Source organism: Nyctereutes procyonoides, unplaced genomic scaffold (assembly GCF_905146905.1).
Source record: "Nyctereutes procyonoides isolate TBG_1078 unplaced genomic scaffold, NYPRO_anot_genome, whole genome shotgun sequence".
Lineage (NCBI taxonomy): Eukaryota > Metazoa > Chordata > Mammalia > Carnivora > Canidae > Nyctereutes > Nyctereutes procyonoides.
Window position 1 is genome coordinate 51,887,588 of NW_026575135.1, and position 50,791 is coordinate 51,938,378.

The window sequence follows — 50,791 nt, forward strand, 5'->3', positions numbered from 1 at the left end:
AATTCATGTTTCACAGAAGCATGTGTTAGCAATTCTGAAACTTTTATGTATTTTATGTATTTTCTGGGGTTGAGCAAATAAGTATATTGTGAAATGAACTCATGGTTTTTATGAGATAGAGATGTATATATGTGTATATATATATATATATATATATATATATATATACTTTTGTATTTTTCTTAGTTTTTCCTGCTGACACATCTCTAGCAATGAGTGCATCTAGTGCCTAGATCTTGACTTCTAAATATTATTCTTCAGTAAAAGATGACTAAGCTCCTCAGAGAAAGGGCTGATTCCAGGGCTAGGGTAGGGAAAATAAATGATGAGCCTTGGAACATCTGGCACATTGTTGTGCCAGAATATAAGGAAGTCCTTTAAAAATATTTTTGAAAGGACACAGATACCAGCTAGATGGAGTTTTTAATGGTCAACTGTGAAACAATGGGAGCAAGAAAACAAACCATCATAGCAATGGAGTATAACATATAAATAAAAATGAGTGTGAGTCCATATACATATAAACAAATAATTGAAAAAATTAGAAAGTAAGGCGAGAAGACACAGCTCTTTCTTATAGCAGAATTCCATTTAATGAATGTAAAAGAAATGATGGAGAAAATCATTTGTCATCACACTAATAATTATTGCAGACAAGAGTCATTCATGGATGCTAAAACTAAATAGGATATTTGCATAGTGTCAAAGTGTCTCTCACAGGATATTTATTAATTACAAAGGGAAAAGAGTAATTTTGCAGAGGAGAAACTTGTTAGAAAACACCTTAGTAAATTGGTCAAAGTGAATATTCTTAGTAATGGGACAAATTGACCTATTTGCCACCTGACAGGATGCAATGAAAATAACAGTATTTCCCTGATATTCCTACCAAAAACACATGACCTGAATCTAAACATGAGGAAATATCAGAAAAACTAAAATTTGGGGCACTATACAAAACAACTGGTCTGTAATATTCAAAAGAGTCAAGGCCTTTAAAGTCAAGGAAAGACTGAAGAACTGCTCTAAACTGAAAGAGAAAGACATCTGAAAGCCAAATAAAACACGTGATCTCTGACTGGAGTGTTTTGCTATGAAAGACATACTGGGACAATTGGAATAACCTGAATGAAGTGTGTGGATTCAATGATAATAATGTATTAATTTTAATTACCTGCTTTTGATTGTTGTATCGGGGTTAAGTAAGACAATACTATCGTTCACAGCGATTACATATAAATTCTAAGTTATTTGGGGCATCATACCAGCAATTTAGTCTCAAATGGCTCAGGAAAAAATGTTCTTTGTACGATTTTTGTGACTTTGTTTACAAGTTTGAAATTATTTCAAAAGAAAACAATGTTCACATCAGCATTATTTGCATTAGCCCCGAACTGGAAACCACACAAATGTTCATCAACAGTACAATGGATAAATGAATTCTAGTATATTCTTATGGTAAAATATTATATAAAGCAACAAAATGAACAAAGTATAGCCACATGCAACGACTTATACATATCTCATAATATTGGACAAATGAAGCCAAATATAAAAAAATACATTCTATATTCTGTTTTCATAAAGTTCAGAAGCAGGTAAAACTGATCTATAGTGACAGATATCATGATGGTGGTTACCTCCCAGAAAGCAGGAGACTATAATTGGGAGAGGCACTAGAGGCTTCAAATGTATAGTAGTGTTCTATTTCTTGACTTGCATAGGAGTCACATGTGTTCTCTTCACTTTGTGATAAATCGTAGAACTCTTAAGATTTGTGCATTTTTGTATGTGCATTATGTTTTTTTAAAAGATTTTATTTATTTATTCATGAGCGGCATACAGAGAGAGGCAGAGACACAGGCAGAGGGAGAAGCAGGCTCCCTGCAGGGAGCCCCATCTGGGACTCAATCCCAGGACCCTGGAATCATGGCCTGAGCCAAAGGCAGATGCTCAACCACCCAGGCGCCCTGAACTGAAGAAATTTTTTAAAGAACAGAACAAAACCAAAATAAAAGGAATGAGATAATGAGATAACAGAAATTAATGAAATGAAAAAATGGAGAAATAATAGAGAATATAATACAATAGAGAACAAAGCCACAAGTTGATTTTTTATAAGATTAGTAAAATTGACAAGCCTGTCGTGAAATGGTTCAAGAAAATGGAGAAGAGGCAGGTAAGGTAAGAAACGTGAAGTTGAGGGACGCCTGGGTGGCTCAGCGGTTGGGTGTCTGCTGTTGGCTCAGGATGTGAGCCCAGAGTCCCCGGATCGAGTTCCCTGCATGGAGCCTGCTTCTCCCTCTGCCTGTGTCTCTGCCTCTCTCTCTCTCTCTCTCTCTCTCTCTCTCTCGAATAAATAAACAAATAATAAATAAATAAATAAATAAATAAATAAATAAATAAATAGGACTAAAAAATAGATAGAAAGCCTGAATGATCCTATAACCAATCAAGAAAAATAACCAATTGTTAAAACACCAGCCCCAGAGTGTTTAAAAAATGTGTTCTTTCAGTAGAGCATGCTACTCTTTGTCTAAGGGTCCTAAGTTCAAACCCATGTTGGGCACAGGGCTTGAAAATTAACAAAACCAAAAAACAATAAAGTACGTTCTTCAAACATTTAAGGATGAGATAATTCCCAAATTGTACAGCTCCTCCAGAGAATAGAAAAAGGGGAACATAGCCCAACTCATCCTATGAGGCTAGAATGTAATCTCCACCAAGATAGAGATATTTTTCTCTTTTGTTCATGATATGTCCAAGTGCCTAGAGTAGTGCCTTATGTATAGTGGGCATTCAAAAAAATTTTTTTAAAGATTGTATTTATTTATGAGAGACACAGAGAGAGGCAAAGACATAGGCAGAGGAAGAAGCAGGCTCCCTATGGGGTGCCTGATGCAGGACTCGCTCCCAGGACCCTGAGATCACACCCTGAGCTGAAGGCAGATGCTCAACCAATGAGCCACCCAGGCATCCCAATTCAAAAAATTTTTGATCAGTGAATGAACGTATGGAATAATCTTGAAACTAAAACCAGGGAAGTTCAATAAAACAAAGATGGTAGCTGACCATTATCATTTACATACAGCTGTGAAAATCCTAAACACAATATTAGCAAGCAAAATTCAGAATATAGAAAAGTGATATTTGTATGACAACAAAGTTGTATTTGTCTCAGAATACAAGATTGATTGGGAAATCTATTACTGTAGTCTCCACTCTAACAGATTAAAGAGGATGGGAGGAACATGTTTATTTTAGACAAGTCAAGGCAGGTCACAATTGGGAAATTACATAACTTGCATTATTATATCTAAAATGTATAGCAAATTCCTCTAAAAATCAATATGAGAAAGACAACATTCCTACCCCCCAAATGAGCGACAGACGGAATTAGATATTCACAAAAGCAGGAAGGTGAATGAACACTAACATGGCAAGAGCCTCCACTTCATTAATAAGCAGGGAAATGGAAATTAAAACCTCAGATTCCAGTTCTCATTCTCACTCATTAGGCAAAACTAACTGTCAGTACCAAGTGTTGGTAAGGATACAGAGCACTGGGATCTCTCATATACTGCTGGTGGGAGTGTACATTGAGGCAAATGACTGTGGGAAATCTGTTATTCTCTAGCAAAGTTGTAGATGGACTTACCCTATGCCCAACTGTTTCTCTCCTTGATGCCTACTGTACCGAAAGTCTTGCACATGGACTTCAGGAGATAAATATAAGGATGTATACAGCAGTATTGTTTGTTATAGGAAAAACTGGAAAAAAAAAACTGGAAACAACCCAAAAGTCCATCAGCAATAGAATTGGATAAATAAATAGTAATTTAATACACACACAGTGAAAAGGAGTGAGCTGCAACACACGCATCAACAGCAATGAATCTCGTAATATCTCTCACGAAAAAAGCAAGTCAAGGTATGATTCCACATGTACAAGTTAAAAATATGCAAAACTCTATCTTAAATAAAGTATCATTAAATTATATTAATAAACACAAAATTCAGGATAGCAGCTCTATCTACTGCGAATGTGAACAGAGAGAGTATACCAAGGAACTTCAGTGGTACTAGTGCTGTCAGATTTTTTGAGTCATAGTTCAAGGGAGTTTGTTCTATTACTATTATTAAAGTATGTTAATTATATTTTGTCAGTATGATTTTTTAGTAATAATAAAATATTTTAACAGAAAAAGAAGCAATTCTTACAAGTTGAAGGTTGGGGTGCCAATGGGTATTGTTCTTAGAAATCAATAAAAGAAGTGCAGGACTCTTCCAGAACATTCCCACAGGTGATTATCCACTTTCTGTTTCATTTTTTAATTTTAATTTGTATGTGTCCTTTTATTGTGGAATATTTCACAAGTACAAAAGCACATAGAGGATAATAGACTAATCACATATGTGTTTATGACCTTATGTAAAATGTCACAAAGATAGTTGAAGCCCCCATGTAACCCTCCCCAATTACATTCCTCTTCCTGCACCCCAATAACCATGGTTCTGAAGTTTATATTTGTCATTCTCATACTTGTCTTCCTAACTTTATTCATATATCCTTGAAAGTTTGTATTGTATTGCTTGACATGCTTGGCATTTTATATAAACGGCATCATTTATTATTTTTTTTAAAAGATTTTATTTACTAATTCATGAGAGACACAAAGAGAGAGGCAGAGACACAGGCAGAGGGAGAAGCAGGCTCCTTGCAGGGAGTCCAATGTGGGACTTGATCCCAGGACTCCAGGATCACACCCTGCGCCAAAGGCAGACGCTCAACCGCTGAGACACCCAGGCGTCCTTAAATGGCATTATTTAAGACATATTCTTCTGCAACAGTTTTCCCCCAACCTTTTTTTGTTGATCCATGTTGATATATGGTGGGATTCTTTTTTTTTAAGTTTATTTATTCAAGTAATCTCTACACCCAGTGTGGGTCTCAAACGAATGATCCTGAGATCAGTAGTTGCAAAGTCTACCAACTGAGCAAGACAGGTACTCCTGGCAGGATTCTTTGTATCCAGTTTTAATTTGTGTTTATAATGCTTCAAAATAAAAAAAAACTTTTTGTTATGGAAAGTTTGAAATATATGCAAGGATAGGCAGAGAATCATAATGGTCCCGCATGTACTCATCATCCAGATTTAACAGTTATTAAGATGTGGTCAGTTTGGTTTCATCTGTTTCCCCACTCATTTCCTCCCTTCTTACATGATTCTGGAGCAAATTCACAATATTGTATAATTCTCTCCTACACATTTCAATATATATCTCTCAAAGCTAAGACTTCTTACAAAGACATAATTATAGGTCTTTATAACAGTTATTTTTTATAACAGTTATTAACACTTGGTTAATATCAACTATTCAGTGTTCAAATTTCCATATTTCTCATATTTTTGCATTCTGTTTGAGTCAAGCCTCTGTTTTAATTTTTTTTTTAATTACTGATGGGCTGCTCTGCACAAGGCATTGAGAGAAGTTCTATTGAACATGTGTTGGGCTGAAGAACCCACTGAGTGGAGGGCAGTTCACTCCATTGTTGGGCTGAGAATCTAGATTTCTTCAGGTGGCTTGTGGAAACTGGCAGCCATTTCCACAGATACTTGGTTTGTACATCACTGGTAATCATATAACTCTGTGATAATGTTGTTTTTGGTCAATTTGTAGAGCCTGTGTAAAGAACGCTTGTGACATATCTTTATTCTTAACACTTCATCAGATGGTTGTGTGATTACTCAATATTTAGCATCAAGTAAGATAGAAACATAATACTTCTTTGTTTACTAATAATTCATGCTAAGCAAATGCTGATTTTGTCATCTTGCCATTTTGGTTCTTTCTTGAAACTGAAGAAGGGTGTGGGATGAGATGAAAGAGTGAGGTGATGACCAAATGTAATATATGTGGAAGTAAATTATAACCCATGAGGTGTTATACAAAGGTAGTTTTAACACAATGAACAGCATCATCTCTCACGTTTTACTTCTGTATTCACAGTCCTTACAGCTTTGCCTCAGTCCATCGATCTAACATCAGACTCTCATCCATCAGTTGGGCTGATGTAGTCTGGCATCCTCTGCCACATCCATCATGAAGTCTCATTGTTGGCACAGTGGTTCTTACGTGACAATTTGAATGTTTGGGGAGGTAAAAATAGAAATTATTAGGAATGGAAACATGAGGCTACTGATAATAGTGATTAGAAACATCACTTTCTGATTTTGATACCATTAAGACAAAGATGAGCTCCTGAGCGGTACAAAAGCATAAATCTTTAGTCCCATCTGGCCTCTTAGTCACATGCCAGATGACATACTCAGTTATGAAGAAAAGGGGGAAAGAAAGTATAAATATCTACAAATGCTGGAAATGTATTATTTAATACTATAATTAAAATACAAGATATAATTAAGGATTTTATAATGTGTTTAGCTTTCTGGCAAGAATGGTCCTTAACCCATTATTTGATCATACATTTGACATTTGGATCTGTTTTTAGAAACACAAAACTTCCCAGAGTCGAGTAATGTTTCCTGTCTCACAGGTACCCACACAGCTAGAATTACGGAGATAGACTGAGGAAACCAGCCTAGCTCTGCCATAAGGTTGTACTGCTCAGCCAGCCTGCAGTGGAGGGCAGCAGGAGAAAGGGAGTGGTGAGCTCTATCTAGGAGAATAAACCATTCCTCTTTTCATTAGCAGCCCAGAGCAATTATTTTATGAGGAGCCATCTTGATGACATATGCCCAGTCACATGGTCAAACTATGCTGTCCAGCTGCATTGTTTCCTGTTTTAATAGGCATTGTAGGTGTCATCTCCTGGTATTTGGGTGAGGCAGGAACCTGAGCAGTCTCACTTGAAGTCTTGTTGACATTGAGAACTTGGCACTGACTTAAAACATTATTTAGTACAAGGTAGAGGACTTGTTCAGCAATTAGGACTGCTGGTTTTCTGCAGCTGAAACCCAGTTGTAGTCACTGATCTCATGGTTTTGACTATCTACAGGCAGAGTTAGACAATGCAGTATAGTTGTGCAGCCTTCACCATCTCCTCTTCCCTTGAATTACAGATACACCAAGAATGTACCTCACAGTTGCATCCCCAGGAGAAGGTGGCTAGAAGTGTTTCTAGCTCTGTGCCACATTTTAGGTCTAACACTTTGTGTATTTATTTTGGCAAAAGCTTTGGGAGCAGAGGAAGTCATTGGTTTGATTTTATCATTTCAATCTGAAAACATCACTGATAATAGTTTGCCCTTGACAGTTCCTAAACTCAGCTATGGTCAATTGTATTTTACTGCATTTGCTTTCCAGAGGTAAATTCTGTTTAGTAGGGAAATGGTCCCTGTATTAAAATCTAGCTCATACAATATCATAATAATGACAACGAACCACAACTTTATTAAACAAACATTGGTAAGTTTTATTTGAGTTGTCCATGTCTGTTTGCTAACCATATTCTAAGCACTACTTGCATGGCAAAGAGCCAAGTGTTCTTCATCTTTTATTCCCTATGGCACCTAGTACATGGCAGGTATTCAGCGAAATTGAACAGAAAAGATGTGTATCAGAATAATAATAACACAAGGCAGAAAGTAGTGCTGAGAAAGAGGTATGAGTGATTTGTAGGATCCTAGAGGAGATGTGACTGTCAGCTGGGGAAATCAGAAAGACTTCAAGGAGTGGTGTCTCATGACAGATAGATGGACCTTAATAGACTAACATAAGAGCTGTTATCTATTGGCTGTTTACTATGTGCCAGGCACTGTGCTAACTATTTTGCCTGCGTAATCCAACCAAATCTTCCCAGCAACTCTATGGGAAAGGTACTTTCATCATTCCCATTTTAGAGTTGAAGAAACTTGTGGCTCAGACAGATTAACTGATTTTATCGCAATCACACAGCTGGTAGGTGACAGAGCCAGGATCCAAACCAGTGTGACATGAAGGTGGTTATGCTCTTGAACACTGGACTATACTGTCCCTTATTGTAAGAAGTGAATTAAGTGCCTCATTGTTTGATAAAATATGGCCTATGTTCTGAAAACATTTACTAGTTGATGTGGCTGGAGAATAAGGAATGTGGAGAGTACAAAGCAATGAGGAATAAGGTTGTTCCAGTAAGTCAGGGACAAATCTCAGTACTTGGAATGCTATCCTAAAGAATTAGGGATTTTTGGAAGGTAATAGAAACATTAAATGCATATTAGTGAAGTGACAGGACTAGATAATTGCTTTAGGAAGACAACTCTGTGAGAGGGGAGGAAGAGAGGCATACAAACCAGTTTGGTGGCTATTGCAGTAATGGTGCAGGAGTGAAGAGGCCTGCACAGCCCCAAGAGTATGTGATTTCCTCCTGCAAGCCTCACTGGGATTGTTTTATTTTAAGAAAATGTTCAAAAATCTAGTCTCACAAACAATACGAATTAGAGAACATGAATTGGCCTTACAAAATATGCTCTATTTGAAAACTTTAAAAATAGGATTTGACATAGAGAATATTTTGTACATAAATCTTTGGGAACTGCATGAACTAACCTTTGTGTTTATGTAACATTCTTAAAGGAAAATTTGTTGATTAGTACAAAGAAATATAGGGAATATTATATATCCCTTACAACCACCCCCCTCTTTTTTTTTTTTTTTTACATGACTCTACTTTCTCTTCTAACCCTTGTGAATGACACTAAATGTTATTACAGGTCCAATACATTCCTAAAATATTTCCAAAGAAACAAATTAGTAGAATTAGGCATTGGAAAACCCTCATAGACGGTTGCTTCTGGACTGTGCTCTGGATATACAAGTGATTCCCTTGCCCACGGAGCTCGCTCACATGCCCGAGTTATGTGTATAGCTCTGAGGCAACATGTGACACCATGACATTGCCTAATTACACGGAGTCTCCTCTTGTTCGAAGGGAGTTGCTCATGAGGAGGCAGGCTCTCTAATTTTCCCTTCAGGGGGACTCCATCCCATGATTCTCCACCCTGAAGTGCGGAATAGACAAATAATAAATATTGGATTGACTATGAGAATTCATCACCCACCTTTTGAGGTTTTATAGGCAAATCTAGGAATATGTCCCATTTTATTGTACAGTGTGTAGGAATAGCAATATTTTACGCCTCTCCACTAGTCAACACTTTTTATATGCTGACTAAAACATAATCACCTGGATATTACAGAATTATTAATTTCAAGTGTGGGAGTGATTAAGTTTACAATGAGTTTTTATCTTTTTAGAGATACACGTTGAATATTTATTTATGAAATGTTATGATGCCTAGGAGTTGCCTCAAAATAACACTGAATGGAGGAAGTTGGTGGGGGTGCAGATAAAATATTAATGAGTATAATGGGTACGAGTTGGTGATTGCTGAGGCTGGATAATGAGTGCATGGGGGATCATTAAAATGCTCAGTATATTAATTTAGTGAATAATAATTATCTTTACAAAAGTTCTACTCATGTGTATGTTTGAAATTATACATAAATTTTAAATGATCACCCTTTAGATTTTGGGCCAAGTACTGCAATGGAAAAGAAATATTAATGAATTGTTTCTAGAAAAACATTGCATGTCCAGTCATTTCTCTTCTCAGTACATAGTATACAAGTCAGTTTGTTCCCTGTCTCCAAGACTTCATTAACTCTGTAGAGCTGTGATTAGTTTCCTATGCCTTGACCCATGCTTGTTTCTCCTCTGGCTTGTTTCTTCCATTAGATCAGTTATCTCATCATGGAAAGACTTTCCATGTAACCAGCTCTTTATCCGTGCAGTACTCTGATTTTTCAAGGATGATAAAATAAAATGTTAAAGATAAGAGAGTAGATCAAATAGTTTAAGCCAGTATTTTTCAAAAGGTTTGCAACGGGGGATGGTGATTATCTAAATGTCAGTATATGTGTCAGGAACGTGAGTTCAATTCAGTAACAACACTGATTCTCCCTAAAGCTAGGGGGAACACATCATACTTTTTCTTCTTGTAAATGAGAATCTGGCCTCAGGGTAGCAAAGAGAAAGGAGGGAAAAAGGAAGGATACAGGTGAGAATGGTTGCCATGGTTATTTCAAAATTCACTCCCAAATGGTAGGGAACATGCACTTGTCCCCAGGTGGCTATGCTCACATCCCTGGGCCTGTGTCTTACTGGTGTGGCTCTAACATGGCTCTTATTCTTCCAGGTAGGTGAAATTATCACTAGAAGTCTTCTGCAGTGACTGCAGCCCCTTTTCTTCTTTTATTTATTTTTTAAAAGATTGTATTTATTCAGGAGAGACACACTGAGAGAGGCAGAGACACAGAGGGAGAAGCAGGCCCCCTGCGGGAAGCCTGATGGTGGGACTTGATGCCATGATCCCATGACCCTGGGATCAGGACCTGAGCCAAAGGCAGATGCTCAACCAGTGAGCTACCCAGGTGCTCCCTTTTTCTTCTTTTAGCCGAGAGTTGTAAAAAGTCTTATTGCTGAGAAAGATCAAAGCATCACTTTAGAGGTTTTCCAAAGGCCCTGAATGTGCACAGACTCGAACCACATCATACAATTAGGCTGCAGGGTCCAGAGCACAAACCAGGTCTTCGTACTATTGGCCAATTCTCTACCTCCTGGAGGTGTGTTTTGAAAATTTTAGTCTGTTGTTAGGATCAGGAGATATGTTGAGTGCCTTGTTTAGAAACTGTAATCTCTAGTTTGGCCATCAAAGGGAAGTGTAGGCTTACCTGCAGAGATGACTGAGTGAACCGCTGTGGGGAAGTGGTGATGTCGTCAGCCGTCTCTGGCTCCACACTGAAACTGGAATACACTCTCGGTTAGGAAACAAAGGAGGAAGTAAAGCAGATTCGTCATTGCCTAAGTAGCCTGGTATGCTAACCTAGAATTCTTGATTCTCTAGCTGTTGGTTGAGGCAACAGAGGGAAACTTTCTCATGCACATGCTAGGCCCCAACCGAGAAGAGCCAGGGAGCTGCCAGCTGTTTGGAATGGACCCATTCACCTGTGTGCTCTGAGGAGCTCCCTGGGAATTGCAGCAATCTCATGCCTTTCTGGCATTGCTCAGTTCCTCCAGGAAGTTTGCTTTAGGAGAAATCTTTTATCCTACTTCTGCATGGGTAATAGCCAAATGTAGCTTTGATATAACGGGTAAGATTTATTTGATTATTTGAAAGTTTCGGGCACAAAATGGACATTATTTTTTAAAAAGATTTTATTTATTCATTCATGACACACACACACACACACACACACACAGAGGCAAAGACACAGGCAGAGGGAGAAGCAGGCTCCATGTAGGGAGCCCAATGTGGACTGGATCCTGGGTTTCCAGGATCACGCCCCGGTCTGAAGGTGGTGCTAAACCGCTGAGCCACTCAGGCTGCCCACAAAATGGACATTAACATTTAAGATTCCCCTTCCCGGGATCCCTGGATGGCGCAGCGGTTTGGCGCCTGCCTTTGGCCCGGGGCACGATCCTGGAGACCCGGGATCGAATCCCACGTCGGGCTCCCGGTGCATGGAGCCTGCTTCTCCCTCTGCCTGTGTCTCTGCCTCTCTCTCTCATTCTGTGTGACTATCATAAATAAATAAAAATTAAAAAAAAAGATTCCCCTTCCCTTGGCTTCTTAAAAGTGGTTTAGAAAATCAATAGTGAACACATCCATTCTCCAGCGTCTGGGGAGGGCAGACATAGAAGGTTATCTCTTGGAATCTTAGGCTCTCAGCACTCTTTTTTCCTCTAGAAGTAAGTTCTTGTTCAATTGTTAGGAATAAAAAAATTCAGCTGGCTAGAGGGACTAGTCATTCTTCTGAACTGTTACCAGATCTATAAGGAACTTTGGCCTTTTCCTGCTTGCAAGAAAGCAAGTCTAGACCTATGTAAAGTCACCTGCTCTGTTCCTTGAAGGGCTGTGGAATGAGATAGAGTCCCATCCTCCTGCCCATGGCCTACTCCAGCCTGGATTTTCCTGTCTTGTCCAATGATTCATCAGGAACCAACTCAGATCTCCTTTGCTTTAATTTGGGCTCATTTCTTCTTCTACTTTTTAAAAAACATTTTATTGGCTTGACAGAATGAGAGAGTGTGAGAGAGTACAAGTAGGGGGATCAGCAGGCTTTCTGGTGACCAAGGAGCCCAATATTGGACTTGATCCCAGGACCCCAGAATCATGACCTGAGTGAAAGGCAGACACTTAACCGGCTGAGCCACCCAGGCACCCATGAGCTCATTTCTTTTTGATTAATCATCTTGTGACACAATAGTTTCTTGATCTTTATTAAGCTGCTATTCCTTGAAATTGTTTTAAAAGGTTATTTGTTATTTATTTTTTATTAAGTAATCTTTATGCCCAGTATGGGGCTCGAACTCAGGACCCCAAGATCAAGAGTCATATGATCCACCAACTGATCCAGCCAAACATCCTTTTTATATAAATATGTTTTTTTAATTTTTTATTTATTTATGATAGTCACAGAGAGAGAGAGAGAGAGAGGCAGAGACATAGGCAGAGGGAGAAGCAGGCTCCATGCACCGGGAGCCTGACGTGGGATTCGATCCCGGGTCTCCAGGATCGCGCCCTGGGCCAAAGGCAGGCGCTAAACTGCTGCGCCACCCAGGGATCCCCAAACATCCTTTTTAAAATTTGCTTATGATCTTGAGCTTCTCAGAATAAAGATATTTTTATTTATTTTTTTAAGTTTTTATTTAAATTCCAGTTAGTTAACATACAGTGTTGTATTAGTTTCAGGTGTACAATATAGTGCTTCAACACTTCTCACATCACCCAGTGCTCATCACAACAAGCACACTCCTTTACCCACATGACCTATTTCATTCATCCTCCCACCCAGAAGAAAGACACTTTTAAATCCAATAAACAAATTATAAGTAAACTAATATGGCATATCTTAGACTCGGAACTAAATAGGAGAGGGTGGCAAAGGAAGTCTCAGAATCCAAATCCAATCTGAGACCTTGTGGTGAGCTACCAGGAGCCATCCCTGATCTCCATTTTTTTCCTTCCTTCCTTTCCTCCTTCCCTCCTTCCTTTTTCAGCTTTCCTGAGATACAGTTGACATAGAAAGTTGTTTAAGTTTCAGGTGTACAATGTGTTATTTGATACACTTCTATATTACAAAATAACCACTACAGCTTTAGCTAATACCTGCACCACAGCACATATTTACCATTTCTTTTTTGTGGTGAGAGCATCTGAAATTTACCTGTACTCTCTGTCATTCTTTTTTTTTTTTTCAAGATTTTATTTATTTATTTGACAGTACAAGCAGGGGAGAGGCAAAGGGAGAGGGAGAAGCAGATTCGCCACTGCAGGGAGCCCAATGCAGGGCTTGATCCCAGGACCCTGGGATCATGACCTGAGCTGAAGGCAGATGCTTAACTGACTGAGACACCCATGTGCCTCTGTCTGTCGTTCTTAATGATAAAAAGCAGGGGCCAAGGCTGACAATGCAGGGAAAAATGTTGACTTTGGATTCATATGGTGTAGAAGGCACCCCAGACCTTTTTAAAGGTCCTAAAACATTAACAAGCCAATGATGTTAGTTAGTGACTCCAGAATATAAGAATGGGATCTAACCAAGAGATCCTGTGGGTACAGGTAAGCTCTAGGACCCTGACAGGGCCATGTATTTCTGGTGCAAGGTACAGAAAGGGATGAAGTTATGCTAGAACCATTTGAGAAGGGTAAATCTGGTCTCTGTGGATGGTGGATGCCTTGTCTTGTGTGAAGCAGCCAGGCCAGTTGTGAATCTCTGGATCTTTCTTGTCTCATGGCAGCCATCTCTAAGTTTTAACCTGTGCTGCTCTTTTTAAATGTGAAGCTTCTATTACATTTTTTTCTGTCACAGGCCCACTTAGTGATCAGTATTTTCCAGACCCTAAGCTTGTTAATCCATACAACTATTTTATACCTTTGTTCTTTTGCATTGTTTCAGAGCCCACCTCTTGCTATTCACAATTGCATACAGTAACAGTAATGCCCGTAGTATTCAGTGTGACTCACATCCTTGCATGATTGACTGTTATCCAGGCTTTTTTTTTAAATATTTTATTTATTTATTCATGAGACACAGAGAGAGAGAGTCAGAGACATAGGCAGAGAGAGAAGCAGGCTCCCTACAGGGAGCCCGATGTGAGACTCCATTCTGGAACTCTGGGATCACGACCTGGGCCGAAGGCAGATGTTTAACCGCTGAGCTACCCAGGTGTCCCCAGGCTTCTTATTAATACTGAAGTATAGTTCTAAATTCACAAGCATAATTCAGAAATAGAGTAATTAGTTTGATTTTGGGGGTTGCTTTTCTTCCAGAAATCTGAAAATTCCCATGATTCTTTCCTTAAAAATTGTAAATTAAGACTTCTGTCTTCTAGAAGTTCTCACTGTGTTTATCTTCATTTGACAGCTGAAAAAAACAGCATGAAAATGACAGCTTTTTGTATAACTTAGGTGTTTCATTGACCTCCACACAGTTATTTTAAGAGGATTTAGATATATCTGAATGGTCACTAAGAACTTCTGAGGGACTTGAAATCTGACCTATTTAAAGGAGTTGTCCTGGATGGTTTAATTCTGGCTTGTCAAGGTGACCTTGAGTAGGGACCTAAGGACCATCAGTTCTTATTTGTGTAGGCCACAGGATATTCACCAAGGGGCAAAGGCAGGATGGCTCAGGGCCAGATGTCCACCATTTGTAGCAAAGCTGCCTTGTGAACATGAGGCCAACCACTTCACCTATGTCTTGTGACAACAGTATTAAGAGAGATGTTTCTCTGCCATCTCCAAGACAGTGAGGGAGTGAAGTACTTGGGCCTTTTGCCTTGTCCTCAGGCAGGTGTATCTGCACTACCCCTGTGTATGTATGTAGCCATGCTTGATTCCCCAGTTCCTGTAGAGCTCATAAACTAGCCATGGTGCTCCCATACACTATATCAACCCAAGTATAAAGTCCCCAAGGAATATAGCCCTGCTTGATCAAATTAAGTATACACAGATCCTATAATGAGATTTCTGTGGTCAAGTGACACCTTCCCATGTACCAACCAGGAGTGATGTTGCAAAACAGTTGAAACCTAGTAGAAGTAAGAACTGGGGAATGTTTGTTGGCAGGGCCACCTCCTACAGTTGTACCCTGAACAAGACTCCAACTGAGGGGATGAGTTGGGGCTGAAACCCAGCCTGGAAAAAAAAAAAAGAAAGAAACCCAGCCTGAGCCTCACCTTGCCAAGCCTTGTATTTTACTCTGGGCAGTTTTCTCCAAGAGGAAGAGGTGTCTTTTCTAATGCACTTAAGGACACCTATGGGTGAGATGTTGTCTTAAGAGGTTGATATACAGGTCCCAAATTGGTGACATATGAGACTGCTGCTCGTGGCAGCATTTTGTTTTGGGTGGTGAGAAGTCTGAGGCACTGGGGGTCCCCATTACTGGAGTACTCTGCAGCAGTCAGGAATGATGGCCTGGATGTGTGCATAGCAACGTGGATAGGTCTTAAAGTATGGAGTGGAAACAGTAAGACGCAGAGTGAGATCTGTAACACAATGCTATTGTGTAAATTAAAATACATGCAAATGAGACAGTTACACACAACTACATGAACACATACAAGCCAAAAAATAGAATTAAATGGATTAGAATAGTTGCTTGCAGGGGGGAAGGAGTGAGGAGCAAGAAGAGAAAATACAGGCATACATACTTAAAAGAGTTGCCTTGTATGCACTGACTAAGATAATGTACCCTGAACTGGAAAGTGTGATTAACTTAACACTTGACACTTGAGGCCAAAGTTGTTGTTTTTTTTAAAGTACCATATGGGCCTTGCCATATGAGGCTTTCCTCAATGCAGCTGTTGACCAGCAGCATGGCTAGATCAACATGATCACAGCTTTTTAATAATCTCATCAACAGACACTTCTGTCTGGACTTCCGTGAGCTTCCTTGTAACATACCTGTATTTATCAAACTCAGGGAGGCTACTACTATCCTGGTCCATAAAATCCTTTGAATTTACCTTGCCTTTATATTATTTTATTTTCTTGATAAGCCATAAACAGAAATGAAAGCATTTACTTCCCTGGGGATTTAATCAAACTATAAAAGCTATGTTAATGAAGAATAGGGACTGCAAAGAAGAAAAGAAAGCCCTGGTTTCCTCTACATCCTGTATCAACTTGCATTCAGCCAAGGCTTGTAGCAGGTGGGTCAGATTGGGTTTATTGGGACACAGTGTGTAAGCTTCTTTCAAGATACATCTGGAACGTTCTAGACCAATGTAATCAAAAAGTACCTGATAGGTAGAAACTTGCACCATTTAACAAACACATGAGTAAATCCATACCATTTTTGGGATATTTCTTGGTCAACTCTGTGCTGCTTAAACCAAAAAACAAAAATAAAAAGACATAATATTCTTCAAAGTAGCATGTGTTTAATAGGTATCTAATAAGTGTAAGTTAGACTGAATGACCTTTTACTATCCATCCAAGGACACCTCCTGCCCCTACAGTATCTTACATGTTTTACAGTAGGTGCCTCTTCTTCATGGTGACACAGTCCCAGAGTCAGGCACACGTATAGCAAATGGAGTTGAAGTCTCAGCCCAGTCACCTCCTTGGTTATGAAGGGTATTATCTACACAGCTGTAGGATGTGGCCCTGCAAACAAATAAGCTCCCCTACTTTTCTCTCTTCCGCCAGGTTTCCATGATTTGCAACATTTTTCTGTTTGGTGTCAGAAAGGCAGGCTTGATTGACCATCCTATCCCCAAGTAGCACAATAACATCTCCATCCTACCATGCTCTTCTGCAACTTTGCCCCCTTGCCCCTGTAAAGGTGGAGTGGAGTCTGATTCTACTCTTTTTGAATCTGGGTGAGCTTTAGACTTGCTCACAACCAACAGAACACTGCAAAAGTGACAATGTAATTTCTGAGGTTGGGTGATAAAAATTGATGATATAGCATCCACCCTGATGGCTGGAATGTTTGGACTTGGAGCCCTAAGCTGCCCTGTAAGAAGTCTGACTATCCTCAGACTACCAAGCTGTAAGGAAGTCATGCCACATGGTAAGGCTGTGTGTAAGTGCTCTGGTCAGCAGTCCTGGGTTTTGAGTGCTCCAGGTTCAGATGCCAGATATGTGAGTAAACAAACCTTAGATGCTTCTAGCTCCCGTTTATGAAGTCGTCACCAGATTCTGAATCTCCTCAGCTGAGGCCCCAGATAGCTTGAAGCAGAGAGAAGCTATCCCAACTGTGGCCTTTCTGAATTTCTGACACATGAAATCCATAAGCACAATAAATTGGTGCCTGTTTTATGTTACAGACCAAGAGTAACTAAAAGACCCATTATCCTCAGTAATACTGAGAAGAAGAGCAATAAAAAAGGAGAAACTGTTATAATTTAAAGTTTAAAAATTAGAGTTATAAACTGCTTTAAAAATTTTAAATCATATATATAGACGAGCTATATCAACAAATACAAATGACAGTGTTTGACTCCTGATGAGAATAAACCATTAAAGAAAGACACTTAAGAAAATGAGAGCAATTTGACCTCTGACTGTATACTAGATAATATTAAAGAATTACTGTTAATTTTAAATATGTGATTAAAGTGGTTATTGAAAAAGAGTCCTTATTTGTTAGATACCTACAGAAGTATTTATGAAAATATCTAATTTGCTTTAAATTGGACTTAAAATGGAAATGAGGGAAGAATGGGGTACAGATAAGATTGCCATATTTTAATAATTTTCAAAGCCAGGTAACAGGTATGATGTCTACTTTTTTGCATATTTGAAACTTCTCATAAGAAAAAGTTTGCCAAAGTGAGGGTAGGAGGAACTTACTTGTCCTCTGTCCCATTCTTCCAGGCTGTGGTTAATGTGCTAACAGGTTCCAATGGTTTAAATAGATCGCTCCTCATACAAGCATGACCTCTGTGTACTCCTGGAGGCTTCTTGAGACCCAGGACCCTAAAGCAATGTGAGATTTCAGGAGGAGAAAAGGACTAAAGAAAGCATATTCTTGGGCAAATATTTTAGGCACTCCTCAAATCAGTATAATTTTGAGTGGCAAGAATTCCCCTTGAAGATAGAATTCTCTTTTCTGACAATATGTAGTCCAGCAATAGGTACACAAGTGGACATCCATGAATTCCTGGTGAACTGATTTCAGAAATTGTTCAGGATTTACTCATCAGTTTACTATGAAAAAATTAGGGATTGTTCAATTTTGCACTTTGAAATGTATCTGTCAGCAGAAAGACAAGCAAATGGGCTGCACGTTGCTATGCAGATGATGTACTTTGGAAGGTCCTTCTGTTTGCCTGTAGGTTCTCTTCCCTTGAAGAAAGACTATTAACTCATGCTGCAGCCTGCTGCTCTCTGCTTGGTTTGGGCTATGTCACTGAGCCCAAAATAGAAAGTTCTTTTACTGTAGAACAGGGAAAGAGGTTTAAATTTATCAATTCAAATAACAAAGGCTAGCATTATACTGGCTTTTCTCGGGTTGGGGGTAGGGAAGAGATAATGCCTGCTTCATCAAGAAGGAGTGATCTGACACTGGCAGGGGCTGGGACCAGGAAACAAGCTTCCACTGTGGTGAGCTGGGCTTCTTTCCCATCTTGGCTGCCCTCATTCCCACCTTCCAACCATATCACCTCTTTTAGGACATGGGAAAGCAGCTGAGCTACTGGGGAGTAAGTCCCAGAAATGTCACTGAAGTTATCAGACTGGAAAAATTCTCTGAGACAAACCCTTTCTCTCTTGGCTTTTAGAGGAGTCAGTACCTTGCAACAAAGTTACACAGAAGGGAGATGTATCTTTTCCTTGTCAAATGGCAAAAAAATAAATAAATAAATAAATAAAAATAAAAAAATCCCTAGGGTTGGAAAGCATTTCTAGAAATTGGCATTCTGCTGGAGGGAGGTAGACTGAGCTAGCCACCTGGAGAACAACCTGAGGACACAGATCCACAGTATACCAGAGAATGTGGATCCAGAAGCTCTCTCATTTATAGCTGGTGGGAGTGCAAATTGATTCCCTAGACAAATTCTTGTACATACACAACAGGAACATTTACAGTATAATGTTCATAGCAGCAGTGTGAGTAAGAGCTAAATCCTAGAAACAATGTACTTGCCCATCAGTGGGAGAGTGGATGATAAACCATGGTATGTTTACACATTGGGGGATTTTTTTATACCAGGCAAAATGACTACAGTGGAATGCAATGATGTGGATGAGTTTTAGCACAGTAAATAGAAAAAAACAAGTCCCCAAACATTACCTACAGCTTAATGTCATTTTTATAAAGCTAAGGACAGTTCTAAGAAATTATTTCTTAGGAATATATAAAGATATAGCAAAATCCTACACAAAGAAAAGGAAATGAACATATGATTTGGAATGGTTCCCTTGGATAGGATGGGATGTAAAGCCTTATGCTTCAATATTGGTTATTTTTGAGGTCCTAACTTTTGGGTTGTGGATTGACAGATACTGACTACATTAGTAAAATTAATGAATTTATTACCCAAATTAACAAAATCAGGACATCCATACCAATTTTGAGAGTATCAGAAAAAAGGATTATGGTTAATCCAATTCTATATGCCTGTCAGTTAAAAAAAAAAAAAAAGGCAAAACAGGGATGCCTGGGTGGCTCAGTGGTTGAGTGTCTGCCTTTGACTCAGGGCATGACCCCAGGGTCCTGGGATTGAGTCCTGCATCAAGCTCCCTGTGAGAAGCCTACTTCTCCCTCTGCTTATGTCTCTGCCTCTCTCTGCGTGTTTCTCATGAATTAATAAATAAAATCTTAAAAACAAAACAAAAACAAGTTATAGAGCCTTTGGCACAGTCGTCCCATTTCTAAGCATTTATCTTAAGGAATAAACAAAGATACAAATAAACATTTATAAACAGGACACATATCATGGTATTTATAATTATAAAAATAGGGAACAAGGGCACCTGGGTGGCTCAGCAGTTGAGCATCTCTCTTTGGCTCCACTCATGATCCTGGGGTTCTGGGATCGAGTCCTGCATCAGGCTCCCCACAGGAAGCCTGCTTCTCCCTCGGCCTATGTCTCTGCCTCTCTCTGTCTCGTGAATAAATAAATAAAATCTTTTTTAAAAAGAAGGAACAATCTAATTACCGAACTAAAGAATTAATTACATAAATTGGGTTACACGGATATACTTGAAAAAAAGCTAATCTTTTAAAAATATTTTCTAAAGGGATCCCTGGGTGGCGCAGCGGTTTGGCGCCTGCCTTTGGCCCAGGGCGCGATCCTGGAGACCCGGGATCGAATCCCACGTCGGGCTCCCGGTGCATGGAGCCTGCTTCTCCCTCTGCCTGTGTCTCTGCCTCTCTCTCTCTCATTCTATGTGACTATCATAAATAAATAAAAATTAAAAAAAAATTAAAAAAAATAAAAAGATTTTCTAAGAGTATTTATATGAGGAAAATGTTATGATATATAAGTTGAATAAAACAGATTACAGGAAAAAAAACATTACAGAACAGACATACAACATGAACTTAGTTTTTTATTTCCCACAGTATACATATGTCAATCAAGAAAAGTTGAGAAGACTATACATCAAAATGATTATAGCTCTCATTTCTGGATATTGTGATTGTTTCTTCCTCAAACTTGTCAGTAGTTCACAGATTTTCTGCAGTGATCACTCTTTTACAACCAGAAATAATTTTATCATAAAAAGTTAAAAATAGGGCAGCCTGGGTGGCTCAGCGGTTTAGTGCTGCCTTCAGCCCTGGGCATGATCCTGGAGTTCCGGGATCGGATCCCATATTGGGCTCCCTGCATGGAGCCTGTTTCTCTCTCTGCCTGTGTCTCTGCCTCTCTCTGTGTGTCTCTCATTAATAAATAAATAAAATCTTAAAAAAAAAAAGTTAAAAATAGGGGTAGCCCCGGTGGCTCTGCGGTTTAGTGCCGCCTTCAGCCCAGGGCAGGATTCTGGAAACCAGGGATCGAGTCCCATGTCAGGCTCCCTGCTTGGGGCCTGCTTCTCCCTCTGCCTGTGTCTCTGCCTCTCTCTCCCTCTGTCTCTCATGAATAAATAAATAAAAATCTTTAAAAAAGGGGGGGGGGAATGGTTTCCTAAAGCCTCCTACGTTGGAAAAGCATTCTAAAAAAAAAAAAAAGTTAATAATAATAGCTAATGTAGATGGGAATACTTGTTATGCGCTAAGAGCATTACATGGATTCATTTATTTAAAGCTTAAAATAAACTTATGGGAATGGTACTATTATGATCCCCATGCTACGGATGAAAATACTGATGGTTAGGGGGTTCAGTAACTTTGAATGAGGATGCAGAGGCCATAAAAAGTGGTGCCTTGAGTCAGGCTTCCAGGAGGCCCTTTAAACGGTGGGCCTGATGGTAGGGTGTTGGTCTCCCTGGTACAAGATGGTTGCAGTTCCCTGTGAATAACACTGGGAACTGAACAGCTTGATGTGGAACCTGCAATCCACCCAGAGAAAGAGGCCACCAAGGGGTGTCTAAGCCTGAGTCCACACAAGGCAACTATCAAACATGGGTGTGTGTAGGGGGGCACAAATGGGGAAGCCAGGGAGCCCAGTTCCTGAGGGTTTCTGATGAACCCCTGTCGCAGATCCCAGTAAATGGAGCCTGACTGTAGAACAGAGATATTTTACTCATGGCTCTGACTAGCTCTGGTTCTCACCGGTCACTGTAGGATTGGCCTCTAGAGCCTTCAGTGGAGAGGAGGAGGGCACTCTAAGGATGGGATAGAGCCAGGGACTAAGCTGCGGTCTCTTCTCATCACTCATGCTTTAAATATAAGCTCTGATGCGATCAAGACACCAGAGATAAAATGCCTTTCTCAAGCTAAGCAGGCAGGATCTGGTATCCAATTTGGACAAGACAGTGGAAAATAGACTCAGGGGGAAAAAATCCCTTGGCCTCAAAACCAACACACGGGAGTTGAAGAATCTGACACCTTAACATTGTAGAATAAACAAATGTAAGCATAGTTTCCTATGTTTTCTTCAAAGCATCTAGAACAGATACAACTTAAGAAGGAGTGATTTTAACAGTTAGTTCTTCTCTTCTCAGCTGAAGAATTCTGGATTATCTTTCAACATGTAGCTTAAGCGTCAGCTTCTGTGGAATACTTCCCAAGCTGTCCCAACCAAAAAGTCCATACCTCTTCTGTACATGTTTAATAAATGATTTATCTGTTGGAATGTCTGTCTTCCTCTGCTGGAGCATAAGCTCAGTGGACTGTGTTTTATGCACCTGAGTTTTCCCTTCTTTCCCTGTTCTTCTTCCCATTATCTCTCCCCCATACACATGCATCCCTCTGCCAGCCATATGGTGGTAAGTGCTAATTGTTGCTTTTGGAACAGAGAACTGTAAGGTTTGGTGTATGGTCTCCTAGAATTCTCAGAGCTGGGAATCAAACTCCCTTTTGCATCTATGACACTTGGGAATCTGATGAAAGCTGAGGACCTTTCCCCAGGGGGGACAAAAATACATGTACAAAAGAAAACTCCAAATTGTACAGCAGCAAAGGCACACACACCCAACACATACACAAATGAATGCATATAAAATTGGGGAGATCTGAATAAGATAGGTGGGTTGTATCCATAGCAATACTCCAGTTGTGATACTGTACTATATAGTATTGCAAGGTGTTACCACTGGGAAATTGGGATATCTCTATATTATTTGTTACAACTGCATGTGAATCTAAAATTGTCTCAATAAAGATTTCAGTAAAAAAGGAAATTCCTTTGGGAGTTGATGGATTTCCCCCTGAATCCACCCCATGAATCCTAAGTTGAGAGCTCCCCAGTATAGTCCAATCTCTCCCACTGATGACCTAGAGTCATCACAGAAGGCTCTTCAGAGAATGTGGGGCTTGAACTGGTCTTAACTGACAAGTAGGGTTCATATAGATAAAAGTGGCTATCTGGGGAGCAGGGACATATTGAGCAAAGAGGTGAAAGTAGGAATGGAGTGGAAGCAGATAGCATTTGTCTGAGAGTAAGAGGGCCACCTGAACCGAGGGTAAGACCTTTTAATGAGAGGGAAGGCAGGAGAAAGAACCATATTGAAATGGTTTGTGAGGAGGCCATGTGAGAAGGCCACAGGGAAGGGGATACTTCTTTTCACAAGAAAGTGGGAGCTCCTGAGTGAGTAATATTCCAGGGCATGGTGGAATATTTAAGCTACATGTTGCTTGATTATGTGATTCCCTAAGAGGTGCCTAGTCAGGTTTACTCAGATATTCTGAAGATTTTCTTTTCACAATTATGAGCAATATATTTTCATTATAGAAGAATCAAGCACGTAAAAAGAAAAAAAAATCCCATTCACTAGAAGCAACTGCTATTAATACCTCATCATGTACCTTTCTAAAGTGTCTCATAAACATCTATTTATACTATATAATTAGTAAAATGATGGTTATACATGTTTTACAAGGTAATTTTGTCACTTAATACTATATTATGCATAATGTTCCATGTTGATAAACATGCTTCTATGATAAGATTAATACCTGCATAGCTGGTGACAGTATTTTTAAGGCTTATCCAGCCCTCTGGATGATAAACTTTGCTTTTCATTTCAGAGATTTTCTTTCCTCTGTAACCGAAAGAATTATTTTCTCTGTAACTGAGAATGGTATTTAGATGTCAGGGATATTACCAAGGGACACGGTCATTTCTCACATTTTTTTCTTTAGACAAATTGCAGTAGCAGGATGAAAAGGCTGTATTCTCTCTGTGGCAAAGTTCCTGGCCACAAAATTTTGGCCACATCTATAAAATTCAAATTTCAGGCAAAAGGGTAATGTAAGTTTAATTTTTCTCAAAATTGCAAAGGAGAAAAACAGGGGTGGATACCAATGAGTCGCAAGCATCACTGTGTATGGTGAATACAGAAATCTTTTGGTAGTTGGGCAGGTCCAGTTGGCCGGAGTATGACAGGTTTCTCACAGGCATAGCCACTAAAATGTTGACTAATTGGAGCTTCTGGGGCACAGAAGGCCCTGGTGCAAAGTGCATGTTATCGGATATGGTACCCATATTATATAAAAGATTCCGCACAACAGGAACATAAGACTGACCAACTGTATTCATTCTTGGATTTATTCCTCATTGACTTTTTCTCTACACAGCAGGTCTTCTGAATGTTTGCATGATGTCAAGGGAAGGGGGGGGTGTTCTTTAACCCATCTCTACCCTCTATTCTTGAATCTCCCTCCTCACACAACCCATCCTCACTTCATCTGATGGCTTTGTGTCTCTATGACATTTTTGATACCATTATGTTCTGTTTCCAAAACCACTATGTATTTTACAGCAGGCACTGAGGTGCTCCAAGTGGTATTAGAGGATGTTTAGAATCAGAGTCCACTTAGAAGTAATACAAATAGAATATCTATGGGTGCCTGGGTGGCTCAGCCGGTTAAGTGTCTGGCTCTTGATTTCAGCTCAGGGTTGAGATGGAGCCCTGTGTCAGGCTCTGTGAAGCCTGCTTTGGATTTTCCCTATCTGTCCTGTCCCACTGTCCTCCTCCCTCTAAACAAAAACAAAAACAAAAACACACACACACAAAATGGTAAGAATATCTAACACTTTAATACTTAGTGGAAATTACAGTATGCTGTGTTGTGTTTTACATTTATAATTTAATTCTTAAAAGAACCCTATTTATTTGGCAATTACAATTATCTCCACTTTATCAATGAAAGAATTGAGAAAAGTTAGTTAACTTGCCAAACTCCATGCAGAGCCAGAATTCAAACCAGATCCATCTGACTTGAGCCATTTCTTATCTACGTGGCTCTACTTTCTGTATCAATAAGCTTAAAAGTCAGGGAAGTGGATGGAACAACAGTATAAACCTAATGTAAGGTGAAGAAAAACATTCTTTCATGTTTAATGTCCATTTTTATACTTTGACTAAGTATCTATTATAAAGCTATTTGCTGAAGGTCATCTTTCTTCTACCCCACCCCCATCATCAGATGATTTTTATTTATAGCTATGTTTAAACATCACAGGCAAAAAAAATAAATAAATAAATAAATAAATAAATAAACATCACAGGCAACACTTAGACTTGCTGTATACTGAATTTGCCATCTGAGCAAAGATTCTTTCTCAAAGCATATTTGCTTTATTCACTCTCTGGTCTTTGCCAAGAAATTAAAAGGACATTATTTTTTTCTTATTGGTTTGCTTTTTACTTTTTGTTCCAAGTATTCCTCAGCTCTAGAATTTAGACTGTCAGGTCCAATTAGTCAAGACCAGATTAATCAAACTGAAGCTTTAGATCCCTTGACTAGTTTGAGTTCTACAGAGTAGGAAAACATTCTAGGGTCTTTCTAAAGGAAAAGACATTCTGATTTAGTTCCGTACTGTTTATAATCACATATGCTTTACTTCATGGCTTGAATGCTAATAAGAGCTTCCTAGAATTCATTCCTTAAGAAGTTAAGTCATGGCATCTAATTATTTGGCAGGATGTTTTAAGTATATATAATTATATCTTCCCTCCATTTTGTGGTGGTGGTGAGCCAAGTAATCTGCATCAAGAGAAAATAAATAATACCTACATAAGGGCTACCAACTAGGAGCTCACATCACTTTGGAAAAACCCACTCATAATCTTAACACACAGTAGGTGCTTAACACTATTTTTTTAGGGTAGATAAAACATGAGGTTTTTATTGTTTGCTTTTTTTTTTAACCATGTGATTTCTGACAATATAGCATTTTCTAAATTTTCTTTTGAAAGGAACTTGTTTCTCATGGTAATCATGGTCCGTGGAAACTATTTTGTAAAATGTTGCTGCAGACGCTTAAAATCTTGATGTCCCTCAGTACACATTTGCACCCATTCAGGACTTCTGTCTGAAATATGAATGCATGGGGCCCTTAGGGTCCTCAATACTTTTTAGTGAACCAAACTACTATCACCCCCAGCTTTCTAGATAAGATAACCCAGGCAAAGGGAAATCATATTGATCCTGTTCCATATTTTAGTCCTTGGAAGTCAGTTGTGTGAGTGTGGCCAAGACTCTGCACTTGGGAGTATAAAGTTTCAATTCCTGACCGACCAGTACCTTAGGAATATCCCTTCTCTTTTCTGAGTGCTTGTCTGTTTCTTGCCCTATGAGACAGGACCAGTTCTCACACAGTACGGGGCAACAGTGAAGAGGAAGATGACAGCACACTGGGCATGGCTTTATAATCATGAGGGCTAAGTGAAGATTTTTTCCTCATATATTCCACATTAGTTCTATTATTTGGGGATGTTAACTGTAAAACACGGTTAGAATTTGGGCTAAAATAACTTTTTTCCAGTCTGGTAAGTAAAGTATGTTATAAGCCTTCTGGGGAGTAGACCTGAGACCGTTTCCTCTGGGCACACCACTGAGAGGTAGAAAGGAAAGCAGAATTGCCATTTTCAGCCTGGGAAGGCCGAGCCAGTGAGCCTCGTTAAGCAGGTTGTCTTGGATGAAGAATTTTCAGTCCTACCACTTGCTGATCCAGGCCTGCAGAACTTTCTTCAGCCTTTTGATTGGGATGATGCCCTCAGAAATGCAGAGTGAGTGCCTGGGTTCAGCAGGGTCAACTGCTACTGGGGGGTAGGAAGTCTAGAAGAAGGGTTAGCTCTTGCCTCACGCTTTAAGTTTTGTTGTTTTTTTTTTTTTTTTTAAAGATTTTATTTATTTATTCATGAGAAACATAGAGAGAGGCAGAAACACAGGCAGAGGGAGAAGCAGGCTCCATGCAGGGAGCCCGGAAGTCGATCCCAGGTCTCCAGGATCACACCCTGGGCCAAAGGCGGCGCTAAACCACTGAGCCACCTGGGAGGCCCTTACGCTTTAAGGTTAAATGTCCTTTGGAAAGTTACACCTCTCAGGTCCTGTGGACCCATGATCTATCTCTCTTCTACCTATTCCAAGAGGGAAAGATACCCTGTCTGTTTGGATGACCCCTCTTTATCCCAAGCATGGGATCCAGCACATAAACGAGGCTTTACCGGGCCAAATATTTCTGTGAACGCAGGGACAAGGGGATGTGAAAACTCTTCGCCAACTCCAGATTTCTAGCCAGACGGGTCCGATCCTAAGGAACCTGAGCTTTCCTTAAAGCGCGGTTGTAGCCGCTTCTAACACCCTCGGGTCGCGCCTCTCTCTGGAGTAGGCCAGAAGCAGCAGGGGTTGGGGGGGGTGGTAGGAGGTGTCCTCCTCCTCCCCGGGAGGCCGCACACCTGGGGCGGACGGCGACGGCGGGCGAGGCTGCGTGGGGCGTGTGGAAGCCAGGCGCGCGTGGTCCGAGGCTCAGGAAAGCCCCAGCCTCGGCCGCAGGCATCGCGCACAGCCGGACAGCCGAGGCCCGAGGACAGGTGTGTGCGGAGGGAGGCAGGTGCGCCGCGCGGCCCTCCCAGGGCAGACACACCCTCCTCCGCCCACGAGTGACCTAATTACGAGGTGCCTGCCGCGCCCACAGGCGGAGGTGGCCACTCCAAACAGGTCACCCCTCGGCGCCGGTGCCTGCTCCCCAAAGACCTAGAGTCCCAGACGATTCCAGCGCACCACGGGGTCCCAAGTCTAGTTTCCGTGGCCGGGGTGCAAACGCGGGGGGAAGCGCACGCGCACAGCCGTCTCACCTTAGGGAACGCGTCTCGGGCGGCTAGGTCCTTCCCCACCCGCCAGCCCCCGGCCCGCGCCCCGCCCCCGCCCCCGCCCCCGCCCCCGCCCCCGCCGCGGAGGACCTCGCGCTCAGGAATTAGCCCGGCTGCGGGCTGGAGGAACCGCGGCGGCCCTCCTCGCCCGGGTCTCCCTTCCCCCCTCGGCCCCTCCCGCAGGGCGACCACGCCCTAAGAGCGAAGGCGCCTCAGTAACCGGCCGTCACGTTGCGCCTGCGCCTTGGCCCCGGTTCCCGCCCCCCCTCCCCCCGCCCCGGCGGCGCCCGCGGCCGACCCGGTTGGCTCTGCAGTTGCGCAGCTCCTGTCCCGGCCCTTCTACCCCGCCGCCTCCTGACGCCGGGCGTGATGTCACCACGCCGGCGGCCGCCATTACAGAGAGCGGAGCTCCGGGGCTAGATCGAGCGGAGGAGAGCAGCGGCCGGCGGCCGGGCACCGCAGGGAGCGTCCGCGGGTTCGCGCCAGCGCCGGGCAGCCGCCAGCAGCCACACAGGTACCCCGGGAACCGGCGGCGGCGTGTGCGTGTGGCCCGTGTGCGGGCGGCGGCGCCGGAGTAGCGCGGAGCGGCAGCCGGTTCGGGCGGGTGGCATCATGGACGAGAAGGTGTTCACCAAGGAGCTGGACCAGTGGATCGAGCAGCTGAACGAGTGCAAGCAGCTGTCCGAGTCCCAGGTCAAGAGCCTCTGCGAGAAGGTGAGCTTCTCCCCGCCTGCGACAGCGGCGGCGGGCCGAGCCCGCCGGGAAGGAGGCGGCGACGGGGACGGTGCAACATGGCGGAGGCGGCCGGCCCGGGCCCCCCGAGCCTCCCAGACCGGCGGCCGGCGCGGCCCGGCAGCGGCTCCCGGGCGACCCGGCGCCCCCTGCCTCCAGCGCGGGGATTGGTTGTCGCCGCCACCGCCGCCTAAAATGGCGCCGTTCCCCCGACTCCGGGGCTTCCGAGGCTCCCGGGCTTTGGTGCGGGGCAGGGTGGCCGGCGGGGCGGAGACCCTGCAAGTCGGGGTCGGGGACGGTTTCGAGCTGCCTGTGAGAGGACCTGGGTTCTACGGCCTGGGCCGCGGGGCCGCGACTCTTCCGTGAGCCGCGTACGAGGCTTTTGGCTTGTTCTCGGGCCTAATTCTTTGGTCCAGAGGGATCCCCCAAAGGCCAGCTCGCAGGCCTGATCCCAAGACCTGTTTAAAGGTCACTCGGCTTCAGTTCTGTCCTGGGGGGGTCTGTGTGAAACTCACTGACTGAGCAGTCCTTCCCAGAGGCTTGACTTTAAAGTGGGGTTACAGGGATTTAAAAATCTGTCCCTAATCTAATTTCTACGAAAGTCATGGTGGGAGATGCAGGAAGGAGTACAACTTATATTTCATAGTTGGAAGAAATGGAGAATTTGGTGAGTCATACTACATAAGGAGCTTTGGGATTGGAAATCAAGTGTCAGTTGAATCTATGATTTATATGCTGACTCAAATTGGGGACTGTGAAATCCTTCTGTAAGCTGAACGTACTTGGCATTTTGCCATGTATTTTTAAAAATGAACAACGTAAACTCGGAGCCGCAAATTTTGTATACTGGCTCTTTGTTGGGAAAGTTACTTCTTTGTATTTTTGAGGCTTTCAGTAGCGATAGTAACTGTTGATTGAGCTTTTACTCTGTCCCAGTCATTGTGCTTTTTAGTGTTTAAATATCTTACAGATGTTGGAAATAGAATGCTATAGTTCTTTTGAGAAGTCCATTTTAAATGGCCCAATTTCGGTTTTTTTTTTTTTTTTTTTTTTTTTTTTTTACCTAGGGGTTGGGAAACAGGTAGCCTATTTGGCTATTGACTGTGTTGTGTTTTTGAAGCCTTAGGAGTCAGTTTTCTAATACATGGAATATGCTTATCTCCACTATAGGTAGTTTAACTTCTCTTGTCAAAATTAACTTGGCAGTATTTCATTTTAGTGCAGAATTTCGGATTACTGTATTTGCATTTTGTGTTAGTGAAGAGTTATTAGAGAGCAATTATACTGACTCGTTTGCGGTTTGATGGGAAAATTAGGTTCATGAGTTTGATGTATATGCTCCTAAAGCAAGCTTTTTTGGAAACTGTGCTGTGAATAATTGCAATTTAAATGAGTCAAATTCAGATTTATTTATCCTTAGCCTGAGCAAGTCTCCTGCTAGTTGATTAGGTGGCACATTATCTGTTGGAGCTGAATTTTAATGTTAGCAATGTATTGAGTCTTTTGTTCCTTCTTTACTCTCATCAGATGAGGATGGTGTTTGTATTAAGGGTTTAGAAAGGGGCTTTTAAAACTTTTAGTGTGTATTGTCAAGTCTTAATTTCTAGGTGCTCTAAGTAATGGTTTTAATGACTTTTAAGGGTCAGTACTTTATATATAGACTTTGAGTCAGCATCTGGCTAGATGACTAGTCATTTGTGTAGGAAACATTGGAAAAGAAGGTAATGATATAATTGGAAGACCACTGGACTTCAAGTTATACCTGAACACTAGTCCTCTTTCTGTTTCAGAGTAATTGTGACTGACCTTGGGACAACCACTTAGTCCACATTTTCCTATTTAAAGAGTTAAAACATGTTTTAGGGTCCCTTCTAATGTGAGATTATATATAAAATCAATTTAAATTAGTGTGTTGTGTTTAAATATTGAGCACCTACTGATTTTCCACAATTCCTTACTTTTATGAGTGAAATGAAAAGCAATAAAGTATAATCCTGTTTGTCTCAGGAGCATGAATGTAGTTGGAAGTTAAGTATACATGAACCAGGGAAATAGAGGATTTGTGTTGGAGACTGTAGGAGATAATTCTGGATGCTTAGGGTTGGGTGTGTGAAACTTGATGAATCTGGTAAATGTCATTGCTTTCCCTGTCTTTGTAAAACTAAGATACAGTGAGATTAAACACTGTACTCAGGGTGGGTGAGATTAAACACTCTCTACTTGGTGGCTCAGTGGTTGAGTGTCTGCCTTTGCGGAAGTTATGATCCCGGGGTCCTGGGATCGAGTTCCGCATCGGGCTCCCCACTGGGGAGCCTGCTTCTCCCTCTGCCTCTTTTTTTGTGTCTCTCGTGAATAAATAATCTTTTTAAAAAAAAGAAAAAACAACTTATGCTTATCCAGTGTGTCCAGATTTCTGTTCTTAGGGCCAAAAAAGTGGAAATAATATTTGAAATTAGGTTCCCAAGAAATGGATCCTTTGAGGAGGAATATTATGCAGTCTTCATTCTCTTTTTAACTTTGTAAGTATTTGAACTTTTGGAGCTATGTTAACTTTGCAAACTAAATTTTAAGGCAGCTTCTCTTTTCACTTTTATTTTTATTTTTTTATTTTTTTATTTATTTTTATTTTTTTTTTCTTTCCTTTCACTTTTAATTAAGTAGCCAATAGCACATCTAGTGAAAGCTACATATTTTGAGAATCTTGAGGGAACCATTTTTCATTAGTAGAATAGTTTTTTCTTTTGACGAAAAGTTACTTGTTGGAGATAGGTACTTGGTGTAGTAGTTGATTGTTTAATTATAAGAAGGAAGAATAATACAAAAGCCTTCCCTTTTATCTCCCTGAAGATGACTGCTCTGAATGAAATATTTAAATGATACAGATAGAAGTATACCATGGGAGGTCATGGTTATTAAAAAATTCAGAGACCATTATTATGGTCTCCCATCAGCAATTAGTTAACAGTGGTAGGTGTTCAAAATGGAGAGAATCCAGGTGTGTCTTTATAAACAAAGGTGAATATGGTTTTTATACAGTTGACTAGTTGAACTTTTTTTCCCCTTAAGGTAGGATTAAAGTTTATATCAAAGCCAAGATAAGGGGATCCCTGGGTGGCTCAGCGGTTTGGCGCCTGCCTTTGGCCCAGGGCGCAATCCTGAAGTCCCAGGTTCCAGTCCCACGTCGGGCTCCCTGCATGCAGCCTGCTTCTCCCTTTGCCTGTCTCTGCCCCTCCCTCCCTCCCTCCCTCTCTCTCTAAGTAAGTAAGTAAGTAAATAATAAATAAATCTTTTTTAAAAAGCCAAGATGATAGTGTGTGGAGTATACTTTGTCATTTTGAGGATTGTAATTTTAGTTGATTGTTGAACATTTATTTTATGGTGAGTGAATGCAGTTTTGTCTTAGGCACAGTTCTATAGTCAGTAACATTACTACATTTGTATAACTGGACTGGTATGTTTCCATTTACAGATTGGAAGAAGTAAATAGTATCAACTACAGTAAACAGTCTTTTATTATGTGACTTCACCAGTGGTTTAATATAGGTATGATTTTTGGCTTTGTCCTTTCAGGTCTTACCAAACTTGTGGAGAATGTTGTTTGATAGCCAGTTTTTTTTTCTTCTTTCTTTCTCCAAAGGAGTTCTTTACCTACATGTGCTCTTTTCCATGGCTTTACAAACACTATAAATAAAATGCAGTCATTAAGGCCTCACATTTGTTACATAAGTATGGGAAAAAGCAAACCCTCCTTCTGTTGGATGAGCCGCAAAATATATGACCAAGGTTAAATTTCTATATGAAGTGAGTAATTTTTGTGAGTTGGTATGTGTGCTTAATTTAAAAGGTTGTTTTGGGGTACCTTGGTGCAGTTGGTGAAGCATTGGACTCTTGGTTTTGTCTTAGGTCTTGATCTCGGAGTTGTGAGATCAATCCCCACATCCAGCTCCTCGCTCAGCCTGGAGTCTCCTTGAAATTCTCTGGCCCTCCTACTCATGCACAGACATGTTCTCTCTCTCTCTTTTTGGATAGATAAATCTTTAAAAAGATAAAAAAGGTTCCTTGGTTAATTTCTTTTTTTTTATTTTTTTATTTATTTATGATAGTCACAGAGAGAGAGAGAGAGAGGCACAGACACAGGCAGAGGGAGAAGCAGGCTCCATGCACCGCGAGCCCGACGTGGGATTCGATCCCGGGTCTCCAGGATCGCACCCTGGGCCAAAGGCAGGCGCCAAACCGCTGCGCCACCCAGGGATCCCGCTTGGTTAATTTCGATTAGAGTCATCTGAATATTGAAAACAAATGGGGGAAGTGTTGATGCAGAATGATGTTTGCATCATATTTTCACATACACAGTTCTCCTAACAAGTTTATGAGATAATTGTTATCCTCAGTTACAGATGGAAACCAGAGGCTCAGAAAGGTAAAGTGACTTGACTTTAGGGGCTAAAGTGAGATTGCCCAGGCTTACAGATTCTAAGCCCAGGGTTCTAGTCTTGCTTCACAGCCTCCCCTTTCTTTTCTTAGGTAGTGTTAATAATGAAAAATAGAGGTGAATTGGGGTCAAACTGAATTGTACAGTCAACAGCTCTGTAAAATAAATAAAGCATTATTTTTATTTTGAATGCTTGAAAGCTTTCTATTCATGTCACACACACTGTTTGTCTCATTTTGTCCTGGAGGAGGAAACAGTAATTATTCTTCAATTTTGAATGTGGTTGGCTGCATTTGCCCCTCAAATAACATTAGTGAGAAGAAAATGCCAGTTAATTTTCTGTGTATTCTCATTGCAAATCATGATCTAGAAACTGAACTTTAAAACATTCCAGGAAAGTATATCTAACATTTATATTCTTCAATACAGCTTGTAAAATGCCTTATTATCATAGCTTCTACAGTCAGACCTACATGTGCCTGTGTGTGTTTCATGAACTCGCAGTCATGAAGTAGTAATGCAGTTGGTTTGGAGTTGACTTAAGGAGGAAGTATTGATAAGGTGAACAGCCCTACTATTTGGAGACACAGGTTCCCCCAATTCTTTTGTTTTCTCTGTCAATGTCAAGAGTTGTATCTGCATATATTGGCAGATACAACTCATGCTGTAGAAACCATAATGGACACTGAAGGGGAGTGTATGGGTAACATTTGTGTCACCTGTCCACCCTCACTTTTATGGCAGGAGGTATTGCCTATAGTGTTGTAAGTTGTTTGTGGAGTATTCTTTGTTTAGGTTGTAGAAGGTGAGCTAGGAAAACCAGGAGACATTAGGTTTGCATTGAAGTAATAACAGGGGTCTTTTTTTGAAGGTGCTCAGAAGAAAGGAAAAGTTAGGTGTGGCAGAGAAACACTCCTCTTTTTTTACTTTTTTGACCCATCTTTTTTTTTTCTTTATTAATTTCTCTTTGCCATCCTTGTCTGAAAAAGCCTTCCAATTGCAGTTTGCTATACAAGTGAGATAGAAATTGGACTAGAACTATGAAGGGGAAAGAATTTGGGTTTTTTTGTTGTTTAGATAACTTTTCTTACAGCTTCTGGTGCAGAAGTGGTAGAAGAAGCTGAAGTAAAGAGAGATCTGGCTGCTGGTGAATGGCTGGGGGATGGGTTCTGAAAAAATTGTAAAGAGCAATCTGGGATTAACTGCTTAATTTCTTAACAATACAAAGTTACTGTTGCCTACTTTTATATTGGTAGCGTGGTTTAGAATGGATGAACAAGGCAATGACAGAGATGTGTGTATATGAATTTGGATATTTTCTAAACTGTACATGACCAGTTGGCCAGTCACTCTGGCACTCCATGTCCTCACCCTCATTTTAATCATTTAGTCACTGTTACAGATGGGAGTGTGACTGATGTTGAGGGGACTGAAAGAGGATTGAGAACCTTTCTCTAGAGTGCTCCTGGAGACTGCATCATTTACCTAGCTAGACTTACATACAAAGTGTAGTTCACAGAGACTGCAGGGTCTGTGATGCTATTAATTATGTGACAGTGTATGTTTAGTTTTGGAATTCATTCGGTCAAAATTTATTAAGCTCCTATTTATGTGCATTATCCATTTTTGCTGTTTAGCTTTGTGAAGATAGCATTATCTTAGGGATTTGTTAGTTTTTTGCTCTAATGGTAAGGTTTCACATTAAGAGATTGAACTTGTAGTAAACTCTATAGATAGGAAAGGTTTTTGGATTTTTGTGCTAGTGGTGATCAAGTGCATTTTATTTCTCTGCCATGCATTGTTTGTAAACTGGCAGTTGTGCTCACTACCTGTTTCTTTTGGGTGGCTGTGACTTAGTGAAAAGGCTTAAAAATGCTTTAGTAAAATTTTAGTGATAGAAGGAACCTTAAAGACCATCTAGGCCAAGTCATCTGGTATAGATGAGGGAGGAAACAGACACCTAGAGTGAATATTATTTGTGATGAATTGTTGTCATATAATTTTTAAACAATGGCATATATATATATATATATATATAACCAACATTTCTCTGTTGAGTAGATTACATATATTTTTCCTCTTTGCAGGAATGATTGGGAATGTTTTAATTCCTGCACATGTTTATTTGACAGAAAGAGGTGGAAAAACATCAACTAATGTTTTTTCTTTTAATACGGTTTTAGAGGGACGCCTGGGTGGCTCAGTGGTTGAGTGCCTCCCTTCAGCCTGGGATGTGATCCTGGAGTCCTGGGATCGAGTCCCACATCAGGCTCTCTGCATGGAGCCTGCTTCTCCCTCTGCCTGTGTCTCTGCCTCTCTCTGTGTCTCTCATGAATAAATAAATAAAATCTTTATTAAAAATACAATTTTAGAATTATTCCTTATTCCTGAATGTTTTTCTTTTGGTAAGATCCTAAGCCTTAAAACCAAATAGTAACTACCAGTTCCTAGAACATTACATGGAAGATTATAGTACTTTTATAGTATAATCACACAAATATTATACATTCAGTATAATCATATAGAAGACCAAAATGTTTCATAAAACGTTAGAGGCATCTGTTCGGTGTAATTAATGAAAGACAAGTAATAGGAAGAAAGGTTTGATAGTTGAAGATGATTAGCACAAGATTTATTTGCTTCCGAGGCTAGTCCTACATAAACCAAAATAAAAATTCAGCGGTATACACTAGTCTGTCATGAACCTTAATTTTTTTGTACAATTATGAAAACCTACTTTTTATCTTTCATAACAGTATGAAGCAAAATGAAAATCTATTGTGGTTTTGAAAAAATATTGTTGCTTGCAAATTTGCCCCCCCTTTTAAAGATTTATTTATTTATTTATTTGAGAGCAGAACGGGAGGGGGGTTGGGGGGAGATAATCTCAAGCCAACTTCCAGCTGAACCTGATGATGGGCTCCATCCCATGACCCATGAGATCACAACCTGAGCCGAACAGAAGAGTTGGATGCCCTGTTCTTTTTTTAAAAAAGTTTTCAGGGATCCCTGGGTGGCGCAGCGGTTTGGCGCCTGCCTTTGGCCCAGGGCGCGATCCTGGAGAGCCGGGATCGAATCCCAGGCTCCCGGTGCGTGGAGCCTGCTTCTCCCTCTGCCTGTGTCTCTGCTCTCTCTCTCTCTCTCTCCTCTCTCTCTCTGTGTGACTATCATTAAAAAAAAATTTAAAAAGTTTTCAAATGTTTATATTCTGAAACAAAAGTAAAATTCAAAAATTATTCGTTGCATTTTTTTCAGGCTTGCTTGTCTTATGTCTTTTTGGCTGTATTGGTAGAAGATATACTCAGTTGTGATTAAATTGTGAAATGTTTTATTTATGTGAAGTAGAGTTCCATTGAACATTTTAATTAATCAGATTTTTAATAGAAAAATATGTAAGAGTATCATCTAGCTATTGATAGATACTCAAAAAATCTGTGCGGACAATCTGTGTAAGAGGACAAATAACTGATAGTAAATAAACGTAGAGTAAAAAGTTTGAACTCCAAAATAAAAAGCACCAGGTAAATCGGAAGGTAACATTTTGTATTTGAAATAGATGAGAATGAGTGTATTCTCCCATTTATTATTACATATAAGTTGGAAATAATTGAGCTTTATAAACTACGTATGTAACCAGAAATGTTCATATATTTTACTCTGTAAATTGAAAATCTCTGGAAAGGAAATAAGTCAAATAAACAATAGATGTGTAAGTATGGGAGGATAGTATACATCACTTTATTTTTTTTTATTTTTATTTTTTTAATATTTTGTTCATTCATGAGAGAGAGAAAGCAGAGACACAGGCAGAGGGAGAAGCAGGCTCCATGCAGGGAGCCCAATGTGGGACTTGATCCCGGAACTCCAGGATCATGCCCTGGGCCAAAGGCAGGCGCTCAACTGCTGAGCCACCCAGGGATCCCATATACATCGGTTTAAAATGATTGCTATAATGCTATAGGACATTGGATTCGTGAATATGAACTTTAGATATTTTATTTCTTTGGGAGAGAGTGAACGAACGTGCTCATGCGAACGTGTGCTCATGCGTTGCGTGAGTAGAGAGAGAAAGGGAGAGGGCAATGCAGACTTCCCACTGAGCAGGGAGCTAGATGCAGGTTCTATCCTAGGACTCTTGGATCATGACCTGAGTTGAAGGCAGCCGCTTAACTGTGCCACTCAGGGACCACCCCCTTAAATATTGAACTTTAGGAAACAAGTTGAGACATTTACCAGTTTTAAGCATAAGATTTGTATATGGGTAAAAGCTGGAAGGGAATTCAGAGAAATGAGAATAGTTTTTGTTGATGTGGTGGGTTTAAGACCGCTATAACCCATCAACACTTTAATGTTCTCCAGCGTTCTTATACAACAAATTTTTACATAATTGTAATCATTTGCATTTTAGCATGTTTGCTTGGTTTAATAATAAAAATGCATTAATATGTTGTATGACTTTATTTAATATAAAAATGCATAAGTATCCTCTTTTTCTGTGGTACATGTTAAGGAGAAATTATACTGCTGTTGTGTGCTCTTAAGGAAATTAATTTATAAATGGTTTGTGAATCTGTTGTTGGTTCCCTATTTTCTCTTTTTCTTGTCTTCCTTGAAGTATCTTGACTTGGATGATTTTAGGAGTCTAGTTTAAATTTGCTTTTTTTGTACATGTTATTATGGTGGTTAGGGATAGCCCATACCCAAGAAACCTGATGGTAAGTTGAAAATAAAAATTTTAAATTGCTGAATCTGAACTCAGAATGCAAAGAAGCACATTAATAATAAATTAATGTTCTTAGAGGTTTCTTTTCTTTTAGTGACTCTCCAAATTGTTTGAATTTTAGGACAGTAGAAAATTTTAACTTTTCACAGTTAAGCTCTTATTACTGGACTAGCTTATTCTAGTTTCAGCCTTGTTCTCAGAAGTTTTGTATTAGATCTTTTTTCCTTGAATTCACTGATTTCAGTCTATGCCATTTGAATTTTAGTAGAGTTCCTACTGAAGAATCAATAAATAATCAGTATGGTGCTGATTACACTATTTTTAAAACCTTGATCTTCTGTTTTGTTTTGTTTTTCCCCCAAATGTTTATTACTGAGACTTTTGAAGGCCTGAAAAAATGTTTTGGGGGAAGCAAAAAAGTTTGGGGTGTGTGTCTTTTGCTTTTGCTTCTCTGTATAATTCAGGTGCAGAGGCTGAGGCTCTAAATTATAGGAGTCAATACCAGAAAGTGAAAAGGTAGTTATTAAAAGTATAAACATCTTGAATGTTAATTAAGTTGCTTTGAAAATCTGGTTTTGCCATTTACCTTGAATATTAAGCTAGGGAGTTGAAGTTGTATATCTACCTTAGAAACTGATGGTTGGTGAAGGCCTGCATGTTCTAAAGGAGACTCATTAGATGGCTTTTTGGCCTTTTGGGTAAGATCAAATATTAAGGTGACTGACTCATTAGAGATCCCGTTAGGTGGCCCATAGAGGAGGTTCTCTTATGTGCTTCTGAGACTTGAAAGGCCTTGTGATAGCACAGCTCCTCTGGCATTTCTTTTTCTGTGATTAGTTTTTCTTGATTGTAAAATAATCTTCAGTGAGGACATCTGCAACTGTTATTGCTGTGGTGTTTGGGATAGTGTATTTTGGTGTGTAGTAATGATTTGAGAGCTGAGATGAGACCTCCCCCCCCCCCCAAAAAAAAGTATACTTAAATTCTTTGTAAGCTTGAATTTTTGTTGTTAAGATACACTTTATAGTTGTCTTGATGGCATCTGGTACATAATACTATTTTTCTCCAGGATTTAATTATAATTGTTCTGGTCTCAAATTTGGTAGGAAGAGAAGAAAGAACTTTGGCTTTCCCAGATGTAGAAGTTTAAGATGTTAATTTTATAAATACAGTGTCCTTTCCTTTTTGGAGGACAATTTTGTCATGTCAACATAAAAAGGAGCTGATAGATCTGCTAATAAGTCCACTTTGTGATATTTTCTTTCTGGGAGTGTCTGTGTATGTATACCAGGTGTATACCAGGGAGCAAATACTAGGATATACATTGTAGTGTTTTTGCCTTCCCTGGTAACGGCCTCTCCCTGAATCATAATCCATCAGGGAATACTCTACTTCCATCATGAGAAATTAATCAGGTCTGTATATATTCATTATGGTCTCCCAAGATGGATTATTGGAGAGAAAAGCAGGCTGCCTAAATAATACTGTTCCTTGTTTAAAAGTGCAAAAGAAAATGATTATGTTTTTGTAGGCATGTAATATGTATGTAAAACTTGTAAACAGGGTTTCAAAAGAATGTACATCAAAATACTTTCAGTGGTAACTTTCCCAAGGGATGTGGGATTGTGGAGGGTGGTCAGAGGTGACATTTGATGTTATCTGCTGCTAAAAAAAAAAAAAAATTAAGGATGTGTCACTATAACTTGCATATTTTTTAAAAAAATTAAAGATCGAATCACCTAGCTGGCTCAGTTGGTGGAACATCTGTCTAGATCTCAGGGTTGTGAGTTCAAACCCTATGCTGGGCTCCATACTGGGAGTGGAGCCTATTTTAAAAATAAGTAAAGTAAAAGTAAAGATAGAGTGTTTAGCATTGTGATATGTTGAAATTGAAATAAAAGGAACAAATAGCATTTAGGTTTGATTGTCCTTTTATGATTTGAATGGAAATTTTGAGTAGATTGTAATAAGGACCTTAGGATACTTGGGAATGGCAACTTTTTATCATTCATATAGAGAATACCTTGAATGTAAGCAAGTGTCAAGAGATGCACTTTGGAATTTAACTTCTCATAGAATTGCAAGGTTTATATGGTTGTGACCATCTGGTTTCTTATATCATTGTCCCTTTAAAACTTCTGAATAACTTGTAAATTTCTTTGAAGTGGGACCTATTATTTCATTTGTGACTATTTCCATTACTGTGCACCAGGTGCTCAAAAACACTGGACATGGTATTAATGCCAAATAGACTAGGGAATATCCCTAGTGAAATTCTGCTTTTTAGTTACAATAAATCATGGGAGGTTGGAATTACCCTAGCAAGATGGATTATTTCTTAAGAAAAATAGCACTTTTTGAGACACGGTGAAATTTTTTTCTAAATTTAAAAATAGATCAAATTAATTATTAATTTTTGGATATCAGTGATTGGTCAGTGTCTTGAAATAGGCTCCCCAAATGTTGGGAGACTTGGAAATAATAGTTCTTAGGGGCAGCTGGGTAGCTCAGTCAGTGGGGCATCTGCCTTAGGTTCGGGTTGTGATCTCGAAGTCCTAGAATGGAGTCCCACAGTGGACTCAAATAAATAAATAGAATCCTTTTTTTTTTTTTTTTTTAAAGAATGATTCATAAATTTCACTGCACCTGGGGAAGCATTGGTGTGGAGTGAGGAGGGAAGACTAAAAAAATTTGGTGCTTTGATCCCACTCCTAAAGACTCTGGCTTAATTGAGAGAGGAGTAGCCTCAGTATCTGGGGTTTATTCTTTCTTTCTTTTCTTTTCTTTCTTTCTTTCTTTTTTTTTTTTTTTTTAAAGAACTACTCAAGTGATTTTTCATGTGTGGAGAAGTTTGTATACCACTGCCTTAAAACCAGTCCTGGTTACCCTTGGTTGTCACTCAGAATGTAATCAGCAGTGGCTCATTAGCAACAATTCATTATGGCAATTTCACCTCTATGTTCTAGTGTGTTGCCTTCCCCCCGATACAACTTCCCACTGTACATTCTGGAACACCATTTCATAATGCTAGCTGCATATAGAAGAAAATGCTCAATAAATCCTGAGTGTATGAAATAAATACTTCTAATCCACTTTGAGAAAAATTTCTTTTTACCTTCTTGGTTTAACTGAAATCTGGCTCTTCCTGAGAAAGTCCTGTACTTTCTCTAATAGCCTTCCCAGATAGTTGGATGCTGCCTTTCTCTAGGATAAAGTTCCCTGTCTTTCGGGCTGCTTTTCTCTGTCTAGATACCCAGACACTTTTCCTTACTACTCTTAGCTGTTATTTCTTCATTCTCCAGAGACGTTGGTACCAGTTTCCATGCCTGTACTTCTGATACTGTCCTGAGAGACATCCATGGCTTTCCCTGAAGATGATCTATCCAGTACCCCCAGTATAAATTCTTGATTTATTCAGCAAATAGATATTAAATACCTTTTACATCTCAGACATTGTTCTAGCAAGGTTCTGTGTATGCAGTGGTGAATTAAAGGAATCTGGTGAACATTTTTTAGCTCTTAGTCTTGATAGTTGAGTGGAAAATTGATTAGAAGCAGGCAGTATGAAAGCAGGGAGTTCAGTATGGAAGCTAGCACAATAATCCTGGTGAGGTAATGGTGGCTTGGACCAGGATAGTGGCAAGATAGATAAAAACAGATTGATTTGTGTTTTGGAGGCAAAACCAAGACCTTTTGGTGGATTGGTCCCTGAATACTAGTGGCCTTTAAGCACTACTCTGATACCCACAGGTGTAGCCCTACCTCGGAAATCCGAAATTCACTCCTCAAGTTTTTCACCAGTAGATCTTTATTCTAGTATTACTTTGATTAGACTTGTTCTTTGGTCCATGTTCATGCCCCACTCTTCCCTTGCATTTCCTACGTGGAGTGACCAACTGTCATGGTTTACCTGAGCACAACTGAGGCATTTCTTGGGATGCCAGACTTTAAGTACTAAAACCAGGATAGTTGGGTCACCCTGCACCTACTCCAGTCTACCCCCTTCTCTACTCCTACTGGTATATATGCTTCAGCCTTTAACCTTCTCCTCTTCCTGAGAATTTATACACACGATTGTACCTTGCCTGTGTTGGACCTCTCATTTCCTTTTCCCATCCCTTTCCTTGGACTTCAGTCAGGCAGATTTCCTAGCTGTCCCAGTGTTTGTGATCCTGGAACACTGCTGCTTACTCTAGCATGTCTTAGCATTTGGCCTGATCATTTTATTTTCTGCCTCTCTGCTCCACTGTGTGCTTTAATGGGCTGTCTTGTTGTGTTACCTTATTAAATGAATCTCCACCGTTTACTTTGTCCCTTTCTTTTATCACTTAACATACATAGCCTGTACTTTGGTGATTGGTTACTTGTTTGTGGTCCCCTGTCCCAAGTGACCTGTCTTGTATACTGTGGTCCTCAGGTGGCTAGCACAAGGTCTGGCATCTAGTATCACTCAGATGATTGATCAAATGAATGATGGTCTCCCAGTGAACTTTGGTTTTGGGGGTAAGGTAGATGATCTATAAACGTGTGTCGAATGACTGATGAGGTTTCAGTTGAGTGAAATAATGTTTTGCTGCCCTTAAAAGTAATGTTTGAGTTTCTGATTATGTGGGGGAATGCATATGCTGCCAAACAACTTTATAAAAACCATGTATGTCAAATAGTTACAGTTGTAAAACAAAGTTTGTATTTTTAGTATTAAGAGCGTAAAAGTCATGCCAAATTTTATAATGCTTCCCCCCCCCCCAAAAAAAAAAAAACTAGTCAAGGGGGGGATTAGAAACCTTTTCTTACAGCCTGGAGTGCCAGTATACTATAATTAGAACTTTAAGGTTAAGGAACTAGGTACCTGAATGTCTTGTTCCATTTTCATTAATCTTATATGGTTGCTAATAATAATCTGTTTAACATTTAATTAGATGGTACTTGATAGATGAGAGGAATGGAACTGTGCATCTAGATACATGATTTTTCCTAAGTATCAGGAGTGAGATAACAGAATCTGGCCGTATTTTGCCCTCTTACTTTAATGGAATTATCAATGCCTACAGTTTTGTCTTACATTGTGTCTGCTCGTTAAGCTACATTAAGTTTAAGCGAAGATCTTTGTTAATGTTTAATGCCAAATGTATTGGTTTATTTTATCTCCCTTCTGTAGGCTAAAGAAATCCTGACAAAAGAATCCAACGTGCAAGAGGTTCGATGTCCAGTCACCGTCTGTGGAGATGTACATGGGCAATTTCATGATCTCATGGAACTGTTTAGAATTGGTGGCAAATCACCAGACACAAACTACTTGTTTATGGGAGATTATGTTGACAGAGGATATTACTCAGTTGAAACAGTTACTCTGCTTGTAGCTCTTAAGGTAATTTCACTGTTACCTTTGGGACATTTTGCACAGGGTGAGACAGTCTCGTTCCTTTTTTCCTGGTGATTTGTGATTTTCTCTGAATGTTAATTTTTAGAATAAAACTCCATATTTAAGGAATGCAGGTATTCATGTTTAAGACTTATAAATCATAGATCTATCTTCATTCTAAATAAAGGGATGATACAGAATAAAAGTAAAAAAAATTATTCTCATTCAAGTTTTTAGAAGAATATTAGAAGGCTGGTCAAATAAAAATGTTACTTCAGTTAATCAAGGTGTGGGGAGATAATATTATTACTTTTCTTGAAATAAGTAATTTTTTGAAATAAAACATACTACTACTAATTATTAGAATGTTTACATCTTTCGACACAGTGATCCTATAATTAGACTTTGCTGAAGAAGAAATTCAAGAGAAGAGCTTTATTTGTGTGAAAACATTAATTGCAGCATTATCTTCAATACCAGAAAAAGAATAGATCTAAATATCCAACAGAAGTGACTATGTAAATTATGATTTCTCTCTATGTGGAGTAGTTTGCAGCCATTAAAACGTGATAATTTAGAACAATAGGAATGGTAATTAAAGGAAGTTGCTTTATACCAATTGTAGCTTTGGGAAATGTACAAATATCTGAAAATGAGACACAAAGTAGTGATCACTAGTATTTAGAATGACAGGCTTCTCTGCCTTTCCCTAAAAAGAAAGTGTGATTTTACCTTTAGGGGAGATTTTATTAAAGAACGTTCACAATGATAAAATGGCTTCCAGAAACCTCTAGTATTGCAAGAGTGGTGAGATGTGGTTTTGGCAAGAGCTGAATTTTAGACAATATATAATCTGTGTGTTCATGAAGCCACTAGCCTGAATCATGTAACGTGCTACACAACTTGGAGGATACTAAGTTCTGGATCTGTAAAACAAAGCAGTTAGATTAAATGATGGAAAATTACTGTGGTGCCTCTAGATACAATGAAAACAGCCTTACAAGCTAATCTGTACTTAAAGCCTAAGATGAGTCCCAGTGCTCAGCAGAGGAATGAATATGTTGCCTTTAAGAATTTGTATTTGAATGTTAAGGGGCTGAATTGTGCCGCATACACCTCCCTCTATTCATACACTGAAGTCTTAACCCCTGGTACCTCAGAATGTGACCATATTTGGTGATAGGACCTTTAAGAGATAATTAAGGTAACATAGGTCATAAGGGTGAGCCCTAATTGAATATGACTGGTGTCCTTGTAAGAAGACATTAGGACAATATAACGGAGGGAAGAGGATAAGAAATGTGAAGATGACCTTTTATTAGCCAAGTAGACAAGTCTTCAGAAGAAACCAACCTTGTTTACACTTTGATCTGGATTTGTTTCAGCTGCCCGTTTCCTCTACTTTGTTATAGCAGCCCTTACACAGAGGCTTTTAATACAGAGGGTTGGGGGAGGAAGTTAAGCAAGTAGTGCTAGGACAGAGGGCTATCTATATACAAAAAAAATGGACTTAGAATACCTCATAACATACAAATGGATCAAAATCAATCAGAGACCTAATGTAAGAGCTAAAGGTACAAAACTTCCAGAATGAAGCATAGGAGAAAATATTGTAACCTTGGATTAGGCAATGATTGATACTATATGAAAAGCACGGTCCATTAGAAAGTTTGTTGAATTGGACTTCGTCAGAATTAAGATTTTTTTGTTCTTCAAGAGATATAACTAAGAAAAAGGTATTTGTGTTCATATAACAAAAGCCTATTATGATTCAGTAAAATTAAAAATGGATAAAATACTTACATAGATACTTCATCCAAGAAAATACATGAATAGTCAATAAGCACATGAAAAGGTTCCCCAAATCATTGATCATCAGGGAAATGCATATTAAAGTCACAATCACACCCATTAGAATGCTGTTGTCCATAAGGGTGATAATAGCAAGTGTTAGTTTATGAAGAGATTAGAACCTTCATATACCAACCATTTTGAAAATGGTTTGGCAATTTCCCTAAAAGTTAAACATACTTTTTTTTTTTTAAGATTTTATTTATTTATTCATGAGAGATGCAGAGAGAGAAAGAGGCTGAGACACAGGCAGAGGGAGAAGCAGGCTCCATTCAGGGAGCCCAATGTAGGACTCGATCCCGGGTCTCCAGGATCATGTCCTGGGCCAAAGGCACCGCCGAACTGCTGAGCCACCCAGGCTGCCTAAAGTTAAACATATGTACACCCATAGACTCATCAGTTATATTGGACTAGGAATATACCCAAGAAAAATGAAAGCGTATTTTATGTTTGTACAAAATCTTGTAGGCAAGATGATCATAGCAACATATTCATAATTCTCAAAAAGTAAACCATCCAGAAGTTCATCCTAATGGTGAATAAAGAAACAAAATGGGGCAGCCCGGATGGCTCAGCGGTTTAGCTCCACCTTTAGCCAGGGCCTGATCCTGGAGACCCGGGATCAAGTCCCACATCGGGCTCCCTGCATGGAGCCTGCTTCTCCCTCTGCCTGTGTCTCTACCTGCCCGCCCCTGTCTCTCATGAATAAATAAGTAAAATCTTTAAAAAAAAAGGGGGGGGGGTATAGCCATACAGTGGAATACTGTGCAGCAATAAAAAGGAATAATAAAAAAGATCTGCTGATGCATACACAAGTGAGCCTCAAAAATACTATAAGTAAATGAAGCCAGACACATAAAAAACTATATATTGTATTACTCATTTATATGAAATTTCTATAAAAAGCAGATCTCAAAAGACAAATCAGTGGTTGCTGGGAGTAGGAGTTGGGATAGCAAATGAATATTTTTGTACTGATGGAAAGGTTCTAAAATAATCATGATAGTTACTACAGGACTATGCATTTTACCAAAAGTCATCTAAGTATAGAAAAAATTTCATGGAATTTTACAGCTGATAATTATGCTTAGTGTAAAGTTGGTAGTAGGGCAGCTCCAGTGGCTTAGTGGTTTAGAGCCGCCTTTGGCCCAGGGCATGGTCCTAGAGACCCAGGATTGACTCCCACTCCTTGCATGGAGCCTGCTTCTCCCTCTGCCTGTGTCTCTGCCTCTCTGTCTCTTTCTCTGTCTCTAATAAGTAAATCTTTTAAAAAAAATAAAGTTGATAGTAGTAGGAGTTTGATTATAGTTGAGATGGGGTTCACCAAAACTCTGTGGACAGATGTCATTAGGTGTAGGGTCTCATTTCAGTGTAATATGGAGGCATGGAATGTTTTCTTCACCAAAATTAGAACTCTGAATTTTCCTGTAGAAAGTTTGCCGAATTGTCATTTGGTTTTTGAAGGAGCCAGGTATTCATGTTGTTTTCTATTTTGTTGTTTCAGGTTCGTTACCGTGAACGCATCACCATTCTTCGAGGAAATCATGAGAGCAGACAGATCACACAAGTATATGGTTTCTATGATGAGTGTTTAAGGAAATATGGAAATGCAAATGTTTGGAAATACTTTACAGATCTTTTTGACTATCTTCCTCTCACTGCCTTGGTTGATGGGCAGGTATGTAGGTCTTCCTAAAACTTATATTGCTGATTGTTTTCATGAATCTGCTTTCTTAACGTTTAGGTGCCACTTTTCCACCCACACATCCCTTTTAGACTTTTGACGTCTGTCCTTTGTATCAGGCACTGAACTGTATGTTGGTACCACAGGGATGGAAGATGTAGCCCATCCATCCTCTGAGGTTGTTTTTGGACAAGTCTTGGAGACATGATTAACTATTTAATGGTCCATGTAGAGGAGTGTACAGAAGAAATTGCAAGAAAATTCTATGAGAAGGAAGATAGTCTATGGTGAGGGTAAGGTCACAGAAATTCTTTCTGGGTGCAGCAGTAATCATTTATCAGGAAGAAGGGAGGCTGTATTCAGTAGTGTAGAGTGGGCTAGAAGAAAGCTCTTGCAGAGACAAGCGTGGTTCTGGCAGAACACAGAAACCCTAGTCTCACTAAATGATGTGGGCTGCTGCCTGTAGCTTAGTCCAGAATGTTTAAAGTTTATTTTATGTGAGGCTAACATTATAAACTACTCTTTTCAGATATTCTGTCTACATGGTGGCCTCTCACCATCCATAGATACACTGGATCACATCAGAGCACTTGATCGCCTACAAGAAGTTCCTCATGAGGTATTGCCTTTTTTTTTTTTTTTAATGAGTTATTCTGTTTGGTAGTAAAATCATTTCAGAAAAGTTTTTAGAGGGGAGAAAGTTTATTGTAACTTTCATAGGTGTGTTCTCTCTTCTAATGCTTAGGAATGACCCTGTGTGGTATCAACACTTCTCGGCAACCTCATCCTTTAGAAGCTAATATTAAGAAACCTTTCAAGATCATAACACCTTTGAGACTGGGCTTAGAATCTAGGTTGTTGTCTTCAGAGCCTCTACCTTAATTACTCCTCTATACTGTCTGATTTGAAATTTGCATACTATAGGACCTGTTGCTCTTGGGGCACATTGATGTGGGGTATGTCTCTTAAAGACATTTGGAAATAGTTTATTTGACACAGATATTTGACTTTTAAAACAAAACCTTAAAACAAAACAAAACCTTAGACTGTGTTCAGCAAATACCCCTCAAAGTGTGACTTCATTAGGGTCATGAATTACTCAAGTCATTTTTGTAAGAAGGCAGTTTATAACTTAACTTACTTTTTAGGGTCCAATGTGTGACTTGCTGTGGTCAGATCCAGATGATCGTGGTGGTTGGGGTATATCTCCTAGAGGAGCTGGTTACACCTTTGGGCAAGACATTTCTGAAACATTTAATCATGCCAATGGCCTCACATTGGTGTCCAGAGCTCACCAGCTGGTGATGGAGGTATGTTCTCTTCTCTGAAACCTGATTTACCTTTTAACTAAATGCAATGAAGGAAGATACTAGGGAAGGGATTGGGGGTGGGAGGACTAATTAATGAGGATACCCTATGTATCCCTTCCAATGAATTTGCCATGGTAACTTGAGCCTTTACAGAAGATGCACACTAGAATTAAAATCTCAAGTTTTTGATCATGATGAATTTGATAGTCGACATGTTTTCAGAGAATTCTTCATGACTGGATAGTGCTTGGGATTTAAGCCTGGGAAAGTAAGGTTCAGGGAACAGGGGAGAAGGGAATGTAACATTTTTAATCTCGATTTTGTTTCTTTAATGTATTTAAAAAGTATATATAGAGGAGAGATTGAGATGAAATACCAGATATTTTGGTAGTCCTTTTGGATGGTAGGATTACAGGTAATTTAAGAAACTAAAAGGGAAATGGGACACTGATTAGCATACTTAGAAAATGAGGTTCCTATTTAGATTAATAGTCTTAACTGTGATTATTATGAAATGTATGGCTTTGCTAAAGATAGGGAAAGATATATGTGTACAATACTTAAAAAATAACTCGAGTATTCAGATGGACTTAAGAAAATGAGGCCAGAGATCCTAGAGGCCTCGTTTCTTTGTACCTGGGCAGTGACTGACTGGGGGAACTTCCCCTTTGCCTTAGAGAATTAAGACAATTTTGGTCTAGAGGAGTATGTTATATGCCTCTATAAGGAGTGGCCATATACTCGTTCATGAATCATGTTTGGGACCATTGCAGTGGGAAGCTGATGAGATGCTGCTGTCCACAGAAGGTGGCCAGATGTAGAAGAAACAGTTAATTCTTCAGTGATAGTGCTGTGTTTTAGTGTCTTTTCTATTTCTAGTAAATTAGCTTTGTAATTTGGGAAAAATTAATTCATATATACACATTTTTCAGTTGTACACAAGAGTACAGAAAATTATTAATATGTCCAGAAACAAAGCATTAATAGTTTTTAAGCCTTTTGGGAAGGGGAGATCTTTTTTTCTCTCGAGTCACATTTAGTTGTGTAAATAAGGAAGTAAAATAAGTTTTTAACACCTTTCTTTTCCTTATAGGGATATAACTGGTGCCACGACCGGAATGTAGTAACGATTTTCAGTGCTCCAAACTATTGTTATCGTTGTGGTAATCAAGCTGCGATCATGGAACTTGATGATACTCTAAAATACTCTTTGTAAGTATTTACACCTTAGTAGTTGGCTGCCATTACAGTTGAGTCAAACTGTATAGTTTGAATGGGACTTAGTGTAAGAGTTAAAGGGCTCATGCTAAATCCAGATTCCAGTTTGATTTTTATGTTTCCTTTTGTTTGCTTTTAAGATTTTATTTATTTCATTTGAGAGAGAGAAGGTGTGAGGAGAGGCAGAGAGAGAGGAAAAGAACCTCAAGCGTCTCTACACTGAGCAGGGAGCCAACATGGGGCTGAGTCTCACGACTCTGAGATAGCCTGAGCTGAAACCAAGAGTCAGATGCTTGACCTACTGAGCCACCTCTCTGTTTCCTTTTGAACGGACTTAGGATATATTGAAACACATCAACAGAAACTTGTCCTATATAGACCCCAATGTAATTTATTAGGATTCTAACTTTTAAACACATGTTTTTATTATCAGGTTAATAAAATATATCTTGAAGTTGAGATTACAAATACAGTACATTAGGCTTTTTAAATTGTATTGATTTATTAGAACTCTTCTTTCAAATAATCTTAGGAGGAATCCTGATGTATAAAAAGTCTCTCTGCCTTGGCTCTTTGAGAAGGCATGCAGCTATTACACTCTTAATAAATGCATGTTAAATAAATAAATGCACGATTAGGCTACAATTAGGGTTCTGTTCCATTGAAGGCAAACTGAAATTGTATAGGAAAAAAATTATAAAGTTTGAAAGAATAGTGTCTTGATTTTGTCAGTATATTGATACATGGAGTATAAACAACAAACATGTTTTGTTTTTCAGCTTGCAGTTTGACCCAGCACCTCGCAGAGGCGAGCCACATGTTACTCGTCGTACCCCAGATTACTTCCTGTAATGAAATTTTACACTTGTACAGTATTGCCATGAACCATATATTGACCTAATGGAAATGGGAAGAGCAACAGTAACTTCAAAATGTCAGAGAATAGTTAACATTCAAAAAACTTGTTTTCACATGGACCAAAAGATGTGCCATATAAAAATACAAAGCCTCTTGTCATCAACAGCCGTGACCACTTTAGAATGAACCAGTTCATTGCATGCTGAAGCGACATTGTTGGTCAAGAAACCAGTTTCTGGCATAGCGCTATTTGTAGTTACTTTTGCTTTCTCTGAGAGACTGCAGATAATAAGATGTAAACATTAACACCTCGTGAATACAATTTAACTTCCATTTAGCTATAGCTTTACTCAGCATGACTGTAGATAAGGATAGCAGCAAACAATCATTGGAGCTTAATGAACATTTTTAAAAATAAGTACCAAGGCCTCCCCTCTCTACTTGTGAGTTTTGAAATCGTTTTGTTTATTTTCAGGGATACCGTTTAATTTAATTGTATGATTTGTCTGCACTCAGTTTATTTCCCTTCTCAAATCTCAGCCTCATGTTCTTTGTTATTGTCAGAACCTGGTGAGTTGTTTTGAACAGAACTGTTTTTCCCCCTCCTATAAGACGATGTTACTGCACAAGAGCACTGCAGTGTTTTTCATAATAAACTTGTGAACTAAGAACTGAGAAAGTCAAATTTTAATTGTATCAATGGGCAAGACTGGTGCTGTTTATTTAAAAGATACATCAATTGATAAATTTTAGAATTTGTAGAATTCTAGGTAAAGAAAAATAAAAACCAAGGTCACTATATAATCTCTCTGGTAACTCCTTGACATTCTTCAGAAGATTTTCAAGACTCATTTGTAATCCAGATAGTACAATTTGTCAGATAGTCAGCGTGCTCTTCG

General features: G+C 39.6%; 1 protein-coding gene and 1 long non-coding RNA gene across 2 annotated transcripts; both read left to right on the plus strand.

The window, feature by feature from the left end:
• The first annotated feature begins 28,081 nt into the window (after window positions 1-28,081).
• On the plus strand, window positions 28,082-50,563 carry PPP2CA (protein phosphatase 2 catalytic subunit alpha). The gene is made up of 7 exons (XM_055302568.1): window positions 28,082-28,436; window positions 42,768-42,977; window positions 46,327-46,500; window positions 47,036-47,125; window positions 47,655-47,816; window positions 48,910-49,028; window positions 49,814-50,563. The coding sequence occupies exons 1-7, from the start codon at window positions 28,335-28,337 to the stop codon at window positions 49,884-49,886; spliced, it is 930 nt and encodes a 309-aa protein (XP_055158543.1). The 5' UTR covers window positions 28,082-28,334; the 3' UTR covers window positions 49,887-50,563.
• Window positions 30,625-32,247, plus strand: LOC129495163 (uncharacterized). Its single transcript, XR_008661466.1, has 3 exons — window positions 30,625-30,973; window positions 31,924-31,997; window positions 32,092-32,247. It is a non-coding gene; the product is annotated as an uncharacterized LOC129495163 (long non-coding RNA).
• Window positions 50,564-50,791: the final 228 nt, after the last annotated feature.

Bases quoted from the DNA above. Each gene is read 5' to 3' on its own strand.
- PPP2CA (XM_055302568.1), top strand. From the start codon at position 28,335: ATGGACGAGAAGGTGTTCACCAAGGAGCTGGACCAGTGGATCGAGCAG. The intron at 46,501-47,035 runs GTATGTAGGTCT...TACTCTTTTCAG, and splicing joins CTGCCTTGGTTGATGGGCAG to ATATTCTGTCTACATGGTGG. The intron at 47,817-48,909 runs GTATGTTCTCTT...TTTTCCTTATAG, and splicing joins CTCACCAGCTGGTGATGGAG to GGATATAACTGGTGCCACGA.